The following is a 72,089-nucleotide window of genomic DNA, read 5'->3' as shown; positions in this document are numbered from 1 at the left end:
TTATTCGTGACAATCCAGCAATGCATGTTGAGGGCGCTGGCAATGGTCCTAACTTGGACCTAAGTTGTCATAACTTGGATCGGTAGACAGCATTAGTTGTACAGCAGCGCATCTCCGATCTCGCTTGTTGAACATTGTGTCCCTTTCAGATATGATAGAAGGCGCCTATCGTTCTTGGGATGTGTACACAGCTGGCCAACTAGTAGATGGCCTGCAACAAAAAAAGAAAATCGGTTTTCATCAAACGGAAATAAAATCATGCTTTTTCTGGGGCAACAATTTTATCATTCTACTCTGTATAAAGGAGAATCATCAGTGTGTATGTGTGTTGGTATGTCCAGCTAAAGTGGAATGGGCAGAGCGAAGAGAGGAGGAAGGAAAAATGGAAATAGGAAAGAGGAAGAAATAAAGTTTTAACAGAAAACTTGCACTTTTAACCCAAGCAAAGCCAGGTAGCCCTGCTAGTCTTCCGTAAAAGCAATTAAATTCTTGGATTTTTTTGTAGCAGAATTGAACAACATTAGGAAAGTTGATTACGTGGTGAAAGTAAGGATTGGTTGGTCGTTTTTGTTTTACGGCATATCAACCCTTTTCAGGTGATTTAATGCCGAATCCAAAGATTTTGAAGAAAAAAATTTAATAGAATATATTTGTTGTTTTCAAGTCGGTTTCTATTTAACCCATAGTTGGAACCCTAACAGGTACTACCACTCCGGGTCAGAGTGGACCTGGGAGCAATGGTAATTAAAGGGTGGCTCCACACTCCCAAAAAGCCCACAAGCTGGGGCCTCACCACTGGATATAGTTTAAGGTCATATCCAGGACCGAAAGTAAGGAAGAAAGTAACTTACACATATGGGTGCGCCTCTTTATCCTGTCGGGTGACAGAATGAGGCAAGGAAAGAGAAAGAAAAAATCTTCGTTCGTAGAAGGTTCAGTAATATACATCTCTCTTCTTCAAGCTGAATATGTCTCATTGTAGGTTTGCTGTCCGTAGCATGCATCTATGTGCTTCGCCAAACAGGCAGCAGTGTGTATGTTATTATGAATTGGAAAATTGAAAAATAAATTCCTTGCATAGAAAAACATGAATGAAGAAAAAAAAATTAAATGAAAAAAAATATTCATTCGAACTCCTGTTTTCCCACGACTGACTTCAAGTGTAATTTTGATTGTTGCCTCAGAAAAAAAGCATGATTTTATTTCTGTTTGATGAAAACCAATTTTCTTTTTTTGTTGCAGGCCATCTACTAGTTGGCCAGCTGTGTATACATCCCAAGAACGATAGGCGCTTTCTATCATATCTGAAAGGGACACAATGTGTTATGGAGAGGCAAAGTGCGAATAAACTCAAAATCCGGGTTAACAAAAACGGAACCCGGGAATTGGATGACCTGGTCCTATGACGCAAGTCGTTTTATGGGTCAGGCCGTTGTATGGAGCAAGGTTCGGATGAACTTAAATCCTGGCCGACAAAAATGAAACCGGGAATAGGATGACCTGGAGATGACGTAATTCAGTCGCAGGAAGACCAAAAGCAAACACCGGGCTGGTCAAAATATGGGTCAATGACGTCAATTGGTTTATGGGTTACCAGGTCGAAAGTCCATAAAAGTGAGATGGTAAACAAAAACAAAGCAGAGACGCAGAGACGGGGAACGAGAGACAGACGACGAGGAACTGCCTGTCACGTTCGCAACCTCCACCTCTCCCACCACCACCTCCGTATTGTGTATATATGAATGTTTGTTAAATAAACCAAGTTTGTTTATAACAAAGTGTCTCGTTATTCATTGATAAATGAACAGCGGTCATTCCAATCACTAGACGATTTACAGCAAACATATGTATAAATGTCAAACACACTATCTCTCAGTCTATCCATCGAGATATTCAAAAATCATAGTTAAATTACAGGTGGTGCTCATGTAGTAGAATGTACCCTGTCTCTAGATGAAACACTAAGACTCTTCCTAAGACGAACAACAACAATACGGAATATACGTCATCTTAATGCCACCAGTATATAATAAATGTTCAACAAGCGAGATCGGAGAGAATTTGCATAGGAGGACAGAAACTTATGAAAAGGACAAGTTGGAAGCACACGGTCGTTGTCAGTTTTTCAACAGCTGAGTGACAGAACGAACAGTCGAAATTACAGTTGAAGTAAGTCGTGGGAAAACAGGAGTTCGAACGAATATTTTTCTTCATTTAATTTTTTTTTCTTCATTCATTTTTTTCAATGTAAGGAATTTATTTTTCAATTTTCCAATTCATAATCACATGCACACTGCTGCCTGTTTTGCGAGGCACATAGATGCATGCTACGGACAACAAACCTACAATGAGACATATTTAGCTCAGAGAAGAGAGACCAACACAAGAAATATTAACATCAAAGGAAAAGTAAATCTTAAGCTAAACGTTTTAGTTCTCGATGGTGCCGCAAGAGTTTTTTTTTTTTTTTTTTACTTTAAATAATTACTATATTAGAATAGAAAAATGCAAGCATGAAAAGTAATATAGTTAGGCTTAAACATGGAAAAGTAAAGGACTAGTTGTTAAAACTGAAAAAGAAAACAAGATATTCTAGTAAAAATATAAATATATAACTTAAAATATTGCAGCATTAAGAATTGATTATATAATGTTGAATTTAAAAAAATTTTAATGCTGCAATATTTTAAGTTATATATTTATATTTTTTACTAGAATATCTTGTCTTTTTCTTTTCCAGCTTTAACAACTAGCCCTTTACTTTTCCATGTTTAAGCCTAACCATATTATTTTTTCATGCTTGCATCTTCCTATTGTAATCCATGATTTTTCCAGGCTTCCAATAAATTCACTTATTCTTTGCCCCCATAAACATAGCATATACATATGTAATAATGATGTACAGCAGTTTTCTGTTTCAATACCCCCAATTATCTCCCTTTCATTCTGTTTCATTTACTTTTTCACGAGAGCAGTGAATTAGTAGCAACACTAGTCGCTGAAGTGACATGGTTGCTATGGAAACCAGTCATAAAAGACTTCGCTCATCTCCTTGAGTTTTTTTTCACGATTTTGAACACCACTAAATTCATAACATTTGTTTTGCTGAACGAAAATTGAAAAAAATTCTTTCACAATATAGCTGAGAAGGTGATCTATAAACTAATAATTGTTTGAAATTTGGTTGAAAAATTAGTGAGCGGTGAAGCTTTAAAGCAGTTCTAAATGATGAAAATTGTTACTTAACCATATATTCAAATACTACCGAGTTTGAATGATAAATCTGCATTAATCAAAATATATTTTAAGCGTATTTTATGACCGGTTAATGCTGGGCAGCCTGCTAGTATGTGTGTGTGTGTATGTGTATATATATATATATATATATATACATACACACACACACACACAGGGTGGCCCATAAGTCACTTTACAGTTTGAAAATCAAATAACTTTTTCTTAAATGACTGTATTTAATTTTTTTTATTACAGTTTATAGTGTGGAAATTTGTTCTGACTTAATTACAAAAGAATGTCTCTTAACTAACCTTCATTCTCGGCTTTGCAAAGTTGAGATCTTTTCTAAGCTATTCTTTATGACAGTTCTTAACATCAGAAGTTGTAGGGAAAGAATTTCCTGCATATGTTTGCCTTAAGTTCTTTGATGATTCGAGGCTTATTTGCATACACTTTGTCTTTAAGATATCCCCAAAGCCAAAAGTCTAGTTCTGTCAAATTAGATGAACGTGGAGGCCATTCAAAATCGAAACTTCAAGAGATTTTTCGATCCTGAAACATCACAGTTAACAATTGCATTGTTGCTCTAGCTATATGTGCAGTTGCTCCATTTTGTTTGTCACAAATACCCTGGCATGTTTACTAACTGAGGTTGAACAAATTCAATAGCATATCTTTTAAGAGGATATTGAACATTGAAATGGCGCATATAAGATCTTTGCATTGCAACAATTGACCGTCCAGTTTCAAAGTTGAAATTCAATTATCCTTACTCGTCGTTCTGTTGTAAACTTATCTATACAAAACAATTTCCAAAGATTCTATTTTATAATTCTGAAAAAAGAAATTAAAATATATTAATAGAAAAAAAGTAATTGAATTTTTAAAATGTAAAGTGACTCATGGGCCACCCCATATATTAGTCAAGAAGGATAGGGAAGGGAAGAGGGTGGGGTCCATTGATCTAAGAGAAACGGATCTTTTGATTGTAGAGACTGTTTGCTGGGAAAAGATGTTTGACCATTTATCAAGTCTGTCATTCGGTGAAGGTAAGTTTTTGTTTAGTGGCACATCAACTCTATAGGTCATTCCATGCCATGAAATGTGAAGAGAATATTCTTCATTTGAGGCTTTAGGTAATAGTTTGTTTTTAATTAAGATTTAGTATTTCTAAATGTTTCTTATTGTCAGTCTCTTTTCTAGGGTTTTTTTTTTTTTTTTCAAATGAGTTCCAAAAAGTTTAATTTTTCTTAGAAAATCTAATATTTCGTAGGACGTTTTTTTTTTTCCAAATATTGCTTTATGGTTTTGTTCCTTGAAATATTTCACACAAATATTTTCATATTTTTTGCATTCCATTAATATGTGTGAAGAGACAGTGTGCCATTGTACTCTCAAAATAAAACATTGTTTAGCTGTGATCTTGTTTTTAAGTGGAGCGGTCTTTTTGTTACAGCAGTGATCAAGACCCTATGATTCACACTATGACCCGTGTCAAAAGCAAACATAAAATTCAAATGAAGACAAGAGGACAATTACGACCTGTGCAATGAACATGTACAAATGTTCATGCAAAAAAACTTAAGTGAACACCAATATCCAACTTTTTAGAAATTGCACCATCAGGTTATTTTAAATACACACACACATAATGGGTAAAGAGTGGGAGACTTCCATTTGATGAGGAAAGACTCATTGTAGCCGGGCAAGATCAGGGCTTACTCACAAATGGATTTTAAAAAATGGCTGGCCTACAAATGGCCAGTATAGGTTTTGCCACTCAGCGAGTGAAAGCCCAAGCCACCTAATGTCTGCATTCCCAATCTTATTGCCCGTCACAATAAAATATGTAAGTATCTCCATTGGAAGATCTGTGGAGAGATGCAACTTGACAGATCGCGGAACATGAACTACCACCGATAACATCAAATGGAAAAGTGACCATTTTCTACGACAAAGACATACAGGCGGGCAGATACATAAAAGACAAGGCCATCAAACCAGACATTGTAATATGGAACAAGCCCCCCCCCCCAAAAAAAAAAAAAAAACTGCACTCATTGTCGATGTCACAGTCCCAAATGATTTCGGCCTCAATAGAGTTGAACGGGAAAAGATAAAATATCAGGATCTAAAAAATTATCTAAAAACGACATGGTCTCTGAAAGAAATAAACATTATACCGGTCGTGATAGGAGCAACTGGTTTAATAAAAAAGAATCTTCAGAAATACTGAGAGGCATTCCCTGGGAGACCAAGCTGTAATGAAATACAAATAGCAGCTATAAAGGGAACAGCGTCTATTAAGCGCCCTCGGATATAAATTTAAATCATAACAGAATCAAGTGTTAGCTCCAGGAGGAGTTAGCGCCCTTGATCTCTTAAAATTTACTGAAGTAAAATGAATAAAAAAAAACAAAAAAAGCACAAACAGGGTACATAAGTTATTTGAGGACACTTTTCGTAATTTAAATTAAAAATATAGTAATGTTTTTTTTAGGGTTGTTTTTTTTTTTTTTTTTTTGCGCTTTCAGAAGATCCCATGGCAGTTACTACTATAACTAATAATCATACTTTTCTTAGCCTTTTGGTCAAGATCAAAGTGTAGTATCTATTCTTCAGATGCTGCACTTCATTTTCTTGTTCTCTTTCGGTGGAGGAGAAATCCTTCACGACTGAGACAATTTTTATTTTTGTACCTTTTCTCCACGTTAAAAAAACGACCCTGGTGTCTAACTCTGTCCCGTGGGGAGGCATAGTAAATAGGTACTATAACTAATAACAAATTTTAAAAAGTGACGCTATCATGGTGTCTATAAAAGCAATAAACAGCAATTCAGGAAGTCGTCAGTGATGGGTTTTCGGTGTTATAAGTGAAAGGCACATCATGCCTCATTTTTTTTTTTTCCACAGGGCTTTAAAATCAATGCAGATTCGTATGTCAAGACTTTTCAAACCATTGTGAAGCCTTGGATAGACAACGTAGTTAATAGAAGGGCCTATGTCTTCCAACAAGATGCAACACTATCCCATAAAGCTCTCAAAACAGTATTGGCTAGCAGAAAATTTTCATGATCATTTCACACCAAACTTCCAACCTCGTAACTCACTAAATCTTAATCCTTTGAATTGTTACGTGTCGGGCGTCATTGAAAAGGAAGTTAATGACATCAAATTCTCTCTGATGGAAGCAATAGCTTGAGCAATGGAGGACAAAGACAATCTGATCAAAGCTTAGTCACTTTAGAACTCAAATAGAGTCGGTGATAAAAGCCGAATGAGGATATATATACAGAATAAAATGCATATTATTATATTCATTTTGTTACAAAAAAAATGAACCCGTGACCCAGTGGTTAGAGTACTGGGGGAAAAAAAACAATCGTAAAAGTGATATTCTTCTGAAGGTTAAAGGTTCAACCCTCAGTGTGGGTGACTGAAAAAATACATTTGCAAATTACTTAGAACCTCTATCCAGTCATGGCTGACGGAACAAGAGCACACTACCCCCCCCATAACGTAAATAAAGGGCTCCGCTCGAAATTCCATCCAAATTTCCGAGTTCAACAAGATAAACCTGAAGGTCGGAGGTTACATCAACCGAAACGGTGTGGAAATCACACTCAAGATGAGAACAGTAGTCTGATGAATACAAATAACCAATCCTCATCTCAAAGATTTTTTTAAAAAGTTCAGAAACATCAAGAAATTGTAAATTTCTATTTTTCTAAAAGCGTTTAAGGTGTCATCAAATACCTTATGTACCCATTGTGTGTGTGTGTGTGTGTGTGTGTAAGAGATAAAAAATAAAAACAATTCAACATTTTCATAGATGTTTTTATTGACAAAGAACAATAAAATTTAACTTGTCAATTTCTTTGGAATTTCATTTTTATACAATGTCCCTGATTTTTCTTTTTTTTATACCTTTTTGAATTTTTTTTTTTTTTTTTTAAATTTATTTACCAGACATGGTAGAAGAAACTTAATAAACTGAATTATCAAAAACTGTTTATTTTTTGTATTGATGAAAACAAAAAATTCAACCATGACCAGTAAAACTAGGGACTAATTTGGGATGCTTTCTAGGTCCAAGAGGGGATAGAGGGTAGTAAAATGGAGATATATATCGTATATAGCTAGGTAGCTTTGAGAAATAAACACAAGGGGCCGCAAATTACATTTGTAAGAATATTTTTTTATCATTGATGATACTAAAACAGTAAATTTATTCGCAATAGAGATACTAGAGTTTTCAAAAAAAAAGTAGTAAATCACAACCACCTTCTCACCAATCAACTGGATTGTACTTCACCTTTCTCTTTGTTTATTTTTGGAGAGGAGCGATTTACTTTTGTGTATTAAAGTGTGACATGGTTTTAACTTGGATTAGCCTCATGACCAATGAGAAGACAGTAGTGATAAACCCCTTCCCTCACACAATTTATAACCTACTTTGAAACCTCTGCTAGCTCTACAACTAACACTGTATGTCATCATCTATAATAATCTTTGTGTCCAATTTCACACACACACACACACACAGGGTCCACCATAAGTAACTATCATTCAACAGATTTGACCCCCTCTTGACGTTTTCCTGTGGGACATTTTTAATGATCAAGTCAACTCCACAAAGCCCTCTAGTAAGAGAAAAATCCAAGCTGCCAAAGTATGCTGCTCAGTACTTGAAAGTTTAGCAAAGTGCATTGAGCTCCATGGTAAGCATACCGAATTTTGATAAACAAATTTTGTTTAAAAATAATTGCTAGTTTCTATATTGCAGTTTTTATTATGTTAATATAAAATTATATAGTTACTTATGGCAGATTCTAGATATTTTCCTTCTCCAAAGTTGTTATATTATTTTTGGCTTGTTTTAAAGAGGAAAAAATCCATATCATTCAAAAAGATGGATGCCAAGTTTTAATAAACACGTTTGAAAATACTCAAGTGTATCCTTTATTCGTTTCTATAGCAGTTTCATTATTTTTAAAATTAAATTTGTTAAAACTAATTACTTATGGCATTATATATATATATATATATATATATATATATATATATACACACACACACATACACCCCTATATATATATTAGTCAGGGTAGTATTTTCTATGACAGAAGCATAGATTGAATTTTAAAGTGAAATACTTTAAAGGCCGAATTACAACGCAATCTTGTTAAAATATCAAGTAATTATTTATTTATTGCGGACTATTATTCTCATCTTTCTTAGTTTTTGTTTCACGACATTTCGGCCAACTATTACTCTGGCCTTCATCAGGTGGTAACCGCGACAGGATAGGAACTTCGATTCTCCTAACTGCATCCACAGCAATTACTGCCTTCCATAGTTGTCGTCTCACCACGTTTTGACCAAGTAAGATTGAAACCGCTATCTTCAGACAATTCTCACCTGGAACTGTAGAGATTCAATGTCTATCCACTGCACCACGAGCCCTGAAGGGCAATCAAAGTTGGATTTTTTTGGTCTTATAAATCCATATTTATTATCTGATGTTCTATGGTCGGGTCCGCACCGAATGGTATATATATTATTTAATTGGAATTCATTATTGAGATGAGTATAATTTATTAATTTTTATTTATTGCGCACTATTATTCTCATCTTTTCTTTTTTAGTTGTTTTTTCACAACATTTCGGCCAACTATTGGAATAGTTGGCCGAAACGTTGTGAAAAAACTAAGAAAAAGATGAGGATAATAGTCCGCAATAAATAAAAATTAATAAATAATACTCATCTCAATAATGAATTCCAATTAAATAATATAAGTATTTATTTTTTTTAAATTAATATTTTGGAAGGAGTCTAACTTATTTATTTTCACAATATTGCAATGTAATTTGGTTTTCAAACGTATTTCATACGTGTGTGTGTGTATATATATATATATATATATATATATATATATATAAAGAACACCGAACGTAGTGCCATAATTAATTACTGAGGGTTTTTTTTTTTTGTAGTTTAAACAAACTATTAAAAGAAACTTTAAAAACAAAAAAAACTCAGTAATTAATTATGGCACTACGTTCAGTGTTCTTTAAAAGTATAAAATTATGTACCCATAAAAATCTTATATATATATATATATATATATATATAGTCTATTTTCTCCATTAAAGTGGTTACATTTTTATTTTTGGCTTGTTTAGGGGTAGAAAAAAAAATCAATGTATCAATAGATGGCTTCTAGTTGTTGAACTAGACAAACAAAAGCAGCTTGACAATTTTGCTCATTACAATGGAGGGGAGTAACAGATCCTAAAATTTGTGATATAGCTCTCATTTTTTTTTTTTTTCATAGTGATGGGGGGGACTGTTCACTTAAATGGGCTTTTTGTTTTTCAATTTCATATTTTACATTTTCTATTGAAATAAAGATTTTAAGTATTAAACTGCAGCAGCAGATGAGAAAATGTGTGTGTGTGTGTATATATATATATATATATATATATATATATGAGAGAGTTATAAAAATACATATGGCAGTTAATCTGAGGATATGCCTGGCAAATGCATGGAACTGATGTTAACTTTTTTTTTTTTTTTTTTTTTAATATTTATATATATTCCATTTTCAGTAACCAATAGTTGTGTGTTTATCAGACAAAGGTTCAGCTGGCTTGTACTTCACCTTTCTTTGTTTATTTTTGGACAGGAGTGGTCCATCTTTGCATATTAAAAGGTGACCTCGTTTTAAATTCGATTTGGGTGCGCTTTGATATGTAATATAATAGTTCAGTTCATAGTAGTGTTGGGACGATTAATTGAAATCAGAAAAATCAGAACTTTTAGGAGTATCAGAATCAGAAAATCTTTTGCCTATTTCCCCCCAATGCCAAAAACGACTCTTAATGGTCTTATTTGATTTTGTTTAAAGCACAATCTCCTACTTTTAGAGTAGTAATGATAAAATAAATATTTATCTTTTAATAGTCTTTTTTTTTCCTTTTGATTTTGTTTAAAGCAAAATCTTCCATTGCTGGTAATAATGATAAAATAATATTTATTGATTTTAAAATGCCAGTAAATCTATAGATCATCCTCCACATTTTTTTTTTTTTTTTTTTTTTTTTACATTTGAGAAAATATCTGCAAATTTAAACGTGTTTCTACGGTAATTGGGGGATTAAAAAAAAAAAAAAAAAAACTACAGTTAAATATTGAGATTTATAAAGAATGAGAATCTGTAATTGTATTGGAATCGGGGGAGTATTGGAATCGCCCCATCACTAGTTATATTAGAATAACCATCCCAATATAGGTAAAATTCTCCAAACAAGACTTTTTACACAATTTTTACAACCCCTTACGAAGATTAAAATCCAGATATAATTGCATTACATCTTTTGGTCTAGAATCCGTCAAACTTAAGGTTAAATCTTAAAAGGCCTTGAAAAATGGAAATACAGGGAATTTTGCCAAATTGGTGCTTAATGATTATGGATAAAATTCAATGCAAATGCATATTTGAATTTTTCAAATGGGATATTGTGCCCCATATGATTTACGAAAAACCTTAAATAAAAATTAGAGCAATATTTATTGATCAATGACTAATACTGATTGCTAAAGTTTTAAAAAAAATTGGAGATAGCTGATTTTTCATAAAAGAGGATTACATCTACTTTAAAATACAAGCCACATTTAGACCCCTTACATGTAGTTGCTGTTTAAACCTCTATTCATAATGATCAGTTAATAAGCATAGGAGTAATTCGGTACATACGGGGTGAGCCAAAAGTAGAAAACGTTTGCTGAAGCATAAGAGGCAGACTTCAAAGCTGTTTAAATCAAGGAAAACAGCTTGAGCACTTGCGTTGATAAAAACATTTAATTTTCTTTAAAATAATTGTCGTCTTATGGGTACATGATCTAAAATTTGTTTTTTGTTACTTTTTTTTTTATTCAATTTTTATACGGAGTCTCGAAGTCTAGCAGTTCTGAGGAAGAAACTATTAGAGTAGAAGGCTTTCTTACATCTCGGGATCTGTGTAAGGGTGGGATTTTGCTGTTTGTCGAAGGTATTTACATCGAAGGGGTATAAGGGCTTGTAGTTCAGGGCATTTACCATGAAAATACTTAAACAGGTAGAGAGATGCAGCATTTCGATGGGACAGAGGTTGAAACTTTGATGACAGTTTAGGACCTATCAGGTTGGCGACTCTTTTGAACCTTGTCCAGGAGCAAGAGACTACTGTCCACCTTACTTATGACTCACTCTATATATGTAGATAAGCGTGTACTCACATCTAATTTTCTATAAAAAATTTCTTTACACATACCTTAGAAACATTTACAAAGATTCAGCTTTTATAGTTATGGATGTCCATAAGCTAGCCAACCAGTAAACAATAGCATTTATTTCTTCTGTTAGCTTACATAGACCTTCACTGTTCTGCCCTGTTTATTTAATGCATCGTTGCTAGTGTTTTACTGTCCAGTACTTATGACAAAAAGATTATTTGATCCACATCTGGTGGTATCTGATGTAGCATCAACTTTGGGCAAGTTAAGCCTCCAAATGCAGGAAGTTTCTGGGGGAATATTGAGTTCACAAGTTGCATGCATACATCTATAAATACATCTGATTTTCATGAATTCATTTCCCCAGTTTATAAAGAAATCATTAGTATACTTTATATTGGCCTATTCATGGAGTTAGAAAATGAAGTTTTAAAAAATCAGAAAGTTATAATTTATTCTTGACATATTATATACATGGTGACCCCCCCCCCCAAAAAAAAAAACCAGGACATTCAATTGTTTTTCTGAGCATTTTAAAGTCAACGGAGAAAAAAAGGCCAAAGACCCTAGTGTTTTGATGTGATGTTTTGAATATAATAAACTAGTTATGATCACAGTTTCATTTAGAGTGGATGAAACGCGGAATAATCAGTGTAGCTTATTCGCCATATATATTTTATCAATTACTAACTAGCTCTACCTACGTATTGAGCACTTTTGAAGTAAATACTTCAAGTTTATCCATAAATTTATACTTTCATATATTAATTTTATGTGAGTAAATTTAGTTATATATATATATATATATATACACACACATACAAAGTTAAAAGTATTCAAGAGTGATAACTAATGCATTTAACTAGGTTATTAAGAGTGCTCAATAAAAGAGCAAGATACAAACAAATTTACATGGTTGCGACACTGGACATTCCAATGTTTTGGACAAATGGTCAGTTAAAACCCAAAAGTCCTCATCATAGGACTTAATAAATGGTTGTTTCCACAGAAGAGAGGACGGGTTTCTCCTGTGGAAGCAACCATTTATTAAGTCGCCTGATGAGGATTTCCAGTTTTAACTGATCATTTGTCCGAAACATTACACTGTCCAGGGTCGCGACCATGTAAATTTGTTACACACACACACTATCAAAAATAAGTTTTTATATCGAAGACATGATGAATGATACTGTGAAACTGCAGTAAAATGTTAAATCTAAATACATTTTATTATATAGGATATTGAGCCCTTTATTTGGCCAAAATCGGTTGCCTGAATTTGGTTCTGTTCTGATTTAGAGAGGTTTCCGGGATTTTTTTATATGGATAATTAAGTGTTTAGATTATGTATGCCGCTCAGTTTGAGGAATCACAGGAAAATTACTTAACTAGTATTAAGTTAAAATTGGTCTTTCATATAAATTGAATTCATTCAAAAGTATCGAACAAAAATAAATGATACACACACACGAGAGAGAGAAGTTAACTTGAAAAAATAGATATTTTCTGAAAGAAAGGGAAAACCTGTCTGGATAGATGAAGCACTACTCGATTAAGAGCAATTATAAAAAAAGAAAAAAAAAAGGATAAGGAGATAATTAAAATTAGATAAAAACTATTACATTATGTCAATAAGGATGGGGGTGATTACTATGAGTAAAAGGGGAATAGGAGGGGACGTTTTAGGTCATGGCATTTCAAAGCTAAATGCTTCCTGTCAGAAAAGAAAAAGCTCAGCATTATAAAGTGGTAAAGGTAAGGAAGACACCGATTTTAAATACAACGGTGTTGTCTTCCTCGCCCTCACCCTTGTATAATGCTAATTATTTTTTTCTCTTCCCTTCTGATTAGAAGCATTTAGCTTTGAAATGCCATGGCCTAAAGAGTTTCCCCCTGCTCATTCCCCTTTTACTCATTGTAATCACCTCCATCCTTGTTGACATAATAATGTAATAAAATTCTAACTTATTTATTACTCCCTAATGTCTCAAATATTTACGTTATTTTTATTCTGTAGAGATAGGAGGATTAAAAAAAAAAAAAAAATTAAAAAGGAGGGAAAATTAGGTTTACTGTTATCAAATCTCCCATATTAAAGAAAATGTTTCCTATCCTATGTGTACACCACACACATCTACAAACCATTGTTTTGCCATTTTGTGGATCTTCAGTATGGCTAGACTTGACAATAGACAACGTAACCTAGATGTGAAACCCGAATGACGGATCACTTATGATCCATTACAAATTTTGCCTCTAAGCTACCAAACTTCTCCCAAAAGATCATAACATTTGTATATTTCGTACACACACATGCTACAAGTAACCTAGAGAACTATTCTATACAGAAGTTTAATCTTTTATGCTAAGTGGAAACTTAAATATCACACTCATCTAACCTAAATAGAAGCATTTTTCATTTTCTTTACACAAAGAATTTTCCAACAATTTGCTTTCGTCGACCCGCTTGAAGTTTTTTTTTTTGTTAAGAGTGAGTGCTATAAAAAAAAAAAAGTCTGCAGACAAAACCCAACAGATGAATGCATTTTCAAGATACACACCTATCAATTGCCCAACGACGTTCATATTTGGTTAAAACAAGACCAATTCAATTGTGACAACCCCCCCCCCCATTTTTTTTTTTTTTTTTTTTTTTTTTTAAATTTAATGAGAGAACAGGAACAGTTACTCCCCCAAACGGAAAGGAGGGCAGCAGAAAAAAAAAAAAAAAAAAAAATTTTAGAGAGAGAGAGAGAGAGAGAGAGAGAGAGAGAGATTAGTAAAAGACAAAATGAAAAAAATTAAACACCACAAAAACAATAACAAGCGATTGACCGGTTTTGGTTTGGATCATTAAATGTTTTCAAAAAATTGAATAAAACTGGTCACTCAATCGTTAGTGTTTTTTTGTTTTTTTTCATTGTCCTTTACGGTATTTTGGGATTTGTATTAATATACACAGATTCGAAAAAGTTGTCAAAAAACTAATATATAACAAATGTTATGAAAGGCAAGATAACTTACTTTTCTACCTAACTGGATAATTTTTATTGTTTTTATTTAATGTAACATGTTTATTCATCTCGAAAAAAATACAGTGTTTACCGATGTGTTGGAAAATTTAAAATGGCGCCGGACTCTCTGCTGAACACTAAGTTTGAGAAAATAAGTTAAAAATAAAAAACTATACAAAATACTGTTAAAAATCCACTGAATATATGTCAGCCTATGGCACGGTAACATATCCAATGAGTTTCTAACAGTATTTCGTATATATATATATATTTTTTTTATTTTAAACTCATTTTCCCAAACTTAGAGAGTCCGGCGCCATTTTAAGTTTTCTGATATACAAGTAAACACTGTTTTTTTGAGCTGAATAAACATGTTACATTAAATAAAAACACTAGAAAATTATCCAGTTAGGTAACTTATCTTGCCTTTGATAACATGTTACATATTTGTTTTTGACAACCTTTTCGAATATGTGTATAGTAATAAAAACCCGTATTTTGTCTTCACGACATTATATATTTTATCTTCAAATACACACACCTCCATTGACCAAAAACTTTTTTTATATTTGCAAAAGTATCAGAGTTCACGCAATGCTGAGGAGTCAGTGAAAAAAAAAGTCATCATTGAGGCTGCTAAGTCCCTGCTTTTGCATATCTTCCATAAAATATTTTTGTTTTTAATAATGGAAATTTATTTCAGACAGTATACAGCATATTATGTATAAAACAGCCTTTTGCTTATTTTTTTTTTTGCTTGTTTTATCGTTTGCTTTTTGTGTGTGTGTGTGTTATTTGTATAGATATTACTAAACAAGTGGTTATTTAGTCCACAGGGCTGGACATAAGCTAAGAATGCTACTAAGTATGTAGGAGCCGCATTTTTTCCACTGGTTTTTAGCTTATACTTGCCTCTTTGAACAAAATCACTTGTTTAGTAATATTCTGCATGCAAAACTTGGTACATCACACCCTGTATTTTTATATAAGCTGTTGTGTACCAGCTATTTTTATATGTATTGTTTGTGTTCAATATAAGAAAAATTAAATATTTCTTATATCACATTTTTTTAAATGACTCATAGCTTACGTTACAGTCAATATGACCTTCCTTTATTATTTGAAGAGCAAGTCAAATATATGAAAGTGAAAAATATACTTTTTTTGCACAGGATTTAGATTTTAAAAAAGTTTTTTTTAAATTTGCATATCTATGCCTTCATTTTTTCTTCGAAAAACATTTCTCACTATTTAAACTGTACCGAAGGACTCGTTGACCGAAACACAGGCTATATGCGCCATTAAAGAAATGTAATAGTTTAAATCCTTTTTCTTTTAAACAAATATTTAATCCAAATCTTAAATGCGTAACATTTATTAAATCTAATCTTGAAGAGCTCTATACTTATTGTTGAGTCGTAATTGTGAACTTTGATCATCATAATTGCGATTGCCACTGCGAACACGATCGTCACTGAAAAACAAGAAAAATTAACTATTTAGATTTCTTTACAAATAAGTCATTTTTTTTATGCACAAAGCATTACAACCCTCACTAAGTGATTCTTACTGACTGCTATTTTTTCAGCAATATATGTTGCTGCAAGTCTAAAATTTAACCGCAATAAATAAATAATGGTATTACTTAGATTCGTTGGACTCATTTTAAGTATCATTTTTCATAACGTTTCAGTCGATGTAACCACCGACCTTCTTCAGGTGTATCTTGTCAAACTCTGCAGTGGTTAGTTTATTTGGAAAAAAAAAAAAAAATCAATTGTAAAAGTGATATTCTCCTGAAATTGAATCCTCAGTGTGGGTGACCAAAAACACGATTGCAAATTATTTAGGACCTTTATCCAGTCATGGCTGACAGAACAAGAGCATGCTACCCCTGTGAAGTAAATAAAAGGTTCCGTTTGAAATTCTATGCAGATTCCTGAGTTTGACAAGATACACCTAATGAAGGTTGGAGGTTAGATCAACCGAAATGTTTTGAGAATGGCATTCAAGATGAGAACAGTAGTTCGAAGAATACAATACAAATAACCAATCCTTATCACAATACTACAGTGCAATTTCAGAACAATGTATTTCAATTTTATTTTCAATATTTGAAAGTATTTTAATGATATTTTTATTAATACTTGAAAAATAATTTAATAGTATTTTTTATTTTATTTTTAATATTTCGACAAATTTTTACTGAATATAAATAATTTAAGACATTTTTCATATTTTCAAAAATTTAAGATTAACAAAAGTAAGGCCTTTCAAGACAAAAGTTAAAAGTCAGGGACTTGCAATTTAATCTTATGTTTTGAAATCAAACACAACAAGCCAACTTACTTGTCATTTATTGCCCCTCCAAGACTAGGAAAGTCAAATTCACAATGAATGTTTGGTGCCTCTTTCTTTGAATTTCGTATTCTAGCCATCCTGGCTTCTGTTGTGGTCATATTACTAGAGCTCTGGCCACGTTGTCCTGGAGGAATGTAACGACCAACACTCTTTTGAGGAGTTGGAGCTGGAGCTTCTTCACTTGGAGACGGTGCTTCTTCTGAAAATGATGCAAAAAATAAATTTAAAAAAGAAAAAATTAAATATTAAATTAAAAATTTGGAATTGGAACTTTCTGGAAAAATTACTGTTAGAAAAAATGTTAAGTTACAACAATCATTTTTCAAATATTTGCGCATCACAATAGTGATATTTACATAACATTACCAAAAAATACAATCTATATATATATATATCTATAAAAGTGAAATTGTCTGTGTGTGTGTACATTTCCCTACCAAACTACTCTGTTAATTTTCAGTCTACAGACTCGAGATTTGACATAAGGGGTATTGAGATTTGGGAAAATCTTTTTAATCAGTTTTCAGCCAGAAATTTGGTTGTCAAGGGGGCAAAGTTCAACGATTTGACTGTTGAAAACTTTATCAAACTCCTCCCCGAATTTTGGGTCTAAACACTGAAAATTTTAGATGTAGGTTCCTTGGACATGGATCAAACTTTTTAACTTGATTCGGGGGTCAAAGTTTAAAAAAAAAATTGACCTCAGCCAATTTTTGGTTTAAACATTTGAAATTTTACATAAAGGGTATTCAGATATGCAGCAAGCTTTTTAATCAATTTTTGGGCAAAAATTTGGCTGAAAGTTGAAAGAGTTGCCCTTTCCAGACTACAAAACTCCTCTGCCAATTTTGAGTCAAAACACTTGAAATTTTAGATGTAGGTTACCTGGACATGAGTCAAGCATATATATATATATATATATATATATATATGTGCACATACAGTTATAACAGGGCCCGAGCAAAGCTGGGTTGAACTGCTAGTATTATATGAGCAAAATTATGAGGTGCCTTCAATAAGTTTCCCGACTTTTTGTATAGACATTGAAAATTGTAGACACTTTAAAATTCAGCATGTTTATGCTATACATACTATGAGATGACTGACCAAGTTCTACGATTTCAGGTTCAAATGAACAGCTACAGCAAGAGTTAAAATACACGCTACTAAAGCCCGATAGTCACAGCTAGTGAATTTCAAAAACGCAATCTGGGTATGAGGACATAGTATCTATACCAGACACCATAACGTTCAGCGCCGGACAAGGCACACACTTCTGAATTTGACACTCAGTCTTTAAATCAGTAATAAATAAATTTCTGCTACGTCCATCAAAAGAAAACTTATATAACTTGATTTACAATAAAATTTACTTTAAAATGATATTTTAATATTGTTGTGATTTGTATATTCGAAGAACTCACCACTTCAATCAGACTATTAATGACGAAACATGCCAGCATAGTATGCCAGCTTGTGGTAGATGGCTTTTTGCAAACAAGCGGTCGGGGTGTGTTCACATAAATACTGGAAGCAGAAGTTGTACACATCGACTACATTTCTAATTGTTTTAATTAGAGAAAAGAATTGTCTTTGCTCTGGAATTTGAACAATACGTACGTCTTTCCAGTCAAAAGTTAGAATATCTCGAAGTTGACGCTTTGTAGTACAAAGATAAGTAAAGATATAAACTGTGTTCGAACGCTATTTAATAGCGAATATATTTATTTCTTCTGACCTAAAATTTGAAAAGAATTGGATAAAAACTTTTTATGCATGAATCGATAAAAGTAGAAAAAAAAAACTGCATGTAAACATTGAGAATTTGTGTGCTGAGACGCGCACAAAAAAATCTGTTAACAAATCATTTGTCAACTAACTTACGAAAATAAAGTATTCATTTTATTTGTTATTTAGAAAACAAATTTTTAAGGTACTACTACAGATTATCACCGAAAAGGGAGACACCATTTTTTTCGGGCACCTGTAGTAAGAATCAGAGAAATCAGTATTTTAAACTATGACCGAAGCATGAAATAAAAAAAAAAAAAATAAAAAAAATTTTTTTTTAAATTAAACTAGATAATGATTAGTTCCGGAAAGAACTAATTACTATGTGTCTCAGTGTAGTATAAACACCCCCAATCTCCCAATGTTAAGAACGGCTTTCGAGGCTGAGGGGTGTTTATTCCGAAAGCCGTTCTTATGGGGAGGTTGGGGGGTGTTTATACTATGCTCAGGCACGTAGTAATTTTTTTTTTTTGTTATTTCATGTTTCAGTCATAGTTTAAAATACTGATTGCTCCCTCTTATTAGACGACAGGTGCCCGAAAAAAAAAAAAAAAAAAAAGATGGCGTTTCCATTTTTGGCATTTTTAATTATGGACAGGAAAAGAGTTTTTTTGTTTTTAAATAACCAACAATGAACATTTTTTTTTTTTTTTTTTTTTTGCTGTTCTTGGTTTTCAAGTCGCAAATAAAATACCTCAAAGTTAACGCTTTGTAGTACAAAGATAAGTAAAGATAGAAACTGTGTACGAATGCTATTTAATAGCGAAAATATTAATTTCTTTTGTCCTAAAATTTGAAAAGAATTGGATAAAAACTTTATGCATGAGTAGATAAAAAGTAGTGACAATCACACATGAACGAGAATTTTTGTGTGCCGAGACGTGCACAAAAAAATCTAAACAAATTATTTGTCAACTAACTTAAAGTATTTTTTGTTATTTAGAAAACAAATTTTTTAATTATGGAAAGGAAAATATTTTTTAAAAATTCTTTGAAAAAGAATGACCAACAATGACCATGCTTTTAAATGAGTTAAAACATACAAACCACTTAACCAGTAAAGTAAAAGAATAACTTTTATTGAGTTTGTTTTATAATCCACAGAGGGTAAAAATAAAATAAAAAAAATAAAATAAAAAAAATAAAAAAATATAACAAATGTTACCAAAGGCAAGTTACTCTTCTACCTACCTCACATTTTTGGTGTTGTAAATGTTTGTTTAAAAAAAAAAAAGTAGTGTCGAGCGTTACAGGAAAACAAGAAAACAAATGGCTACAATGTCTTAAGTCTTGATAATGACTTAAAAATAAAAAAAATTATACAAAATAGTGGTAGAAACTCACCCAATAATTGTCACAGTAACTTGAAGCCGTTAAAATGAAATTTAATTATACTAATTAGTTTAATGTACTTGAAAACATAATTGTAATCTGTACAAAATTTCCTTTGATATGCTACAAGTCATATTTTGTTAATTTCTTTGAATCATGTCATGGTAGCCATCTTGGATTTTTCAGTGTAATGATGACAAATGATAATGTTCATAATATTTTGCATGATAACGTCTTACCTCTTTTTTTAAAAAAACTTTTTATCATGCTTCTATTTAACGTTGTTAAAACAAAACTTAATTAGGTTAATTAGCATGCTAATTAGTTTGATGTACTTGAAAACAATTTTGATCTGTACACAATTTCCTTTAATTTGATATGCTATAAGCCATATTTTGTTAATTTCTTTGAATCGTATCATGGTGGCCATTTTGGATTTCCTGGTCGCCATCTTGGATTTTTCACGATATGATAATGACACATGATAATGTCCATCAGAATAATACTTCCTATGATTTTTTTTTAGCCGTTTTTATGATTTTTCTATTTAAAACTTAAAATGAAACTGGAATATGTTAATTAGTCCGTAAGTTTCCAAGTGAGATGGTTGTAAATAATGCCAATTGAACTTTCATGGTATTATAATACGTTCAAAATTCCATCATAATATTTTAAAAAGATCTAAAAGATACAACTTTTTAAAGAGGAGTTAGTCTGTAAATTGTGAACATTTCCTACCATTTTCAGCCACAAGCTTATATACATTTGAATAGAACTGACTTAAGACGAAATGTCCAGTGAACCACATTTTGAGAATTTGAATGATCATATCTCCAGTTCTCATGAGCCGATTTAAAAAAAAAACTGAAAATATTATTCCTTTGTTTTTATGCTCCTTTCAATAATGCTTGATTTGAGTTTATTCAATAAAAAAAAAAAAATAAAAATAAAAAAAAATGGTTGTGGTATTGCTGATATTAGAATGACATGCAATAAGCTTGGAAAAAAATGCCACAGAAACACATGAAATGCTTCAGACTTTTTAGACCATCTTTCATGAATCAAGCATCAGTTTTTAAGTGGCATAAGAGAAAGGCAAGGAGTCTGTGAGGGATGTTGGGAGGAGTAAGGAATTCAGAACACGAGTTCATTGGCCAAATAAAGAATTTCATGGAAAAGGACCATTGTGTGTCGACAGTGTACAGTTCGGTGTCAGTGTGGAAACTACAATTATTCGGGAGGAACCGAAGATGCAGAAGATTTGCGCAAAGTTTGTTTCAAGGGTGTTCAGAGAACTCCATCCTTGTCACAGACTATCTGACGAAGATAGGCATCAAGACAATTCCTCACTCTCCCTCTAGTCCAGACCTTGCTCCCTGTTAACTTTTAGTTATTCCTTAAGCTCAAGGAAAACCTTAGAGGCTGTCCTTAGGAGACAAAAGATGCTGTGATGATGGTAATTAACACGCTCACAGAGAACTTCCACGGGGCCTTCCAGAAGTTGTTGGAACGGTACAACAAGGGCATTGTAGCTGGAGGAGATTACTTCGAAGGGGATTAGAGTTTCCTGTGTGTACTATCAATAAAAGTGTCCAGACGAAAAGTCTATAAACTTATTGAAGGCACCTCGTACTCCAACGAAATTTTACTATATAGGATAGTTACAGGGCATTCATATGATATACAAATACGAGAGTTGGTTATAAGGATGATTGACCATCAAATTTTTGATTGACTAATTAAACAAATTTTATCCTTTCATTCTAATTGTCACAAAATACTTAAAACCGAGAGAGTGTAGCCAATATACATAAGGCAATAAATATATGTGAAAGACACTCCTTAAGTTTTATGACTAACTGTAGATCTCGCTGAAAAATAGAGACGTTGCTGAAATTTGGTGAATTATCCTGAGGTCAAAAAAGAAAAAGAATGAGCGCTAACTAGTTAAACCACAACCTATGTTATAAATGGCCTTTGCACTTAAGTTACGTAACTTGAAGTCACGGAATAAAGTCTGAAGAATCAACCTGAAGTCCTTTTGTTATTATTACATTGCAGAAAGTAATTATGAGAATCATCTAAAAGTGACTATTTTCTTTTTTCTCTACAAAGACGAGGAATTATTCTCCATTTGAACATATGCAATTAAAAATTCATTCAAATTTGAAATTTAAAAAAGCTAAAACAAATCCCCCCCCCATTAAATATTTTCTTTTATAGATAAATATTTATTTTTCAAATAAAATTTTAAAAAGTTGTTTTTTTTTAATGAAGAATTTATTTTAATTGTATTAATTTTTACTGCTTCAGTACAATATGCCTTGTTTGATGTGAACAAAAGTATAAAAAAAAATGTTTTAATTCCAGAAGAAAAAGTTTTCACATGCACCACTGGTGTATTAAAGAACATGTTAATCTGTTTGTTTATAATGTATGGCAATTAACTGGTCTTCTACACAAACCCTATAAGTTATTTTATTATCATGGAGTTTTATTTAAACCGTTTTAGTGAAAAATAAAAAATCTCATGGACATACACGTGAAAAGCACACATAAATGAAAGAAGAAATAAAGTAGCCATCTTTATAAACAAGTGCTAGCTAAAAAGAAAAAATGTTTTAGTAAATAAAATATTCATAAGCAATGCCAAAACTTGTTTTACTAAATTGACATAAGTGAAATAGAAATTCTGTATATTTTGTGTGAAAAGAAAACTGAGCTTATATCTTATTCCATTTTGCTCAAGATCGCCAATGTTTCAACCCTCCCGCCTTTATATATATATATATATATATATATATATATATATATATATATATATATATATATATATATATATACATATATATATACACACACACACATAAAAAGGTGGGAGGGTTGAAACATTGGATGAGATATATATATATATATATTTTTTTTTTATTATTATTCACTGAATTCTTGCCCTCTTTCTTTAAAAATTAAATACATAAAATTATACAAATTAGGATTAATAAAGAGACTAGTAGGGATGCCCGGCGTTGCCCAGATATTCGGAGGTGTGTGTTGAGAAAAAAAAAAAAAGTGGTGGCAGGCAAGCTCAAACTCGTACCATGAAGGAGGAAAAGAACGTGAAAAAAAAAGAGGATAGTGAATTGAATGAGTTGGTAATTAACTTTTGCCTGGGTGAAGGATATTGATACAAAGATGAAATAATTTTTTTTTTTTTTTTTTTTTTTAAAGAGAGAGAGAGAGAGAGAGAGAATGGTGGGATTGAACTCGAAAACATAGGGTAATTAGTTTTCCTCGTTAACCATCACGCCAAAGAGGACAGTGAATTCAATGAGTTGGTAAATCACTTAAAGGAGTTGGCACAGAAATGAAAGTTGCTTTTAAACCTGGCTGACAGCCAGTTAAGCTTTTCGCTTTCTGTTGTGGTATTTATTTGCTTCCCCACGAAAGCAAATTAGACATAAGGTCATTTTTAACGTAGGGGAAAACCAGCTCCCCCAAAAACGGGGGCACTCTGGCAGTATCTAAATAAATAGTAATTGTCTCAATATGAAAGGTTTCTCTTACATTGACCAAGGACCAATTACAGTAGAGATTACCCGGCTCGAAGGCCAGGAGTTGTCGGTTGCGTTCGATTAGTTTCGCTTTATTAAAAAACACTTGAAACGAGGGAATTTTTTAAACCTTGATCAAAGAAAATAATAGACGATGTCCGTTTGCAAATCAGCGATATTATAATCTAGAAAGCATAAAAAAAGTTCTCCCGGAATCTAACCGACGCGAGAAGCCCGACACAAAAAGCCTTTTGTGAACATACACAAACGCGCGCGCCCATTTTGCCCTTTATATAACAGAACACTAGCCTGGGTACCCAGCGTTGCCCGGTTGTTTGGAAGTGTGTGTTGAGCAAAAAAAGTGGTAGAAGCAAGGCAGGCTCGAACCCGTACCACGAAAAAAAGAAAAAATGTGACATCTTTGTTGTTGTACCCATCAGCAAACCGGAAGTGACGTAGGTTTAAATTAAGGCTGGTCAATCAAAAAGAGGGGATGACTTTCAAAAATATCGGCAAAAAAAGCACCCCCTCCCTGTAGAAAAAAGTGCCCAGTTGAGGGTGAAAGGAATTAATGTTTTCAGCCAATTTTTCGATATTTGCGCCTGAAGAGTCGAGCTTCAAAATTATACCGATCTCGTGAAAATCCGTTGCCTCTGTTGAAAGTTTTAGGCAAACATACATTTAAATAGACAGGTGACATTTATATTATAGACTAGCGGGGGGTACTCGGCGATGCCGGGGTGTTTGGAGGTGTGTGTGGTGTTAAATAAAAAAGAACTCGGAGGAATGGGGGGTGGGGGGGGGGGGATGGATCGAACCCGAAGCCCTGAGGCGAAGTTTGAAAATAAAATCGGCCAGCCAGAATGAGTTAGTGAAAGATGTTTGAATTTATTTAAGAACCAAATTGACAGGTGCGCGGCCGGAAGTCGAACGTTACGACGACGCCGTAGGTTTGTTTGTTATAAGCGAAGTAAAAAAAGAAAATAACGTTAACACTAAGCGGGAGGGGGGGGGGACACTAACGTAAGGCAAACGAACGATGAAAACGGAAAAACGAACACGTGAAAAATGGTTTAAATAAGCCTGTTTCGATATTAAAATTTAAAAAAATTTTTTTAAAAATCTCACGATTCGAACCCGTTTAGATAATGAACCAAGGCCTTAACCAACCGAGCTAAGGCGACGTTCACGAAATTTGTTCGGTTTTTCAACTATTTAAAGTATATCAGGTCATGACGTCATCTGACGCATGCGTAGAATCGGTCATTGTCACGAGAGGACCGTTTTTGTAAAAAACTTGAGGCCTCCTGAAGACGAGAGCCATTCATTTCAATTGATGCCAGATGTGGATCAGAATGTTAATGATATAAAGAGAGAAGCTTGGTTTTAGATGCATTAAAAGTAACCAGCCACTCCTTTCCCCATTGTACCACGTGCTCAAGATCAGAGGAGAGAGAATCGGAGAGAACTTGGTCGTTTACTGTCTTAGATGTGCTACCATAAATGGTAGTGTCATCAGCAAAAATGTCTACAAATGATGTAAGGATGTGATTTGGAAGATCATTAATGTAGATCAGGAAAAGTGTTGGGCCCAGGATGGACCCCTGAGGGACTCCAGCATTAATACTGTGAGCTTGTGATTTTTGCCCATCAACCACTACTCTTATGAACCTGTCAGAAAGAAATGATTTAATAATTAAGACATTTCCAGCTATACCATAGCTGGAGATCTTGTGAAGTAAACCTTTATGCCATACCCATCAAATACCTTTGATATGTCAAGAGAAATTGCCCTAGAGAAGTTGCCTCCGTCGAGAAATTTGCTAATCCCATGGGATATAACTGTAAGCACATCTGCTGTAGATCTAGCAGGACGGAAACCATAGAGTGTCACTAAGGCACAAATCACATGAATACGCAAACAAAACAACGGAACATTAATATGCTTTCTTACAAGAGTAAAAAACGAAAACCAACACAGAGCAAGAGAATTTTTTCCTGACCTTTTGACACTGGGGGTGCAGTTTGAGGAGGTGGTGTTGTTGACCGTCCATTTTTATTCCACGGTCCACTGTTGTTTTCACGTTTTTCTCCGCCGTTTTCATTATTTTCGTCATTTTCAGTATTGAAATCATTTTCTACACTATCATCATCTTCAGGCCTAAAATTAGAAAAGTTTTTGGTCAGAAAACTAAAAAAAAAATAAACATTCTGAAATTAAACCGTCATAAAAAGGAAAAATCTTAATACTTTTTACTTTTTCGAGCGACATCAGATAAACCTTTTAAACTTGTTCTTTGCATAACTTGAATGTCAAATTTACATTTAGTCTGTTTAATATTTAGAATTGCCTGTGCATTACATCTAACAAATAGACATGTGTACTAGCAGGGTGATTCAATGTTGCCCGGGATTGAATGATTATCAACAAATGTTTCACACTCCTTTATTTTATGGCTATCGAAATCAGTGACCTCGCCCAGTTTTCAATCGAATTGATTGCCTGCTGAAGTTAGAGACCCATTGCAGTACATCAGGAGAAAGCTCACATGCCTCTCAGTCCACATTGCACTGTAGAGAACCTACTGTTTTTATAAAATTATTATAGATAATGACTTTAATTAAAGTTTAAAATGCAACAGTAAAGTATCATACTCCAATTTTGCTCTAAATAGAAACATTTTGAAGGCGCACCTGTTATATCAAAGAATTTACTGTTGATTTCATATGTTGAGCCTTTCAGTTTGTGTGGTAAGAAAACTTCTCAAATGGACTCCTGATATTAGGCTGTGTAAAGTGTTAAATTTAGTCTAAATCGCCTGTTCCTTTTTTCATCAGATTTTGATTATCAATACTTATAGAAGATATTCCGATACAAATACCAGGCACATAAAAGTACGAGATTTCATAAAAATCGGCCCAGGTGATTTCGAGTCCATAGGAACAAACTCTAAGTTCCTATTACATATATATATATATATATATATATGAATGACAAAAGTCTATATTCCAAAGTACATGTAGCATGATTTTTTTCTTTTCGGATAATTGTTATTTTTCCAAGTTGCATGAAAAGAGTTATGTAAAAAGATGCTTAATACCATTTGAATTTTTTTTTTTTTTTTTACATAGGCGTCACCACTTATCAAGGCCGATCGGCCACTCAAGGATAAGGGTTAAAGAGTGTAGAGTAGTCAAAAGGACAATATAGTAATCAATAGTAATGGAAGTTCGGTAAATTTGTTAACTTAAGTGGAACGGCTCATCAGAAACTTGTTCACGTTGGACTTGAAGACAACCATATTATAGACAGCTGGAAAGCAGGAAAACGGAAGACAATTCCACAGTCATGCAGTTCTAAGAAAGAAGCTTTGATCATGGAATCTATGTTTAGGTTTAGGCAAAGATAAAGAGGGGGGAAAATTACTGAGAATGTTCTCAGCTAGCCTAGTGTTTCTTGTGAAAGTTTGGCGAGAGGGGACCATAGATTGAAGCTCAGTCGAACACTTTCCATGAAAATAACGATAAAGCAGAGACAAACTCGCAACATCTCTTCTGTGAGATAGAGTTATGCAAATACAACTAGTAATTCAAAAGTTATGAGAATTTTAAGTGCCAAAATTTACGCTTTTCCATGGACATTTTTCTTTAGAAAAAGTGGGCTAAATTACGAACCTCAACATTTCAAGAAATTCGGTAATTTCGCAACCATTTTATTTTTTAAGCTATTCTTATGAAACGTGGCACTCTTATGTAAAATTTTGTGCTCTTTCTGATTATGCAGTCAAATCTGATGTATATCTCTTTACCATAAGCCATGAATTATAAATTCAGATGTAAAAATTTCAATTTTTATTAAACTGGAGCATGGTATCATACAGTGGGTGTCTATTCATGAACAAAAGTATTATAGTGGTATTAAATATAGCTTTATTGAGAGCAGGCATTTTCCTGCCTCCTCACCAAAGGAGAGCTTAATCTGGGTGTAGCCATTGAATGCCTAAAGAGCATTCATGGCCAGTATTTACTACTCTCCTCAAAGAAAAAAAAATTGAGTAGATATGAATTAATCTCAGAAATATATATATCGAAGAAAATTTTTCATATGCAGGTAAAACGGTAATTCTTTACCTTGTTTCAACCTTAACATTTAAAATGATTTTTTTTTAGGTTTTAGAGTATGCTGAAAACAAATATTGCATTTAAATTTTCCGCAAATAAGTAGTTTTCCAGATATTAAGTAATGGAATTTCTTATGTTATTGCTGGTGGCCATCTTGGTATTTACGGAAAATTTAAATGTGATATTCGTTTTCAGCATACCCGAAAAACCTTAAAAGATTAACATTTTTCTTTAAAATGACTAAGTGGAAACAAGGTAAAAATTTACGAAATGCATCACAATGAAATTCTTTATCGAACCACCTAATTATTTAGATATCTCAGTTAAAAAAGAAAAAGGGGGGGGGGTATTTTATTAAAAAAAAAAGGTCTTGACAATGAGTTAAAAAATTCAAGTTTCACGATATATTTTATTCAATTGTTAGATGAAAATACAGAATAGTTAACAAAACACTCTTCCTTCCATGTTAAGAATGGGTTTCTAAATAACATTATTTCAGTATGGTAGCATAAGTACACAAGTATCTTATTTGTTATATATTTGTCTTTGTTTTTTATACCACTAAAATCAAAACGCATGTACTTAGTACATTTCGTTGTTTTTTAACGCTTTTAGTGCATGTGTACTAAAAGCGTTAAAAACAACAAAATAGTATTGTTTGGAAATCAAATTTGAAAAACTTGAAAATAATTTTTTTAAATTGACAAACCCAGAATAAAAAAAAAATGAAACTTTTCTGCTTTCATTTTGAAAGAAAAAGCAGTTTTCTATTTTTAAGAGAATACAAACTCGTTAATACGCTGACAAATAAGAGAATACAAACTTGTCAATACGCATAGCTAACCATCGCAGTTATTGTTTCCTTTTAAGCGATTTGAATTTCTATTAAAAAAAAAAAAAAAATAGCATTTTAAAGAAATTTCTGCATAATTAATAATTATCAAATATTTACATACTATACATGAAAATAATTCTGAAACTTGTCTATATAAAAATGGATGATATATACCGATTTATCTTATCAATTTTGAAATATTCTTTGTCAACTTTGCTCGGTCGTAAAAATATAAATCAAACACCAGTAGAGATGGACTTCTTTGTTTAAATAGCCTGTAAAATTTCAGCCATATCCAATCAAATTTAACCCCGTGCATATGTATCCAAACGTAACGTATAAAATGTAAACATTGAAAAAACTGTTTCCTTTTTAGCTATTGTAATTTTTTACCATTTTTTTTTTTTTCATTTTTAACTTGGAGCATAAAAATATTGAACGCATAAAAGCGAAATAAATTATCATTGGAATGCTTATTCTCTTTTCATCAATGTAATTCTTTTAAAAATTGACCAACAAATAAAAAAGATGACTTGTTGGACATATTAGGTATGTAATATTGCCGATGTCCACAAAAATACAGCATACGCTTGTAATGCTAGTTTGACAGAGGTCAGGCAGTAGTGAACTTTTTGAACTCCAACATTCAGGTTTTAAATCAAACGCTCAATCAACAACCCAATCACTCCTCAAAATAAAAATGGTTTCTCTAACTACAGGGCGATAATAGATTTTCAATATTGATTACAAAAACTGCTTACTTAATTTGTAGATTTTGTATCCTCAATCCAGAGTAATCTTTTTCAGTTTCTTGTTCATAGTCATTCCATTCGAGATCCTCCTGAAATCAAACAAAATTTCACGATTAAAAAAAAAAAAAAAAAAAAAAAAAAAATTAAAATTCAAACCCAAAATATAACAGTGTCCGTTTCACTTTTAGAAATAGTAACACAAGAGGAAGTAATTCTGTATAAAAGCAATCAAAAGTATATGTGAATAAACAGCAGCAGTTATAGTCAGCTAACTTAGTTTATAACTTCTGCCATGTCTGCCACCAGAAGCAGTGACATGGCAAATTGTTCCTCTGCATTTCTATTGTAAAGTGATTTATTGAAATAAAATATAAGAAAAGAGCATAGAATACAATAAAAATTAAAAGTATGCAGATAATGGCGACTATATATTTGAATTTATTTTTTTAAACAAGCATACACTTACAACTAAATCCTACTTGAGGATAAGAGTTAAGATCGATTGATTGACTGAAAACTAAACGAGGAGTAATATGAAGATTAAAAATGAAGGGAACAAGTAAAATTTGATGATTTATAAAGAGTTTATAAAAGTGTTTGAGATTAGATTTGGAAATTACCATGTTTCAACACTTAGGGAAGCAATCTTGTGGCAACGTGTTTACAGATGGGAAGTTCTTGTAAAGAAACTCCATTCATAGTAATTTGGTGTTAGGCGCATGGAGAAAGAAACAGATGTTCTTTACAGATGTGGTAGAAGACGAGTTCTTGTTGTGTATATCACACTTAGAAAATTTTTAATGAAGGCATTTATTTTTCATGTTCATTTATTTTTCTCAAATCTCAGCATTAAAAAATATTGTGGCATACTTTAAGAGAAAAGTCTTACAAAAACGTTCAAATTATAGTTTGCTTCTTATATTGTTAATTTTTTTTTTTTTTGCACCTAGACATTGGAGCAAATTTTCCAATTTCTCATTATTAAAGTAATTGAATTAAAAAATAAAAATTCCATTATGATAAATTGCCAGAATTGCATACATCAGCTTGACATTCACAGGCAACACGAGTTGGAACAAATACATTGAAGACATTGCCAAGGCTGCTGCAAAGAAGGTGGGCTCTCTACCGTACTAGAAAATAACTCCCACTTAGGAGTAACTTATACCTCTACAAAGTCACCACATCCAGACAGGTGCTTCTACTAGTCTCACTGAGTCAACTAACAAGTCCCACACTATCTGTCAAGTTCCAGCCTCTGTCTAATCACCATGTTGGGTTTATGCAGCTGTTTTACAGGTACTAATGGAACGTGCTCTGATAAACTCATAATACTTGTGCCCTCTCAATGTACATACTCCCGACTAATCTGACAAGTGGCAAAATACCATTCCTTCACTGTTCAGGTTCCTAAATGCCAGAAAGCTTTCTACTTTAATAACTTCTTCTTGCAGACTGCCAGACTTTGGAATTTCCTCCATTTCCTGCTTGTACTACTATGCAGAAATTTAAATGCAATTAATGTGAGCAGATATCTCACTACTCAACTTCTCACAATACCGTTAGACATGATCCCATATAGTCGCCCCTTAAAACAAAGTGGCAATACGGCTTGTTTAAGATTTTAAAAAATAAAAATAATTTAAAAATTAGTAAATAATTAAAACAGAACCAATGATAATTTTAGCTTAAAAGAAAAATAACCCAGAAAAAAGTTATTAAAAAGCAGAGTGTATTGAGAGAAGAGTTCTTGCACATTTACATTTTTTTTTTTTTTTTTTTTTTTTTTTTTACATAAAATAAGTAGAATAATATTCTGATTCAATTGTCTTTCTAAAAGGGTAGAGTTAGATTCAAGGTCGGTTTTGATGTGTGTGTGTTTGGGGGGGGGATATAGCTTCTAAAAACGAATTTGGATTGGGACAAAAATAACTGCACTGTAGGATTCAGTGACCAAGGACAGGAAAAAGTGTGCTATCGAAACGGGTACTACACTTTGTTCCTAGTTGAAAAGGTAAATCATTTTTTTTATCAAAAACCTCCATTATTGTAAAGACTTGCTCTAATCAGAATGATTGCAATTGTAGATTTTCTGCTTGGACTAAAGCTAAAAAAGCCTTCAAAGGCTTAGTAGAGACAAGGACCCCCCTCCCCCGAGACATTATACAGGGTGTTCCAAAAATCTTGGGCACATTTCAAATCCCCATATCTTTTGAGACATAACTATTAATGCCTTGCAGAAGATTATGCCCAAAGATGTGTGTGTGTGTGTGTGTATAGCACATGACAGAAAGCAGTGGAAGAAATGAGGATTACTCAGCTGACTTGATGTAGACATTTTATTTACACAATGAGGAAATACCTAGAATGATTAAAAATTTAGTCTGATACGACTCGAGTTTGTGTGTCACAACTATCACAAACTGAAGTGATATCTCCATCTTCATTTACCCAAATTCAAAGTCATTCTTCGTTGGTGCCTGCCAGTTTGTCTCCAACGCGAGAGCTCTCATAACAGAGGTAAAAGGGAAAGGGGAGGTAACTCCTCCAGAAACAGAAAATCGTTATCGTTCCTTGATCATGGTCTATCCTAACAGTCACAGAAATGAAATGTTTAAATAAATGCCTTCAAAACATGCACATTATCAAATTTGATCAGAACTCAAATCAATTTTAAGTAAAAAGAGTTCAACAACAACTTTTAGGCTGCACAACCAAAGAAATGTCCAGGTCTTTGGAAAACAATACAGCAACAAAATTAGCAACATTTGTTAAACATTTAAATCAAACATAATGCTATCCAACAGTATTTTAGTGCTTATTTGGAAGTAAAACTATTTTGAAAAAAAAAAATATATATATATATAGAAAAGTCTTTAAAACTTTGCAATACATATCAATCAGACGTCATTCCAAAAATCATATACATTGATCAATTAGTTTGTTTTTTTAAACTAAGAAAATCAAATTTTATGGCAAAGACGTGTTTTGATCCACGTTTCATAAATAAAGGGGAGACAATTCGAAATATCAAAATCAGCCCTGCCTATAATTTATTAAAAATTGCTATAAGTTGTTTAAAAAAAAAAAAAAATCCTATATATATAATAAAAAAAAATTAAACTATTAATTTACGTGATTTTGGAGATATGAAACCTTTGTTCCATGACAAGTGTGTACACCAAGGTTTTTTTTATTTTTATTTTTTTTTAATAGTTTAATTCTAAATAAACACTGTATTTTTGTACCACGATATCAGTCCTCATTGATTGCTTGCGTGACAAAATACAATGCCATCATTTGTTTTGTTAAATTAAATGATTGAAAATATTGATTTTTTTTTTTTTTTTTTTTTTTTAAAGAAGTTACGGCCCAGAGGCCACTCTAGGATAAAAGTTGATATTAAACTAGGAGGATCGGTAATGGTGGAAATTGGATAGAAACTGATTTACAAAGATAGCTCAACATAAACTTGTTTATGCTAGACAAAGACAACCACATTATAGTCAGCTGGGAAGCAGCCCTGTGGTATTATGTTTCACAGATGGATAGTTCTAGGAAATAAACTTTGCACATGGAATTTGTTTAGCTTTAGACAAGGAAATTATTAACAGGTGTAACTCTACAAGTGTTTGCCATCAATGTTTTACATAAATTGAAGCTCAGTCTAGCATCTGCCATAGATGCTAGACTGAGCAGAGCAGAGACAAACTCGCTCCATTTCTCCTGTGAGAAAGAGGTAGCAGGCAAAAGAGGACACCCACCACCACCAGATGTAAAAGCTGGTTTTGTACCCTGTCAAGGCAGATAAAATGTGCCCTGAGCAGATGTGGCAACAGTACTCCATTTTAGGACGAAGTTGGCTCTTATACAAGTAAAAGATAGTTTCTGGAGCAGTAGAATGATCCATTTTCCTGGCGACCTTAGCAATGGATCTAATGTAACTTCCATTTTAGGTCAGGAGTGAAGGTCAGTTATAGAAGCTTGTCAAGATGAGCAATCTATATATCTATAAAAGTGAACATGTGTCTGTTCCTTCGGAATAACTTTACTTTAAGTCTACAGACTCAAAATTTGATATACAGGGTACTGAGATCTGGGAAAATCTATGTGATCGGTTTTCGGACAGAAATTTGGCTGTTAAGGGGTCAAAGTTCAACGATTTGACTTGAGAACTCTACCAAACTCCTCCAACACTTAAAGTTTTAGATATAGGTTCCTTGGATATGGATCTAACTTAACTTGATTTGAGCCCCAAACAATAAATTTTAAGGGGTCATAATAGGGGCCAAAGTTTTAAAAAATTGACTTTTTTGCTCAGCATACACCTCCAAACACCCAGGAAACGCCTGGCACCCATGCTAGTCTATAATATAAATCTCACCTGTCTGTTTAAAAGGTATGTATGTATGTATGTTCGCATATCTGCCTAAAACTTTCGTTATCGCTTTGAAGGTCGACCCTTTGGACAAATATTGAAGAATTGGTTAAAAACATTAATTCCTTCACCCTCAACTGGGCACTTTTCTACAAGGAGGGGGGTCACTTTTTTCACCAATATTTTCGAACATCATCTCCCTCTTTTCGATTAACTAGCCTTAATTTAAACCTTTGCACCTTTCGGTTTGGCGATGGACGCAACGGCAAAGATGTCACGTTTTGTTTAACATTCTTTTCCTCCTTCGCGCTACAGGTTCGAACCTGCCTGCCTACTACCACTTTTGGGGGGGGGGGTGCTCAGCACACACCTCCAAACATCCTGGCAAGTTCATTATAATTGGGGCCAACCAGGGATAAGCGTATTAGTAGTGAAAAGATAGAAGCTTAGTTTTGGACGCATTAAAATTAACCAGCCATCTTTCCCCATTGCAACACGTGCTGAAGGTAAGAAAAGAATCAGGAAGATGTTGACCATTGCAGGCTATAGATGCTAGTGTCATCTGCATAGATGTTGAATGATAAAAATGCAATTTTTAGAGATCACTAGACTACTCGTGACCCATTGGGTCAGTATGTTATATTAGCTATGGAATTAATGTATGAGCATGACACTTGTGATGTAAAGAAAATAGTTTTTTGTGACAAACATTTCTATGAAAGTATATTAAAATGAATATAGATAGATTTCTACAAGTCGTTCTGCTGATAATTGTTTATTTTTGGAAAAAAAACTTACAACCATTGAATTATAACTGGTTTGCCATACTTATTGGTAAATGTGCACTGAACAGATACCATAATACTTAAATTTTGATATATCTTAATTTAAATGCAGAAAAAAAAAAAAATTGGGACACTGAAAACGTACACAGTAAAACAATGTTTTATTGCTGCGTTGATTATTTAATGCAAATTAAAAAACATTTTTGGAGTTATGTTGGTAGTGTAGAAGAAAATGTATGAACATTTAAGAAAAGTGTATTAAAAAAATGGACAGTAAAATTTAAAAAAAAAAAAAGGCGGTGGGTAAATCGCTGTTGTAAAATGCTCTTATGGTTGTCAACGGGTAAAAAGTATATTTATTTGTAAGAAAATTGCGTTAAAATAACTTAAATGTAATACGGAAACGAACGATGTAAAAAAATAAAATAAAAAGCAGAAAGTATTGTTTATTTAGATAATTTAAATGCTAAAAAAAAAAATTGGGATGCTGAAAACGTACACAGTAAAACAATACGTTTTATTTTCAAGATTATTATGGGTTTATGCGCAACCAGAAGTCGTAAACCGGATGTTGGGCTACAACACCCGTTACAAGGTCATTTGAGTTTTATAATTATATAGATTGAAGATCAATTGGGCTCAGAACAGAATCTTGAGGCACCTATAAGATGCAAATTGCTTTGATGTCCCAAAAATCTTCAAAATCAAAAACTATTTAAATAAAACCCGTGTGCGTGTAGTGGTACATTTAATTTTTTTATCAAAAGAAATGAATAAAAAAATAAAAATGTTACCTTTGAGGAGATCATGAGTACATTATGGAAAATTATGGAAACTGAAACAATTACCAACGACGAGAAAAATACTCTTCAAAATAGCCACTCCACATGCAGCGCTTTTCTGGTACTGCCCGTCAAACACGACTCAACATCCTGCAAGAATTACTTTGTCAGAGGACAAAACAGAGTTTAGACAACTCAAGTTAAACTTTTTACGCCTTATTTGATATTATTTATGATGAGCAATCATGAACAAACATGTAAATATTTATGAGAAATGTTGATCATACTATTTTTATGCACAATCAATAGAATACAAGATTCAATAGTTGTAAGATTTGGTTAGTTAATCTGAGTATTATCCATAGAAATGATAGAGATGTACCTACAATCAGTTGGGGTAATAAGCTTGATCATTATTTATTCTTTGATTTTATTCCAAAATTCAAGAACTGGAACATCTGCTTAGACATTCTTCATGCATAACTAAAATCTTTATTTCTGTATTATTTGAAAGCTAAATGAGAGATTGAAAACCTGCTCAGTTAATAAATTATCTATTATAATAAAGTCACACTCCTGTTTGTTCACAATTTAATGTAATGTTCAAAAGGTGCACTGTTTCACACAAATTTTTAACACCGAAAAAAGACTAAAATACACTTATTCCAGCATGATTTTTATTTTTATATATATATATATATAAAATAAAAATTACAATATATATATATATATATAGAGATAGATACTATTTATTCAAAAGAAATCTACATTCAATGAATAACTTCATTTGCATATTACATAAAAAATATTTTAATAATTAGATTGATCTCATTTGTTGTAGGAGAATCGTTTTAATTGTTCTATTTATAAATATTATTTAAGGTTGTTTTAATTTATATTTAATTTATTTTCAATTATTAATAGTTGACACCAGTTACGTTTAAAAGCAGAAGTTTACTTAAGTTATTTCCCCTTTAAGCTACGAGAGTTAGTTCACGCTTGATTTTCATAGACAAAGATGGATGTGTTTTATGCTTCCTTAAAACCAACATGGTCACATTTTGTAACAAGTTCAGATACTCAGTGTATCTAAAATAGTGACTAATCCCGCCGTCAGACAATGTTTCCATACAACAATGCCAAATACACACAGCTAGCGCTTAATTGAAAGTTGTTTTGTTTTTATATAACATAATCGAAGAATTAAATTTTAAAGTTTATTTTGGCATATATTTCATGTTTTAGTATATACTACAATGTTTTAAATGCACATCAATCTAATCACCTGCAGTATAATAGATTTTGGTAAAACTTGCGGAGAATGCACTGTTTTACGGTTGTAAAAATGAAACAATTTATAATTTCGTTCATTTAAAATTCTGTACATTTTTACATTACGTCCAACTCATCATTCACATTCGACATGCCAACTTTATAGGTTTTTGGATATGCTGACAAGGTTGGGGTGTCTATTCCGAAAGCCGCTCTTAACATTGGGAGGTTGGGGTGTTTATTCATTGTAAGCATACCCGAAAACCTATAAAAGTTGACATTTCCAATGTGAACAGGGAGTTGGACTTTTGTATAAAAAAAAAAAAAATGCCAAAAAGTTATACCAAATTGACTTTTCGTTTAAAAAATAAATTTTTCTTTGTTAATAAAATTTTATTTTTATAAAAAATCTTTCGTTTTTTATATACATAAAAAGTACAATTGTTGAATGTTATTCTTTCGATTACTTTCGTTTTTAGGGGTACAAAAAAAAAAAAAAAAAAAAAAAAAATTAAAAACAAAATTTAAATTTGTTTCATTTTTACAAAAACCATAAAACAGAGCCTTCTTCGGAATTTTTTCCTAGATTTTTAACTTAGCGTTACCAAGCAACAGAATCTTAAAAGGATACGTTGACTTATCTAAACTAAGATGAAATAATTTTCACAATTACTGATGAAAAACGTAATTTCATACTGAACCAACTTGTGGATTTTTTTTTTTTTGTATAGAGCTGCATGGGTAGATTTAAAGGGATATTAAAAAAATGTACAATTTTAAATCATTGTGCTGTAATATTTATTAATTTTTGAGATGAGAATTGATAGTATTCTTCGGATGGTTTCATCTTAAGATAAATTTGCAACGTAATAACATGGGTGACATCTTCATCCAATCTATAGCGGGTTTGCTTACAAACTTAACGTTTGCAAGTAATGTACCCAGCAAGCAGCATTTTTTCTTTTACTAACGTTTTCTCTATCTTTTAAAATTCCCAACTTTCTTACACGCACCCACCATACATTTTTCCCCCCTTTTAACATAAGATGGCACCCATGTCTCAAGTTTTGTTTTTTTTATAATTATAATATATACGAAATCTCCATAAATCAAAATATATTTAACCATATTTATGACTGTTCTCCCCCCCCCTCCATCCTTCTAATACACCAATAAGATCTATTATCAAGATGCACATGACGGTCGGAGGTTACATAAAACGTTGCGAGAATAACACCCAAGATAATGGTAGTCTGACCAAGCCAAATAATACATTCATGTACTGCACAGCAAAAAAAATGATGCATTTTACACATTTCAAAATTTATTTTTAAATAGCCTAATCGCATATTAATGCAATAATTTTAGATAGTCCTCGATCATTTTTCGAAAAATTGTTACAAATTTTAAACTTGACCAAAAGCAAATTTTACGTTATTTTCTGCAACTTTGTTGCTATTGTTTGGTTTGTTTTCAACACTTACAAGTCATTTGATGATACTGTGTTTATTTAACTGGCCAATAAGTTTAAGAAAATGTTTGAATTGTAAATAATTTCTCTTTAAATATTACTATGCCTTTTTAAATATACATGCATCTATGTTCTTAAGTTATATTTTATGACTATATTAAAAAAAAAAGAGATTACGAGATTAATCAAATCTTTCCATCAAAATAGCTCATAGTTATTTATATTAATACAATCTTTTGAAATACATGGAGAGCAACAACCCAAACAGCCATATGTATACCTAATTCATATATTTTAAGCAGCTTTATATAAAAAAATATTTGGTGTTATTCATTTCTAATATTGTTCTATCTCTCTCTCTCTCTACATATATATATATATGTTATATCTCCCTCTTTTGGAAATAAGGTACGATTATGAATATCTCCAGTATCAAATAATCCTTATCCACTGTGAATTTACTTTATGTGTGAAAACCAAAGAGGGGAGATATAACATATGAGAATTATTTGGAATCAAGTCTCCCCTTGCTGTTATTTTAGACCATTTGAAACCATAGCAGCAAGTTTTAGTCTCCCCTCTAAGGCAGAGGTTTTGGAGAAATATAAAATATTTTGTAATTCATATACAAAACTAGGAAAATAAATGACCGAGTGAAACATTTTATGGTTGTAAAAAAGTGCCAAAATAGTTTTGGATGATCCTCTTAATGTGTAACCTTAAGGGCAAATGTCACAGCCTATTACACCATTCAGGTCATTACCTTTCCAACAAGCCTTTATTTGTCAAATTCTGATCAATACTCGCTGAGATTTGGAACTCATGAAACTGCTAAGTAAAAAGTCACAATATTGTAGAATTAAATTTACAATATTTTATTCTAAACAAGGAATAAAAGATAAATGTGAAAAGAATAAAAGGTTTGTATTAGGTATGGTGCTTGGTAAATCCAAGAAGAGTTCAGTAATCATCCACAAATTATATATAAGTTCATATTCCTGTTTGTCCACAATTTGATTAATATATACAAAAGGTTCCTTACTTAACTCTTTCATTTATTTCTATATATAGAAACTTGCAAACTAGATACAATTAAGAGATCATGTCATTTGCATATGACATTAAGAAAAATCGATTTTATTAAATAGCGGTATCTTAGTTAATGTTTCTAGCAAGAGAATTGTTTTAAGTGTTCTATTAAAGATTGTTTGATAAATTTTAAACAATTATATTGATAACATATTTAATTTATTTGGAATTATTATTCCAACATCAAATGTTTTTAAAAAACTTTTAGAGTTATTTGCCTTTTAGAATCTTCCGAACATTTGTTTGTTGTTATTCTTTAAACAGCTATACAGAAATCGGTAAATTTTTACGATGTGACCCAGCATTGTTTAATACCTAAAAAAAAAAAAAAATAAAAATAAAGATCTACTGCCCTCCCCTCTGAATTCCACAATTTACACTTTTCTTTTTTCACGTCAATCCCATTGATTACAAACTTAAATTTCTAATTTTAAAAAAGGTAAATTTTTACGGCATGACCCAGCGTTGTATAACCTCTTAAAAACAAAAATAAAAAAATAAAAAAATTAAAAAAATCGGACCTACTTTTTTTGGCCCTAATACGCTTAAACAGCCTTTATAAATCAAGAAATTTTGAAAAATAAAAAAAAATTTAACATTTTAAAGTGGGGGATCACTTTTCTATATAAATTGAACGTAAAATGAGCACCCACTTTTTGGCCACAAAGCGTTCAACGAGGCATGTCATCTCTAGCATTTTTTCAAGTTTGGCGATCGTGTGGGGGGAGGGGCAAAACATGACATACGTTTTTTTTGTGGTGAGGGCAGGAATTACATTTTAAACAAAATAATGATACATTTAATTTTTATGGCACTTTTTTTTTGTACTTTCACCTAACAATTTTATAAACAAAATGAACCCCAAAATATGACAAATTCAATTTTTTATTTTGGAGGAGGGGGGGGGAGAGTTACATTAGAAACATAAAATGACTAAAAATTTAATTTAATTGTTTTGGGAATTAATTTTTGGTAGATTTTTTTTTTTTTTTAGGGGTTCTACCTACTTCTGTTATTCTTATTGAAACAAGTTGTAAGGATTTATTTTTAATTATTTTTTAGTGGGGGAGGGGGGATTACAGTACTCAATATCCAGAGAATAGTCTTCTATTTGTATCCATTCTGCCGAAATATCTGGTGGAGAGGGTACCAGGTACTTCTTTTGGGGGGCGATTACATGTTTTTATCCGTTTTTATTTTTGGAATTGTGGGGGTATCCATGTTGCCCATGATGAAAATGATTAGTATAGCAGATGTGTTCCAAACGGAACTTCATGTCAACCCAGGCAATGCTGGGTACCCATGCTAGTTATATATATATATATATATATATATATAACATTCGTAGCCAAATTGAATATTAATCTTCGGTTCTCCATGAAAATTTGCAGACTTTAAGATAATACTATTCCATGATTAAAATTTTATGACAATTGGTAAAAAAGAACATTTTCAAACCAATAAAATATGCCCAAATTTGCCTACATTTATGTGTGTGTGTGTATATATATATATATATATATATATAGTGTGTGTATACATTTCTTTTTGTATATATTTGTGTCCTGGCAGGCTAGCTTCAGTTTTGCTGCTTTGGGATGAATTTTGCTTAGGGTTTTTTTTTAATTTTATTTTTTTTTATTTGGTTGACTTCCCTGTGGCCTTTCCAAGCCACTAATATATATATTTTAGTGATGTGACGATTCCAATATTTTTTCTCTTTATTCCAATAGACCTGTAAGTATTTAACTACAGAGTTATCCCCCCTCCCCATACTATGCAGATATTTTCTCAAACGTAAAAATGCACATGTGAGGGATGATCTATAGATTTTAGTTCTATTAGTTTAAAATCAATAAATATTTATTTTATCATTACCAGAGAATCAGTTTTAAACCAAAAATTTAAAAAAAAAATAATTAAAGGAATCTTTTTGGCATCAGAAAATAGGCACAAAGTTTTCCAATTCCCCCCCCAAAAAAGTTCCAATTTTTCCAATTCGATAATCGGAAGAAAAGCTCATCCCTATAAGTGTTTTTCTTTTGCGTTAAAGAAAACATCTGCACATTTAACATGTGTTTTTATGGCAATCGAAGAAAAATTACTAGTCCATAGTTAAATATTTAGAGATTTATAAAGAATCGGAATCAAGGAAAAATATTGGAATTGTCCCATCACTAACAGATGTATGTATGTGTATATATAAGTTTCATTGATATTAATTGCTGCGGGATAGCATTTTTTTTTAATTATAAAAGTTTTTTTTTTTTTATTACATTTTCACCCTTAACGAGGCAAATTGCCACTTTGGTGTAGGGGGCTACTATCAGGGGCAACAACTACTGGGGTACTATGTAGGGATTTGGGCAGCAAGGTGTCGGTTCACGTTACACTTGAACTTCTGCACGTCAGTACTGTTGGGGAAGCAGGGACCTGGAATGGAATTCCAGAGTCTAGCGGTTCTGGGGAAGAAACTATTGGAGTAAAAAGATCTTTTACATCTAGGGATCTCTACAGTGTGGGGGTGGGATTTAGCAGCCTGTCGGGTTTGTCGAGGGTGCTCACGTCGTGGGGGCACAAGTGATTGCAGTTCGTCAGAGCATTCACCACTAAAATACTTGTAGAAAAGGCAGAGGGATGCAACATTTCGTCGATGGGACAGAGGCTGAAGCTTAGATGCCAGTTCAGGGCCTATCAGGTTTGCGACTCTTTTGAACCTTGTCAAGGAGCGAGAGACTAGTAGCAGATGCACCAGCCCAGATGTGGCAGCAATACTCCATACATGGGCGAATGGTGGCCTTATAGAGGTACAGGATACTTTCGGGTGTTAGTAGTTTTCTAGCACGGTAGAGAGAGAACTGTATATCCTTTTCACGTTATTTTATGTCAAATTATGCTGCTTAGATTTTATTTTTAGGCTTCAAGTTCTTATTAAACTCAATTATTCATAGTATAAATTGTTTTATGGACTTTTTTCTTTTAATAGTTATTTTCATAAGCTTTGAGATTATATTCTTCCAAGTGAATTAAGTTTGTAGGAAGTTGTGTGTGCGTATAATTATTTTTTGAATACTTATGCAGAATAAGAACTGCCTTATTGTTGGAATTTTCCAAGCAGTTTATGTAAAATGCTAGAAGATGCCAAACGAAAATTTTACGTTTTTTTTTTTTTTTACAAACGCTGGGCAATTTTTTTTCAATCAAAATATTAATTCTGTTATTACAAAGATAATTCAATGAAAATTAATTGAAAAATAAAATCGTTTTGTTAAAGAAAATACAATTTTTTTTTTTTGTTACAAAACTTTACAAATAAAGAAAAAAAATCATAAAGTTATTTTTTTTTTAATACCAAACTGACAAAAAAAAAAAAAAAAAAAAATATTAATTTTAATATTTTTTATTTTTGTTTCAAATAGAGATGAATAATTAGCTTTTCTATAATAAACCTATGGATAGCAAATAAATGTTTTCTTAAATGATGTTGGCTGCTGTGATTTTTTTTTGGTTCAACATTTTGGCACTTTACATAATTTCTCAGAAAATTTGAACAATAACATGATCCTTATTCTGCATTAGCACTATTCTTTGGTGTAGAGATAGCCTGTAAAAAAATAGATTCTAATTTATAGATAGAACACTGATAGGTACGGAGATTCCTGGTCAGAGTGAACTGCAGAGTAATAGTAACCCACCAAAAAAATTTTTAATTAGGGGCCCCACCACTAGTGTCGTTTATAGGCATGCTCAGAACATAAGAGAAAAGTGGTGTGACCAATTCAAGCCATGCTAAGATTATTTGGTGCTTATTTAGAATTAAGCTTTATTAAAAAAAAAAAAAAAAAAAATACAGAAAAATCTTTGATGTAGACACGCGTCACGGAACAGAGGTAATTAAAAGAAAAAAAAAGAAAAAAGAAAAAGAAAAAAATCAAATTGATCAAGTAGTTTTTTTTTGCTTTTTTTTCTTTAATGAGGAAAATAAAAATGTGATTTTTAGTGATTTTAGTATAAAATGTACTCATTAGAAGAATGATTTTATCTCATTATTTCAAATTGAGTTGTGGTATTTATGATGGATAACAAAAAAAAAAAAAAAAAATCATCTCTCTGTGTTATGTATTAATCCACAGTGGCAAAAAAAAAGAGAGAAATTGCTGTGCACCCAGATTTAACTTATGGAGAGTTAATTGCACGTAAATGAGACATGCAACTTACAGATTTTCCTATGTAGCAGAAAAGGGCAGACCTCTAGAAGAAAAACTGTTTAAACACAAGCTGAGATATAAACGTATATAACATTGTGACGGGCCTTTGGGCCAAGATCAAAGGATAGTATCTTTTCTTCAGATACTACACTTCAATTTTTTTTTGTTCTTTCAGTGGAGGAGAAATCCTTCACGACCGAGACAATTTTTATTTTTGTACCTTTTCTCTACTTTAAAAAACGACCCCGGTGTCTAACTGTCCCGTGGGGAGGCATTGTAAATAGGAACATCATGACGGAAAAGAACAAAGCCGCCCAGACTTGAGTATGTAACAGAAAAGGGTAGACCTCCTCTTCCCAGAAATCTATAGCTAAGCAGATATACACGTGAAGGCATATATATATATATATATATATATATATATATACACACACACACACACACACACACACGTATTGCACAGAGTTGTAAATTGAGAGAATTGATCTCCCGATATATCACAGAACACAACTCATAGGAAGACTAGAAATATTTACTGAAGAAAAGGTCAATATTTATCCCGCTGAAAGGGTTGTGAGCCAAAGATTGGATTATACCTGAACTATCTTATCTCATGTTGAAATTCAGGGAATCTTCAGAATTGGGTGATTATTTCTTTTGGGACATCATGTTTATTATTCCCATCCCTCCCAATGAACAGCCGAGTTAATTTTGTTTTAAGATATTTACGTTTAAATGTTTTGCTTTTTGTTATAATCCATTTCATATGATAAAATTTTAAAAGAAAAAAAGTTATGTCGGTTTCTTAGCTTGTTGAATATTCTTTTGTGGAAACTGAACACTGTTGTGTTACCTTCACCTGCCCCGTTGCAGTTGCCACTGGGGCGCTACAGATGACCTGTCAATCAGTCCTCTCCATCTTGCACGTTTAACAGCTTAAAAATCCTGTTGTGTAAGTATATATATAATTTTTAATTCGCTACCCGCACAGCAGCTGCCGATTAGCATAATAGTTCAAAGCCTTGGCGGTCGGGTTTCAATCCTGGCTTGAGGTAGTTACCTGTCTAGCCGCACTGATGAGCTGTGATACAGCAAAACAGTACTGTATGTGGATGACATATATATATATATATATATATATATATAAACCCTTACTTGTATTGTCAGTTTTACCGTCTCTGTGTTTCACTTGGTTACTCCATGACCTGAACCTAAGACATGTCATAGGTCATAATATCGCACAGCTGGTACATTTTTTTTATTAGCACATCAGAATGTGGAGAGATACTGCCAATTTCGTAAAGTAAGATTCTATACAGGGGCTTTCCCGAATTAAGTTCTCCTGGCTCGTATCGTCATATTGGACATGAGTCAGGAATATATATATATATATTTTTTTTTTTTTGTTTTTTTACAGTTATCACCACTTATCAAGGCCCGGAAGCCACTCAGGGATAAGGGTTATTGCAAGTACATTACGTTAGTGTGGAGATTTGATGAAGTGTTTACTTAAGGGGGCAGTTCATTAGGAATTTGTTAACATTGGACTTGAACACATCCAAGTTGTAGTCCAGTGGGAAGCAGGCAGACAGAACAGAGTTCCACAGGCATGCAGTTCTAAGAAAGAAGCTTTGTTCATGGAATCCGCGTTTTCATTTAGGCACAGATAAAGAGTGGCGGAAATTTTTCACAGTGGATTCGGCTAGACGGGTGTTTTTCGTGAAAGATTGGCGAGGGGGGACTAGAGATTGGAGTTCAGACGAGCACCTGCCATGGAAATAACGATAAAACAAGGATAGACTCGCAACGTCTCTTCTGTGGGAGAGAGGTTGCAGGGTAGAGAAAAGGGCATCCCCCACTAAGCCACGAAGTCTATTTTGTACTCTATCAAGGCAGGATAGGCTGTTTTTAGCAGCTCCTGCCCAGATATGGCAACAGTATTCCATCCTTGGACGTACTTGGCTTTTATATAGATAGAGAATTGCATCAGTAGTGAGATATCTTCTGGAGCGGTAGAAGGATCCCACCATCTTTCCAGCGACCTTGGCAACAGACTTGATGTACATGTTCCATTTCAGATCAGGAGTAAAGGTCAAACCCAGAAGCTTGTCAAAACACAGGGCCTCACCCAGACGAGAGCCATCCATCACAATTGATGCCAGATGGGGATCAGAGCGTTGATGATGTAAGGATAGGAGTTTGGTTTTGGATGCATTAAAGGTAACCAGCCACATCTTCCCCCACTGAACCACGCACTCGAGATCAGAGGAGAGAGAATCAGAGAGAACTTAGTCATTTACAGCCTTTGATGTGTTGCCGTAGATGGTCGTGTCATCAGCATAGATGTCAACGAATGATTTAAGTATGTGTTTAGGGAGGTCATTGATGTAGATCAGGAAGAGAGTTGGGCCTAGGATTGACCCGAGGGACTCCAGCATTTATATTGCAGGCCTCCGATTTTTGTCCATCTACCACTACTCTTATGAGCCTATCGGAGAGAAATGATTTAATGATTGAGAAAACATTTCCAGTTATACCGTAGCTGGAAATCTTGTGAAGTAGACCCTTATGCCATACCTTGTTGAAGGCCTTTGATATGTCAAGAGCAATTGCCCTAGAAAGGAAGCCTTTGTCAAGAGATTCACTAATCCTGTGGGATATAACCATCAGCACATCTGCAGTAGATCTTGCAGAGCGGAAACCATATTGTGTGTCACTAAGAATGTTATTCCTGCTGAGGTGGTTGACTATTTCTCTATTTAATATGGATTCCAGCAACTTACTCATAACACACAGGAGACTTATTAGTCTGTACTGAGAGGGAGATGACTTATCACCTGAATTCTTAAATACAGGGCAAACTGATGAGGTCTTCCAGGGAGTCGGAAAGCATTTCTCCTTAAGGCAGCAAGTTCTGGTTGAAGCTTTTTTAACACTATAATTGGGATGCCATCAGGGCCAGTTGCTTTACTGGAATCTAGGTTCTTGATTAACTTGGCGACCTCATGCACGGATATTTGTATGTTACCTAGCTTGTTCTGTGTTATAGGAGGAAATATGGGGAGTTGATGGCCTTTGTCGCATAGGGTAGAATTAGCTGCAAAGTTCTTTGCAAATAGTTTGGCCTTGTCTGACGCTGACGAGATGACCTCTGGTCTATTGATAATGGTTGGGATAGAACGCACACTTCTGTTCAGGATCCTATTTATTTGCCAAAACTGGTGGGAACTAAGCCGCTGATCAACTACCTTGGATTTAACAGACTGGGCATATAGCTCTCTTCCATTTTTTATTACTCTTTTACAGTGGTTGCTGGCAGTCCTGAAAGCAGCTTTAGTCTCAGTGCATCTATTACGTTGGTAGTTATGAAAAAAGTGATTTCTGTGCGCGATAACAGCAGCACATTCTGGGGAGAACCATGGCTGGCTGTTAGGTTTTTGTTGGAATTTTTGGATGGTATGAATCGGTCTATGCCTATAATTAACCATTCGGTCAGGTCTGATACTATAGAGGACACATCCTTTTTAAACATGGAGTGCAGAGGTAAATCAGATATGAATGTATGGAAGCTATCCCAGTCAGCCATAGAGTATCGGTATACAGTACGGTGGAGGGGATGTCTGGGGGCTTCTTACATTTCGTTTTTATCTTAACTGATACGACGGAGTGGTCGGAGGATCCTAGAGGAGAATGAACGGAACATGAACATAGCTCAGGGGAAGTTGAGAGAAAAAGGTCTAGGAGGCTTACATATTGACCGGGTGTATCGGGCACACGGGTGGGTTCGCAAACAATCTGAGTGAGGTCATAAGCAATGGCAAAATCATGACAAAACCTCCCCTCATCATCTGTCTTATTTGAATGGGTCAGCCATTCCACGTTATGGACGTTGAAGTCACCACAGATGTGGATGTTAGCCAAGGGATGTGAAGACAGTATGTGGTCTATTTTCTCAGTATGGTCTTAAAGATAGTAACTCCGCTGTTGTGGGGCCTATAGAGAGCAAATATAAATGCAGTGGTGTTAGCAAGTGCAACCCTGAAGCACATATAGGGTAAATTAGGATCTTCTCTAGAGATATCCCTGCCACACGGGAAGCCATTCTTAATGTAGGCACATATTCCATGCCCATGGCGATCTTGGGTGTCAGATTTAGCTGTTAAATTAGAGTATCCGTTAATTATGAACTCATCTAGGGAGTGGTCGGCCCTATTCTAGTTTCACTTAGAAATAATATGTCCGGTTTCGTCTCCTGTAATTGGGTTTCAACCTCTGGAAGGTTGGAACGTAGACCCCTGATGTTGGAGAAGGAGACCTGGTAGTAGGGGTCTACGTTGGAAGATGGGGTTCTAGGTTTAATCGAGTTTTTATTCTGGAGATATTTCATGTTGAGGTTTTGGGATTTGTGGAATAGGTCGGCATACTTGGTTAGAGCAGTACAGAGAGGGAAAGTAAGAGAGAAAAAGACAGGAAAATTTTTTTTTTTTTTTTTTGTAGCACACGAAAAGGTAAAGCTGTAACAATTACCCACTAGTATGGCATCGAGAGACCCCACCAGAGACTACTGCATGGTCCAGATCCACTCACCAAATGGCAATACAGCAGTCCCAGTACTTTGCGCCTGCTGATAGGACAGCCTCCTTAGTGGTTAATCCAAGGTTCGGGTCCCTGACTATCAGGCGGATAACGTCAGCCCAGACAAAACATTTACCTCCAGCACCCTTACTAGTGACATGGCCACAAGGACAGACAGACAGAAAAATTTCCGACATCCCAGACTACTGGTCACCAAGTACTACCGACCTTTAAGCAGCTTTTTCTTCACCCTTTGTCAGAAAAATCACTCATTGAATGAGGACTGAATGACAAAATAGGAGAAGCGAGAGTTACTGGAGCTGCCGATAACACATCCACTGTATTATCTACTCTCCATAAATTGTATCCTTACAGTTAATAAAAGTTAAAAACTATTTGATCAATTTATGTGATTTTTGGAATATGATATCATCTCATGACGAGTATGTACATCATACCAATTTTTCTGTATTTTTTTTTTTTTTTTTTTTTAAATAATTTTAAATAAATTATTCTTATTAGAGTTGGATTATCTTAAAAAAAAAAAAAAAAAAAAAAAAAAAGTCATTTTTATAGAATTTAAATGTTCGTGTGCATAATACCAGTACAATCTAGAGTTATACGCACTTAGTTATACAACAAGAGTTAGTTTTGTTAGGGTGATCATAAAATAAAAGAGGGAAGAATATTTGATGCAAATTGCAACAAACTAACTGAATAATTTGTAACTAACCTTCATTAAGCTGAGTAAATTGGACTGTACAGTTTCTGAAAAACAAAACTAAAAATCAAAAATTAAGTTATTAACAGTTTACGAAGATTCAAATTTGAAAAAGATTACATGAATTTTTAAATTTAACCACAATTTTAACGATTCAATTTAATCTATCTTCGGTTTTATGAATAGTAAGAGGGTACAATCGACACAAGTGGGTGGGGGTGGGGTGGGGTGTAAATAAATTTTTTTTTTTGCCTACAAAAATTTTATTTGATATTTATTCACCTTTTTCATTAGAGATCCACCAGGTACAATTACAAACTATGAAATCGGCTATGGAGAGGAAATACATGACAAGAGACAGGAACAGAAAAGGTTAGATTCAAATGGATACCAGCATCCAGAAAGAAGATGCCCAAAGACTTTTTCCATGGGAAAAGGGAGTGTTAATTTTTCAGGGGTCATTTGTCCTAACATTTTTATATTATGGGCGTATGATACTGCCTCATGAGTTTAGAGAGTTCCGTTTCATGTTCAATCACCTAATTCGTGATTGAAATATGTTTAGAGAATTGTGTATTGAACACTTTATGACATCTGTAAGTTCTTGGTGGAAATGGTTGCACAGTGAAAGTTTTTATTTTAATTCAATAAATGTTCAGATGTTTGTGTTATTTTAGTACTTTAGTGTATGTTTTGTTTTTAACTAAAAGTTACACAACTTCAACATTTTTGGAGAGGACCTTCTTGAATTGTCTCCCTTTGTTCTGAAAGGGAGTTCTTTATAAATAAAAAAAATAAATAAAAATTTGACTTTTTTTTTTTTTTTTTTTTTTTTCCGAGTAGAATTATTGTTTAACATCCGTTTCCATGCTAGCATGGGGTTGGACGGTTTTGCCTGATAGCTCTTCACCAGGCCTCTCAGGCTTGTGCAAGGCTTGGTCATAAGCTCAACTTCCTAAGGTTATCCTTAACTGACTAAATAAACCTACATCTGATTTCATAAAGTTTATAAAAAAAAAAAAAAAAAAAGTCACAAGATAAAACACCTTCATTTTAAAAATGGCTTCTTTTATGCATGCCAAACAAGGATTGTAATTCTTTAATTACTTTCAGTAAAAAAAATTCATAGAAATGGTTGAGTTTTTACCATTCCCGCTAGTGTTAATATTAACAAAGACACATCAGTGCTTATTTAGAAAAATCAAAACAAGAAAATTTTTATGATGTACGCACTTATCACAGATGTCATATTCCAAAAATGATGTAAATCAATCAAGTGTGTGTGTGTGTGTGTGTGTATATATATAAAATCTCCTTTTACGATTTTTAGCATTTTAACTATTCAACACAATGCTGATTATTGGAATTGAGTTGTCTCCCCCTTATTTATAAAACATGGATTCTAAAAAAAAAAAAAAAAAATTTTTTTACTTTGCAACAGTTTGATATTTTTTTATGACCTAACCAAGCATAATATAAACTCCTCCAACCTCCTCATGTTAAGAACGGTTTCGAGATTGGAAGTATTTATTCCAAAAACCATTCTTAACATGGGGTAGTTGTAGGTGTTTATACTACGCCGAGTTAGGTCGTTAAAAAAAAAGAATTTACATAATTTTTGGAAATTGACATTTTTGTTCCATGGCTGGTACGTATATCAAAGATTTGTCTGCATTTTTGTTTTTTTTTTGTTTTTCTTTTAATGTGTAATTCTAAATAAGCACCAATACATAATTTAATATTCATAGAAACTTAAAGACCTTAAAAAGCTTATTTAAAATTCATTTCAGAAATAAAAATTTTAAGACTAACAATGTAATAAAAATTTCCAACCATTTCTATTCTACATTAAAAAAAAATCTCAAAGTTTCCATTTTACAATAGTCAATGAAAATGAAATGTTTAAGTTACCTCTACCTCAAAAATGTGCTTTTAGGGATCAGTCCGCCACTGGCAAATGACAATTTGGCAAAATGCTGATAAGTTACAACAGTTAAAAGACGAACACAAAATTAAACACGGATTCTTGAAACTTGAACATTAACATTGTTGCTTTTTATTTTGTCAGTCACGTAGATATTTTTTGTAAATTGTTGCATTTTATGGGTATTAAATTTGTGGGTTTTTTTTTTTTTTGTAAATTGTATTTTATGAGTATTAAATTTGCGTTTTTGTAAATTGTATTTTATGGATATTAAATTTGTGGTTTTTGTAAATTGTATTTTATGGATATTAAATTTGTGGTTTTTGTAAATTGTATTTTATGGATATTAAATTTGTGGTTTTTGTAAATTGTATTTTATGGATATTAAATTTGTGGTTTTTGTAAATTGTTGCATTTTATGGATATTAAATTTGTGGGTTTTTTTTATTTTTTGTAAATTGTATTTTATGAGTATTAAATTTGCGTTTTTTGTAAATTGTTGCATTTTATGGATATTAAATTTGTGGTTTTTGTAAATTCGTGTTTTTGTAAATGTGGTATTTTGTTATACAATTCAAGGAGTGGTTTACTTTTCAGAGTCAGAAACCCTTGTTCAATTTTCTTTAGAAGTATTGAATGGATTTTTACGGAAAGAAACTATAAAAAAGCAACAATTCACACACGTTTCTCCATGATTACACAGCTTGAATACAGATGTCATAATTAAGAAACCATGATGTACTTACTTATGAGGGAAAATAAATACTGTTCAAAGATTATAAATCCTTATTTAATAGCTTTTTTATAAAATAAAAGAATTTTAAGCTGTACACAATATCGCCATCATTACCATGATATTTAAGGGAGATTCTTTCTTCGCTTAAAATAAAATAAAATATAAACGTCTGTCTTTTTCCATATTTTCAAACCGAATCCTCTGAAACTAGGTCGCAGTATAAACACCCACAACTACCCCATGTTAAGAATGGTTTTTGGAATAAATACTTCCAATCTCGAAACCGTTTTTAACATGAGGAGGTTGGAGGAGTTTATATTATGCTTGGTTAGGTCGTAAAAAAATATCAAACTGTTGCAAAGTAAAAAATTTTTTTTTTTTAGAATCCATGTTTTATAAATAAGGGGGAGACAACTCAATTCCAATAATCAGCATTGTGTTGAATAGTTAAAATGCTAAAAATCGTAAAGGGAGATTTTATATATACACACACACACACTTGATTGATTTACATCATTTTTGGAATATGACATCTGTGATAAGTGCGTACATCATAAAAATTTTCTTGTTTTGATTTTTCTAAATAAGCACTGATGTGTCTTTGTTAATATTAACACTAGCGGGAATGGTAAAAACTCACTTTAAAACCATTTCTATGAATTTTTTTTACTGAAAGTAATTAAAGAATTACAATCCTTGTTTGGCATGCATAAAAGAAGCCATTTTTAAAATGAAGGTGTTTTATCTTGTGACTTTTTTTTTTTTTTTTTTTATAAACTTTATGAAATCAGATGTAGGTTTATTTAGTCAGTTAAGGATAACCTTAGGAAGTTGAGCTTATGACCAAGCCTTGCACAAGCCTGAGAGGCCTGGTGAAGAGCTATCAGGCAAAACCGTCCAACCCCATGCTAGCATGGAAACGGATGTTAAACAATAATTCTACTCGGAAAAAAAAAAAAAAAAAAAAAAAAAGTCAAATTTTTATTTATTTTTTTTATTTATAAAGAACTCCCTTTCAGAACAAAGGGAGACAATTCAAGAAGGTCCTCTCCAAAAATGTTGAAGTTGTGTAACTTTTAGTTAAAAACAAAACATACACTAAAGTACTAAAATAACACAAACATCTGAACATTTATTGAATTAAAATAAAAACTTTCACTGTGCAACCATTTCCACCAAGAACTTACAGATGTCATAAAGTGTTCAATACACAATTCTCTAAACATATTTCAATCATGAATTAGGTGATTGAACATGAAACGGAACTCTCTAAACTCATGAGGCAGTATCATACGCCCATAATATAAAAATGTTAGGACAGATGACCCCTGAAAAATAAACACTCCCTTTTCCCATGGAAAAAGTCTTTGGGCATCTTCTTTCTGGACGTTGGTATCGGAGTTCAAATAGGTGCACTTGAAGAATTGTTTGAGGTTACATCAGCTGAAACATTTTTTTCTTTTTTTTTCTTTAAGCCACTAGTATGGGTGCATGGTGTTGCCCGGTTGTTTGAAGGTGTGTTGAGCAAAAAAAAAAAAAAAAAAAACTCCTACTGCGAAGAAGGAAAAGAACGTGAAAAAAAGTGACATCTTTGCCGTTGAGTCCATCGCCAAACTGGAAGTGGCGAAGGTTTAAATTAAAGCTAGTCAATCGAAAAGAGGGGATGACTTTCGAAAATATCAGCGAAAAAAGTGACTCCTCCTTGTAGGAAAGTACCCAGTTGAAGGTGAAGAAATTAATGTTTTTAGACAATTTTTCAATATTTGTCATCCAAAGGGTTGAGCTTCAAAACGATACCGATCTTGTGGAAACCGTCGCTTCTGTCGGAAGTCTTAGGCAGACATACATTTAAACACTGGTGAGATTTATATTATAGATGGTCATAAAACCATTAGCAATAGACAAAGGCTACTAAGCTAATTAGGGAATGCATAAAACTTAGGAACGTCACGCTACTTGGATCATACAGAACTCCAAAAACGTGACGGTGATATTGTACATGTTCATTCACACAGTTCTAAGGCAGCACGTTCAGGATTGCAAAACATAATGCAAAAAAAAGATCCCCGGTACATATCTTAGCAAACATTGGTATGATTATGCAGAAGGTCTAATGTGAATGTACATCGTTGCAGGTTTGGTCTGTTCAGCCACAGCACAGGACGATATTTAAGCATTGCAGTGAGGCAAGAATTATAAAATGATCCGTAAGCAACAGATGCAGCTGTCACATTCCAAGTGAGTAGACAGATCTGATCCAAGCAGATCATATACTCCAGAGGGAACAGGGTCGAGGCAGAGAATATGTAGTATATATCTGATGGCACAATATTGTACCTATTTACAATGCCTCTCCACAGGACAGAGTTAGACGCCAGGGTCGTTTTTTAACGTGGAAAAAAGGTAAAAAAATAAAAAATGTCAGTCGTGAAGGATTTCTCCTCCACTGAAAGAGAACGAGAAATGAAAGTGCCGCATCTGAAGAACAGATACTACACTTTGATCTTGGCCAAAAGGCCAAGTAATACACTCAATATGATGTGAACATAACATTAAAGATGTGAATAGCAATTTAAATATTTCAAATTAAATTTTGTATAAACATATCACTTGATATTCCAGTTTTTACATTTAAAAACTGCAAACGAGTGTGACCTGACCCTTCCCTTTCTGATCCGTTGTGAATTAAAACTAATTATATTGCTAGTGTAAAAAAAAAAATCCTCTTTTGATTAATGGATAATTAGTTTTATATATATGTTTTTACATAAGCAGTAATATGTTGCTACACAGTCAGGAGCATGTTTCAGTCAGCTAGTTACCAGTAACTAGACCTCTTCAAATGATAAAGCTTATACAAAAGCAAAGTTTACAATGAAAATATCAGGTCTTTGTCACAGGGAGTTAAGATCAGGAGGTTCCATCAGATGGTGTGAAAAATAAGTTGGTTGTATATAAATAAGACTCAGTAGAGGTGTGGATTTGAGTCTGTGTTGAGACATGGAAAAGGATGGGGGATTATGGTATTTGTAAGTATGCTTATGTGATGACTGCTTCAAATCTTAAACATACTAGTGTGTATAGGTTCAATTTGTGAGGGGATGTGGATTTGATTAAAGGGGTTTCAGATTAAATGAGTGTCCTTCAGTTATAAAAATGTTTGTATTTGACTAGAATTTTGTATATCCCTCACTCTATCATCCCTACCTACACCAATGAAGAGGTTAAGAGATAAGGAAGAAAAAGAAATCTCTATATATAAAAGTAAAAGTGTCTGTCTGTGTACATTTCCCTACACAATAACTGTCAATTTTCAGTCTACAGACTCGAAATTTGATATACAGGGTATTGAGATTTGAGAAAATCTTTGTAATCCGTTTTCGGCCAAAGATTTGGCTGTTAAGTTGTCAAAGTTCAACGATTTGACCTTTGAGAACTCTACCAAACTCCTCCGCCAATTTTGGGTATAAACAATTGAAATTTTAGATATAGGTTCCTTGGACATGGATCTAATTTAATAACTTGATTTGAGCCCAAAACAAATGTTAAGGGGCCATAATAGGGGTCAAAGTTTTAAAAAATTGACCTCTGCGGTTTCTACCAAATTACTCAGACAATTTCTGGTCTAAACATTTGAAATTTTACATAAAGGGTATTCAGAGATAGATCTAACCATGGAGAAATGGCCTTAAATTGCATTGTGCATACATAATATACAATTTAAAATCAGCGTTTGTTTTGTTTCAGGAACCCGGCTTTCATTTTGTACGATTGCCTCTAGGGTAGTGTCGTAACTAGTTGGATTTTACCAAGCCCATATAGAAAGCTTGGGGAGGGGACTGATTTATAAAGCCACTGCCACAACTACTACTCCAACCCCGCACACGGAGTTCATTGTTTAAAAATAATTACAATCTAATAGCCACAGTGGCAGCAACAACTTAGCCTTGAACATTTCTAATGAGAAAATTCTAGAGCATGTGTTAGAAATTCTTTGACAGTCACTAAACTATCAGCTTTACATGATTCCATGGAAATTTCAGAAAATCAAAATTCTACGAATATATATATATATATATATATATATATATATATATATAGAGAGAGAGAGAGAGAGAGAGTTATGGTTCAAGATATTTTCCATTTTTTTTTTTTTTTTTTTTTTAAATGACATTCTTTGGTTCCCTTTCTTTTCCAAAAAGAAATTCTAGAAATATTAAAGACTTACACCATCCCGGTTATGACAGACAAAGTTGTATTTATTGATTTTTATTTTGAAAATAAATAGATATAGGAAGATTTAAGAAAAAAAAAAAAAAAATCCATGTCAATTCAACTGCCAGTTTACTGCATTGCTATAGTAGCCTTAATATTCCATATATATATATATATATATATATATATATATATATATAGAGAGAGAGAGAGAGAGGGGGGGGACGAGTGGATGGGATGGGGGACGAGTAGGAAGCCAGACAGACATGCCCTAAAAATCAACAAAATATTTATGGCTTCCCCTCTTTAGTCTTCCTATTTTCCTTCCTTCTTTATTGCTTACTAGCACGGTGGGGTGCCCGGTGTTACCCGGGTATTTGGAGATGTGTTTAGCAAAAAAAAAAAAAAAAATTTTTAAATTAAAAAAAATAAAAAAGTGGTAGTAGGAAGGCAGGCTCTAACCCATACCGCAAAGGAGGAAAAGAATTGGGGGGAGGGGGGCGTCTTTACTGTTATGACCACCGCCAAACCGGAAGTGACGTAGGTTTAAATTAAGGCTAGACAATCGAAAAGAGGGGATGACTTTCTAAAATATCGGCGAAAAAAAGCAATTTTTCCCTGTAGAAAAGTGCCCAGTTGAGAATTAATGTTTTCAGCTAATTTTTCGGTATTTGTCGTCTGAAGGGTCGAGCTTCAAAACGATACTGATCTTGTGAAAATCCGTCGCCTCTGTCAAAAGTTTTAGGCAGACATGCAAACATACATATATTGATAGCTCAAATTTTCGACCCAAACCGATGAAAAAGCTTGCCCTATTTCTGAATACCCTTTATGTAAAATTTCAAATGTTTAGACCAGAAATTGTCTGAGTAATTTGGTAGAAACCGCAGAGGTCAAATTTTTTAAACTTTGACCCCTATTATGACCCCTTAACATTTGCTTTGGGCTCAAATCAAGTTATTAAATTAGATCCATGTCCAAGGAACCTATATCTAAAATTTCAATTGTTTATACCCAAAATTGGCGGAGGAGTTTGGTAGAGTTCTCAAAGGTCAAATCGTTGAACTTTGACAACTTAACAGCCAAATTTTTGGCCGAAAACGGATTACAAAGATTTTCTCAAATCTCAATACCCTGTATATCAAATTTCGAGTCTGTAGACTGAAAATTGACAGAGTTATTGTGTAGGGAAATGTACACAGACAGACACTTTTACTTTTATATATATAGATTTCTTTTTCTTCCTTATCTCTTAACCTCTTCATTGGTGTAGGTAGGGATGATAGAGTGAGGGATATACAAAATTCTAGTCAAATACAAACATTTTTATAACTGAATGACACTCATTTAATCTGAAACCCCTTTAATCAAATCCACATCCCCTCACAAATTGAACCTATACACACTAGTATGTTTAAGATTTGAAGTAGTCATCACATAAGCATACTTACAAATACCATAATCCCCCATCCTTTTCCATGTCTTATTTTTCACACCATCTGATGGAACCTCCTGATCTTAACTCCCTGTGACAAAGACCTGATATTTTCATTGCAAATTTTGCTTTTGTATAAGCTTTATCATTTGAAGAGGTCTAGTTACTGGTAACTAGCTGACTGAAACATGCTCCTGACTGTGTAGCAACATATTACTGCTTATGTAAAAACATATATATAAAACTAATTATCCATTAATCAAAAGAGGATTTTTTTTTTACACTAGCAATATAATTAGTTTTAATTCACAACGGATCAGAAAGGGAAGGGTCAGGTCACACTCGTTTGCAGTTTTTAAATGTAAAGACTGGAATATCAAGTGATATGTTTATACAAAATTTAATTTGAAATATTCAAATTGCTATTCACATCTTTAATGTTATGTTCACATCATATTGAGTGTATTACTTGGCCTTTTGGCCAAGATCAAAGTGTAGTATCTGTTCTTCAGATGCGGCACTTTCATTTCTCGTTCTCTTTCAGTGGAGGAGAAATCCTTCACGACTGACATTTTTTATTTTTTTACCTTTTTTCCACGTTAAAAAACGACCCTGGCGTCTAACTCTGTCCTGTGGAGAGGCATTGTAAATAGGTACAATATTGTGCCATCAGATATATACTACATATTCTCTGCCTCGACCCTGTTCCCTCTGGAGTATATGATCTGCTTGGATCAGATCTGTCTACTCACTTGGAATGTGACAGCTGCATCTGTTGCTTACGGATCATTTTATAATTCTTGCCTCACTGCAATGCTTAAATATCGTCCTGTGCTGTGGCTGAACAGACCAAACCTGCAACGATGTACATTCACATTAGACCTTCTGCATAAGCATACCAATGTTTGCTAAGATATGTACCGGGGATCTTTTTTTTGCATTATGTTTTGCAATCCTGAACGTGCTGCCTTAGAACTGTGTGAATGAACATGTACAATATCACCGTCACGTTTTTGGAGTTCTGTATGATCCAAGTAGCGTGACGTTCCTAAGTTTTATGCATTCCCTAATTAGCTTAGTAGCCTTTGTCTATTGCTAATGGTTTTATGACCATCTATAATATAAATCTCACCAGTGTTTAAATGTATGTATGTATGTCTGCCTAAGACTTCCGACAGAAGCGACGGTTTCCACAAGATCGGTATCGTTTTGAAGCTCAACCCTTTGGATGACAAATATTGAAAAATTGTCTAAAAACATTAATTTCTTCACCTTCAACTGGGTACTTTCCTACAAGGAGGAGTCACTTTTTTCGCTGATATTTTCGAAAGTCATCCCCTCTTTTCGATTGACTAGCTTTAATTTAAACCTTCGCCACTTCCAGTTTGGCGATGGACTCAACGGCAAAGATGTCACTTTTTTTCACGTTCTTTTCCTTCTTCGCAGTATGAGTTTTTTTTTTTTTTTTTTTTTGCTCAACACACCTTCAAACAACCGGGCAACACCAGGCACCCATACTAGTGGCTTAAAGAAAAAAAAAGAAAAAATGTTTCAGCTGATGTAACCTCAAACAATTCTTCAAGTGCACCTATTTGAACTCCGTTCAAGCTGCAACCTTTATATCCAAGGAGGTAGATTGTTTTCATTCTGTCAGCCATGATCAGAAGCATTACTTTTTATGTTCTTCTCAGTTAACCTTTCCTGCAGTAATGAGTAAACAAAATAAATTAAAGGCAGGATATTGGCGACAAGGAAATCTAGTTGTGAAATTAATCAAAATATATTTTCATTTGCCTGCTCAGTTCATGAAGCTTTTCATTATAAGTATTTATAAACGTAAGCAAGTTAAATTACCTTAAATATCAGCTAGGAGTAAAGAAAAGCCATCTTGTTTAGTCACAAGAAGTTAAATACATAATCCAGATGGCTATTTTGTTCACAACTGATATTTACAGTAATTTAACACATTTTCTACGGCCACAAGAGTAGGCAAGTCAGAATACATCATTTTTAGTGATGGGATGATTCCAATATTTTTCCCCAATTCCAATACAATCACTGATCCCGATTCTTTATAAATATCTAAATATTTAACTATATAGTTAAGTTACATGATTACCATAAAAACATGTCAAATGTGCAGCTATTTTCCTAAATAAAAAGGATAAACAGAATCGTTTGTGGCATTGGAAAATAGATACAAATTTTTCCATATTCCGATACTCCAAAAGCCCCCCCCCCCTACATTCAGATTAATTATCCCAACACTAATTTTCTAACGGTATTTTATTTAAAATAATTTATGTTACCAAAGGCAACAGGCAGAAGTCAGTGCTTAATTAAATTAAAAAATCGAAAAACTAAATTTCAAATAAAACCAATGGTATCAACTTAATGGTCATGTCACAGTAATGAACATATCCCAAAAATAACAAAAAACGGTAAGGCAGAAAATTAATTATTAATGAAAATTTTCAAAGACAATTAGTGAAAGTTGAATTTTGCTAAGATTTTTAGTTTTCAGAAAATAATTACACCCTTTTTGTTTTTTGAACTCTCCACCACCCAAGTTTCACTGTATTACCTCCCCCTTAAAGGAGTCACCACTTATCAAGGCCTAGAGGCCACTCGAGGATACGGGTTAATGAGTGTATGGTAATCAATGGGAAAATGTAATCGTTAGTGAAAATTCAGTAAATTAGATCACTTAAGGGGATGACTCATCAAGAACTTGTTTACATTGTACTTGAAGATGACCATATTGCAGTCAGTTGGAAAGCAGGAAAACCAAACAGTGCCACAGGCGTGCAATTCTAAGAAAAGTTTTGTTCATGGAATCTATGTTAAGGTTTAGGCACAGATAAAGAGTGGAGGAAATTACTGATAATGGTTTCAGCTAGATGACTTTTGTAAAAGTCAGGCAAGGTGGGGGGGCACAGATTGGAGCTCTGACGAGCACTTCCCATTAAAATAACATATATAAAGCAGAGACAGGCTTGCAACGTCTTCTGTGAGAAATAGAAAAAGGCATCCCCCACTATGCTAGAAGTCTATTTTGAACTGTAAAAGTAGGATAAGCTGCTTCTAGCAGCTCCTGCCCAGATGTGGCAACAGTACTCCATCCTTGGGCGTACTTGGCTTTATATAGGTAGAGAATTGCATCAGCAGGGAGGTATCTACTATAGTGGTAGAAGGATCCCACCATTTTTTCAGCAGCTCTGGCAATGGATTTAATGTACATGTCCCATTTCAGATCAGGAGTAAAGGTCAGACCCAGAAGCTTGTCAAAACAAGCTTGTCTTCAAAAACTATTTTCAGGAATTAATTTTCTACCTTATAGCTTTTCACAATTTTTGGATATGTTCATTACTGTGACAATACGATTAAGTAGATTGGTTTTACTTGAAATTCATTTTTTCGAATTTCACTATTTATAACGAACAAGCGCCACAAAGTCATATATGCATCTTACAAAAAATAAAATAAAATTACCATGTCGGAGGAATAAGTGTTGGGTTTATAATTATGTTTTAAAAACAAAAGCAATGTATATGCCGCTCCCCATTTGGGGGTACCAAATTGGTCAAAGGGAAAATTATTCACAACTCGCATTCAGGTAAAAATGCACTTTCGTATAAAATAATTGAATTCATTCAAAACGTATCACAAAAACAAATAAAATAACATCTATATAACAGTATTTTAGTAGTTAAATTATAAATTTATTAGAACAGTACTCTTGACTTTAAAATATCCACAACGAATACGTCAAAATAGGTCCCAACCCTTAAAAGTTCCGATATACTTTTATGAGAAAAAAAAAGTATTTAATCAGAAATTAAATTAATTATCGTTCGTTTGAAATACTATATTCTTGATTTTTAAAGTTGATTGTTCTTCAGTCATTTGAATAATTTACAGTGAAATGGATTTTGACATTACTCCAAACTTATTTTTACCTAAACTATTTTATCTTTAAATAATCGTGAAATTAGAAAGGTTATAAGCAAATTCAATCGTACACGTGAAACGCAGAAATGGGAGAAAAAAAAAAAAATCAGCCAGGAAAATATAGTTGCCTTCTTTAAAAAGGAAATCGAAACAAAATTAATGGATATACGGAATTCATAAATGATCTGGTTCAGAACAGGAAAACTTTTACAAAAGTATTTTTAGGTTAAAAAAAAAAAAAAATAGTTTAACAAGTTTTTATGGCAATCTGAGATTGGCAATCTGAAATTTCTGGTTATAAGTATTTTGGTTCATCTATGCAATGAATAAAACCTAACTATCAAACAATGACTCACTAATGTTAAAAAAATAAATAAAATCTTAATATGACGTAAACAAATGAAAAAAAGACCGATTTTTTTTTTTTTTTTAACTAAAAAGCGCGTGACATCATTTAATACGCAATCTTAAAAGAGGCAAACATTCTTTCATATAAAGTTTATCAATAAATCATAATAAATACTGAACAGAAAATCAATTTTGAAAGTTATTTTATTTTTTTTTTTTTTAAGATTAAAAGTATATCTCGGTTATTCAAACTTTCTTTCATATAACCATATGGCCGATTAAAATCGGCCAGTGAATTATTTTGTCTAATCTCAGATTTTCAGTGAATGAAAAATTATTTAAGTTATTTTTATTTTATTCTTTTTCAAGAAATTAACGTACAGGTGTCTTTAAAAAATTAAATTAAAAAAAAAAAAAAAAATCAAGAATTTTTCTCATAAGTCAATCTCGCAGTCAAAGCCAGCTGCGCGCGCGCACACCTACATCTGTGTGTGTGTATATATATATATATATATATATATATATATATATATATATATATATATATACACACACACACACCAAATTCAATATTATTCCTAGAAACTCCCTCTTAAGTTGCTTAGAGTAATTTGTAGCAAATACTGGATTAAAAAACGGAAAGTTTTGGAAACTTTACATTCAACCAATCAACCATTAACGTTCCTATAGAATAAAATCAGTTTCATGATTTATAACAAATCGATAGTATTGGGAAAAAAACGAATAAGCCATTTAGTAAAACTTGAGATATATATATATATATATAGTGGTTAAATTTTGTGGGATTTTGATTCTTAGTTTCCTCAATTTTATCGGGAAATGTTAGTATCTAAAATATCACCTAAAACACACGTGTACTAATATATATATATATATATATATATATATATATATATATATATATACACACACACACACACACACAAGCATACAATTTTTGCAGTGGCGCTTATACAGAATTGGGGCAAGGTTTTATAGTTGATAAATGGAGTTTTCAGATAAAAAATAATGGTTTCAACAGATTTTTTTTTTTTCAATTCTAATAAATTACAATGTTAGCTTCCAAATTATGCAGTCGAAATTACCTGAATATTATTGAATTATTAAAAAAAAAAAAATCTTTAATCGTGTTAGGTGAAAAATTGCCACTATCTTGTTTAAATCGAAACGGAAAATTACCTCCCTTTTGAAATGTGTCTTTCGGTCGTTTTCAAATTCTATTTTTTTTCTTTAATAATTTTCTACCTTTTCGTAATTTTTGGATATTATAATCTTAAAATACGAGGATATAGATACCACTGTTTTCATGTGAAATTCAGTATTACGATTTCTGAAATTTCGTCCTTATAGTGTAGAAGTGCCTCTGCAGTTTACGTACCATAGTAAAATAGCTTTTAGAAACCCATTCTTAACATAAGGTGAAGGAGCTTTACTTTCACCTAATAATTTAATTAAAAGGTACCATAAAATTGGATTTAACTCGAAAATCCCATCCTAAAAATAGCACGGTTTGTAAACTTGAAAAGATGAAAACGTAGGTATGGTAACGAAAATTACGTTAAAAATAATCATTAAATTACAATATTAACGTTAATTAATGAAATAACTGTTTGCAAAACAATATGCAAATTAGGTGGACATCGATCGTAGGCATTGTAGTATAAAAAAATGATTTGAAAAATGTTACCAAAGGCAAGTTACTCTAAGTCTTCTACCTAGATTATTTTTAAAGCGTTTATGCAATTGGTTTTAACTTTACACAAAAGCAAACATGGAGTTTCGGTCTATGCGACCTCCTCCTCACAGCCATATTTTTGGTTTCGTTCTAATTTAAGCACTCAACACTACTTGTTTCGAAATAAACACTTTCAAACAAGTTAAATCACCAAAAAAAAAAAAAAAAAAAAATTTTTGTAGATAAAACTAACTTATATTGTCTTTGGTAACATTCGTCATGTATTTTATTTTTAACACTTTCGTTTTTGTTATTCCAAAATGTCTTCCATTTAGGAGGCTTAATATCTGAGGAGGTTACGCGGACCCAAATCTCAATTTATCGATGCAAGCCATAGACCACTCTACTCTACTACTCTCTTGGCCTTCGGGACAAGATCAAAGTGTAGTATCTGTTCTTCAGATGCTGCACTTTCATTTCTTGTTCTCTTTCGGTCGAGGATCAATCCTTCACGACTGAGACAATTTTTATTTTTGTACCTTTCCTCCACGTTAAAAAACGACCCTGGTGTCTAACTCTGTCCCGTGGGGAGGCATAGTAAATAGGTACTCTACTACTCTATTGAACACTATTGTGACGAATCTATACCAACTTATTTCGTCTTAGCCTAAACTCAACATACACTAATATATATATATATATAACTAATTTTTAACATTGCTTCGAATGTAATAATATTTAGCAGGTGGTTGGTACACACAACGAAAGACCAAATGCTTTGCCACGCTTCTCGCAATCATAGTAGCATATGGTTACTACAACCACCAAAAAGTAACTAGAAAACCGACTTAGGTCTCAGAAATTAAAAATGCTGACATGTTCAAATTGTTACTTATTGGAGATGTACTTGACGTTTTATTAATTGAACACCACCTGCTAAATATTACATTGGAAGTTTTAAAAATCATTGGTTCTTATAAAGTTATAGTTCTTAACTCAACTGGGATTCGCAGGGGTTTTTTTTTATTATGAAGTTAACAATTGTTAAAACTGATTATATTGAATATAAAAAAAATAATATTTTATCTTTAAGTATGAACTCAATCCAATTTTTTTTTTAAATCGCTCCAGACAAGGTATGAAGCCACTTGATGTAAGGAGATAATATAAATACTACTTCAAGGTCAAAAACTTGCCAATGATAAGTGTTATTTGGAACAGATTATGATCTAGAAAAAAGCAGTTCTTCCCTCTTTGTCAGAAACATCGCTCATAGAATATGAGAACTAAAGGTTGAAATAAGGGAAACGAGAAATTAAACTCAAGATCTATTGTCTACTCCAAGAGGTCTAATAAAAGATTGAAGAACCAATTTTATCACTTATTTTGATTGATTCACTGCTGAACGAGAAAATATATTTCAATTTAAAAAGCTACTTATCCAGGGAAAATACCGTGTGCTATTTTTAATAGTATTTTCAAGTTACATTCAAGTTTTATGGTATCTTGTTTATCCCATTTTAGGTGAAAGTACAGAATAGTTAAAAAAAAAAAAAAAAAAAAAAAAACTATTTCAGCACGGCATCTCTATGTAAGTGTTCAATTTAATGTTTTAATTTGAACACAAAAAAATAAAAAACATTAAAATAAGTTTTATAATTCTTATCAAGTTTTTTTCATACAATTCGGTTTGTGGTTTTAAGACAAGTTTGCAATTTAGATACAAGTTTTTTTTTTGGGGGGGGGGGTACAATCTACAAAGGTACGAAAAAGTAGTAAAAAAAACAAAATAAATGTTATCAGAGACACGATTACTCTTCTACCTACATGGAAAAGATTTGTGGTTTTACTCACTTTTAAAACATTTGGTTCGAAAAACAGTGCCGAGCGACAGCGTTAAGCAAGAAAAATTGTCACGAATTGACGAATAAATATTTAAAAAATAAAATTAAAACAAAATAATTTTAGAAGCCTACCCAATATATGTTACGGTAACATTGGGTCTGGGTAAGTTTCTAACAGCATTTTTTTTATTTTTATTTTTTATCAAAACTTTAAATATTTAGGTGTCAATTCGCGGCCATTTTCCTTGTTTTCACCTAATGCTCGACACTTTCGCATCAAATAAACTTTTTAAAGTGATTAAAACCACTAAAACCAAGTCCAGGTAAGTAGAAGAGTAACTTACCTTGCCTTTGTATTACATATTTGAATTTATTACTTTTTCGTACCTATGGATTGTAAAACAAACTCATTTTTTTTTTTTTTTTAAGAATTTAGTAAATTTATAGTTTATTTAGCAAGCTTTAAAATTTGACTATCGCCCTTTCATTTAACGTTTTCGGTTAGAGTTAAGATTTGTTTATCCCGGGTTTTTTTTTTTTTTTGTTTTTTTTTTTTTTTTTGTTAAGTTAGAGCAATCTTTCGGTTTAGGTACGTAAAATCAATTTTTTCAAAATAAAAACTGACTTTATTTTACTCAGATCAAGTTGTAAAACGAATAAAAAATGTTTATATTAATTAAATTTCAGTATACTAAGATTGGCTTTCTAAATAACATTCGTAAATGCCCAATTTCTTTTTACAGGAGATTACTATCTCCTACACAAAAATAAAATTACAAAAAAAAAAAAAAAAAAAAAAAAACTATATCTAAAGAAACAAAAAAAGATAAGATGGACATCTTTTAAAAACGGAGAATGAAACAATGAGAAATAGATTCTCTGCACGCGGTGGTTTGTTAAAACCAGTAATAAACACGACACTCGAACTCGGTTAAAGTTAAAGAAACTAACGGCACTTGTGCAGTTTACGGATGTTATTTAGAAAGCCAATCTTATGGGGGGGTTAAAAACTATTCTGAACTTTATAATACATTAGAACTTTAATATAAAGATTTCTTGGTAAATGTATAGTTTAACGGCGTAAATTATTTGACAGACAAAAAATAAACTATTTTTATATAAAACACATTAGACCTAAATACAACCAAAAAATTGCATTTTTATTTTTTCATCATTTTTATTAGATCAATTGTACGACATTCGAGGCCGCCGTATTGCTTTTAAAATTTGCCTTTCCAAGGTTTGCCAGATTGGCCTTAAAAAGGCCAAATTTAGCCTTTTATACGCTCTACCATTACAAATATGGCGGGCAAAAAGTTCCATGAAATCGTTAAAAAAGCCAAATTTGGCCTTCAAAAAGTCAATCTGTCAAACCTTAGAAAGGCCAAATTTTAAAAGCAATACGGCTGCCTCGAATGTCGTACACTTAGTCTAATAAAAAAATTTCTTCTTTTATTTACGCCTTAAGGTCTAATAAGGTGTTTTTATATCGATAAAAAATAATTTTTATTATTTATCTTATTGTGCAATAATTTTATTAGTTAATGTTTATATATATATATATATATATATATATATATATATATATATATATATATATAATATATATATAAAATCCACTGATGTCGGCCCGTAGAGACTGCCAAAACAATGAGGGGAAAAAAAAAGCCTGTTTCCGTGATGTCAAACTTGTTAACTATATAAACTATGGAAAAGCAGAAGCGACTTTGTTAAAAACCTTTGTTTATCTTCAAACTGCAATTAATAATTAATCTTTGTTATAGTTTTGTTAGGCTTTAAGATTTACACGGTTTAATGATTAATAATATTATAAACATTTGTATATTAAATATGAAATACGGTTTTACTGAATGTTCATTTGGTTAACTACCGGCTTCCATATTTTGTTCGGTAAAAAAGACAATATGAGGGAGGGGTTACAACATGCTTAATATTTGTGCAATAATATTTTCAAATCGGTTTTAATCTGGCGATAAAATAGCTGATAAGAGCCATGTTTATATTAAAACTTAATATTCAAAAAAAAAAAAATTAAGCACAATTAAAAATCTATTGTAACGGAACATTTTGAAATAATGGAATTTTAATCGTTTTAATCTTTTAAAAACTAATGTTTAGGAAGTTTTCATTTCTTGGCAATTCAACTGATTATAGTATACATTAAATATGAAAAAAAAAAAAAACACGCTATTAAAAAAAAAAAAAATTATTTTTTTAATTGCAACTTCAAGTTTTGTTCAATACGTGTATTTAAATTTTTTAAAAATAAGTTTATTTGAACTCTTACGTTTCATAATAAATAGAAATTTCGATAGATTTAAATATATTTTGTTCAAATTTCGAAAAAAATAAATGGGGGGGGGGCACATACTAAAAAATATTTCCCCTCGTATATTTTACGGAAACTGCATTTTATGTAATTTCATTCAAAAATGTATAAGAATCGAAAATTTCACGAAAATATGACCATTAGGTGATTGTTGCTAGATTTATTAAACACGGGTATGTTTTCACGTTCGAAATGTTTACTAAATGGAAACGTTATTTTAAAGCGCCAATTATGTAAACACGATATCCGTCTTGCAATTTCATTATTTTCGTACTATGAAAAATTTTAAAAATTACTAGTTTATTCTGCTGCCCCTCTTTTAAAATGGTACAAAAGTTATAGATAATATTAATTTATAATAAAGTTAGCAATTCGGGAAAGGCGTATGTGAGAGAAAAAGCGAAAGTAGAATCAGGGAGGCATATGCTACAGGACAACCCGTAACTCATGTCGAAAATAGCAATATATCAAAAAATAACGAAACTTGATCAAGTAGAGCATCTGTAATTAGTTATATATATATATATATATATATATATATATATATATGGGGGTTAGGTCGTGGCTACCGTAATATGATGATGTTAGGTACGATGACCACTTCGAAAAAAATAAAAAACAAGGGAGATAATTCAATTTGTTTTCGGCGCTTTTCTTGATTAAGAATCAAGTCATATGCAAGTTTCCGTATAAAAAATATCTACTGGGCCAAATTTCGTACTTTTTGGACATATTGCTATTTTCGACACAATTACACAAGTGCTATTGTTTAAAAGGACATATTTAAAAATTTACCGCTATAGTCTAACCTTTATCGCAGTTAATAACGAATTAATATGCAATTTTACGAACCATGCTGAAATTACGTTATTTAGAAATCCATTCTTAACATGAAGGGGAGGAACTTTTTAACTATCTGTACTTTCATCTAACAATTTAAGAGACTAACGTTTTAATTTGACGAACCTGAACGAGAATCACCCCCTCCTCGAACTGTTTTCAGAAGTACCCCGACCCCTATGTTAAGAGCGGCTTTCGGTTTTTTGCATTTTTTTTTCAATGGACACCAACATACAGGGCGGGTTGATTCTTGTTCAGGTCCGCCGAATTCTATAAAATTCTAAACATTTTATCTTATAAAATTTTGATACAGAATTGGAAGGGGGCAGGTAATAAAATAAAAACGCTTTAAGAGTTTTACTAATGAGGAAAAAAAAAGCTAGTTAAAACTATTCGTGTCTCTGCAGAATAGCGAGATCCGAAACAAATGCATTTTAGTAAAAAGAAAAGACTGAAAACCAATATTAAATCATTGGTTAAATTTTTTTACGACGTGCCCCAGTGTACTATAAACACCCCAACCTCCATGTTAAGAACGGCTTTCAGAATAACCCCCAAAACCTCGAAAGCCGTTCTTAATCTGAGGAGGTTGGGGGTATTTACCAAAAACGGTTGTTAAAGATGGGGTACGCTGGGGGTAGGTCGTAAAAAAAAAAAAAATCATTAATTATGACCCGAACGATTTTATTTTAATATACTAAAAATGCGATTTGAAGATTTCAGTTCTAAAACCCAAACTATTAATCAAATTAGTTTTAGTTAAAAAAAAAAAAAAAAAAAAAAAAAACAATCTTCCATTACTAGTATGGTATATTCAATATACAAATTCTTAATAAATTAAAATAAAATCGTTCGGGGTTCATACGTAATGATCTGGTATTTTTTACGACCTGCCATAGCGTAGTATAACCCTCCTCCCCCAACCACCTCATGTTAAGAACGGTTTTCGGAATAACCCCCAACCTTCCTATGTTAAAACCGGCTTCAAGGTTGGGGGGGGGACATTCCGAAAGTCGTTCTTAACATGAGGGGGGGGTTATAATACGCTAGGGCACGTCGTAAAAAATTGACGTTAAATCGTTATAAAACTAGAATGAGGTATTTTTATGAGACTACCCAGCGTAGTATAAACACCAACCTCCCCATGTTAAAAACGGCTTTCGAAGTCGTGGTTTATTCCGAAAGCCGTTCATAACATGGGGAGGTTGGGGTATTTATACAATGCTGGGTACTCTCGTATTAAAAAAAAAATACCGAATTTAACTTGAAATGTTTCAATGACAGCCAATGAAGCTGAAATCTTTAATATAACCAAGTTTATTTGAATTAGATTTTAAAAAGTTTAAATAAAATAAGAGAATGGGATTCTTATCCGTATTATTAGTTATAATCCCAAAACCTACAGGAATTTAAAATCATAATTTTGTTGTTTTATTCAGGGGGGGGGGAAGGATTTTTGGGTGCTTGTAAAGGAGTCCAATATTTTTTACTTATTTAATTTATGGGAAATTTCCGGCTTAACAAATCAGATGGACAAATATTTATTCAAATTATAAAACTAACGATTTTATTATTTGTGCGGGATTTATTTTTGTTAATTTTGTTAAAATTAATTAAATAAACCAATAAAAAAATAAAATAAAAAAATCGGATTTTTCTTATGTAGTCGTAAAGAGATATCTACCTCAGAGTTCACAGGTCCTGAATTCGTGGTAGACGATTGTTTTTCCTCTTTCTTTTTCTTAATCTTTCTCGCCGAGAAAGTCGGGTTACTCGTCCCCTCGACGGCCACCGATTTAGTTTTAGTCTTTTTCTTATTTTTGTCCTTTTTGGCAAAGAAATCGTCAAGACTCGTGTCTGCCATGTTGTTCGAAGCGGGAGTTAAAAGACCAAAAAAAAAAAAAAAAAAAAAAGAAAGAAGAAGAAAGTCAACTCGTGCGAGCGATATGGGGGTACTACGAGGAGAGGTGGTATGTGTCAAGCCGAGCGAAGGAAGAAAAAAAATGGACCAGAACAAAGTTGGAATCCTAACAAATGGCAAGAGCGAGAAAGGAAACAATAATAATTGAGAAAATGGCAGAAGCTGTTGCTGGTTACTAAAAGAAATACGTGAATGTATTCGGAGTTATTGTCACCGTGGTGATGGTGGAATAAAGCGTGAATGATCGAAAAACGGAGAAAGGGGGGGGGACCAAAACCGGATCCGGAAGTTCGGCTTTTCTTTTGCCTTTTCAGCAGTAAATACAATGCTTTAATTTCATTGGTAAAAAATTTATCTACCCCCCCCTCTAACAGATGCTTTTCTTTTCTTTCTTTTTTCATTCAGTAACTCTCCCACACACCTTTCACCCTCTACACTTTTATTTTGTAATCTTCATTGATAATGCAAATCTACAAGTGGCGGATACCTGAACAAACAATTTAGTGCTAGTTCGGAATAATAACCAGGTGCTTATTAAGAATTACACTTAATTAAAAAAAAAAATCTTCATAATGTACGTACTCCTCGTCATGGAACGAAAATATCATATTCCAAAAACCACGTAAATTGATCAAGTACTTTTTTTAACTAAGAAAATCAAATTTTACAGTTTTTAGTGTGTTGTATCCATTATAAGGCTGATATTAATCTCTTATTTTTGGAAAGATTAGTGATGAATTTTAAAGATGGAGAGCGAGACACACCATATATCACTTCCTCATAAAATTTGATTTTCTTAGCTAAAACAAGAACTACTTGACAATTTCCGTGATTTTTTTAATATGACATCTTTATTTCGTAACGAGTACGTACTTAATAAAGATTTTAATATATATTTTTTATTTTTAATTAGGTTGAATCCTGGACTTGCACCAGTGAATCTGCACACACATACACATACATATAATATAAAGCTGAACGTCTGTGTGTGTGTCTGGTCACGAATAGGCTCCTATATGGTTGACTATTATAGAAAACTGATCAAATATAATGATAGAAGATGTATCGAGACACAGGAATGGGTATGTTTGATCTCGCAGAACGGTGGTTCATTAAAATTGTGGGGTCTGTGTACGTGCCTGGTCCACAAAGTATGGAAATAAGAAATTTAAAAAAACGTTTACAAGTGTTTTTGATATAGATGTACATAATAATACTTTGATAAGTATGTTTTAACTTAAATAGGGATGGTATAATAAAATTGTGGGGTCTGCGTTCGTACCTGGCCTCCATAGAATAGAAATAGGCACAAACTTTAATAAAGACTTTTCATATCTATCTGCGTAAGTATACTTTGATAATTATGTTTCAGTTTGAAGAAATATGGTATAATAAAATTATGAGGGTGTTCGTTTGCACCTGACCTCCATAGAATGGAAATATGTCACAAAGTTTAACAAGGTTTTTTAATATAGATCCACAGAATATTGTGATAAGTGTTTCAGTGTGAACAGTTATGGTATAATAAATTATGGGGTTTATCTATTTTATTTTTATTTTCATCATATTTTGCTTTGGTTTTGATACACCCAAATTCGAAGCTATCTCTTTACAACCCTTCCTTTTCATAACCTACCATACTTTCATAAATCAGAGTCCATTTTCTGTAGGCTGTTTTTGAACCCAGTCAATGACGGGTACTTTTGCTAGTATATATATATATATATATATATATATATATATATATATATATATATATATATATATTTGATTGAAATATTTGCTTTTCGGCTTCTCATGATTTTTTCCACTTTTCCAAAAGCTGTCCATCCCAATGCTATCCTTTTCTTCATCTTAGGGAGGAGATCTCCATCTTTCATAATTTTCTTTCCAAGCAGATGTAGCTTTCAACCTCCTCAATCGTCTTTCCATCAAAAATTATTGGCGACTTGACAACGTGCTGGTTTACTATGCACCTTGGTCTTCCCAAGATGCATGTTGAGGCCAACTGGTTTGCTCTTAGAGTGGATATCGTTCAAAATGTCATTTAGTTCCTAAGGAGAGTGTGCCATTAGTACCATATCATCAGCAAAGATGAGATGTGACAGGTGTTCGCCATCGATGTTGACTCCCTTATCCTCTCACTTAATCCGACTGATTATAACATCCTGGAGAAGAGTTTTGACGAGATGTTGTCACTTTGTCTTGCTCCCCTCTCCAGCTTGATCTTGTTGCTGTCACGATGGAGTTTTAAAGTACAGGTAGCCCCACT

The 72,089-nt window shown here is 32.7% G+C and overlaps 1 protein-coding gene across 3 annotated transcripts; it reads right to left on the bottom strand.

The window, feature by feature from the left end:
* Positions 1 to 15,078: 15,078 nt before the first annotated feature.
* LOC145258152 (protein CDV3-like) lies at positions 15,079 to 70,101 on the bottom strand. Of its 3 annotated transcripts, none has more exons than XM_080115942.1 (6): positions 69,581 to 70,101; positions 48,570 to 48,604; positions 29,286 to 29,365; positions 25,571 to 25,728; positions 16,882 to 17,092; positions 15,079 to 16,006 (listed from the first exon to the last, which is right to left on the bottom strand). In XM_080115942.1, exons 2-6 carry the CDS (start codon positions 48,573 to 48,575, stop codon positions 15,916 to 15,918), a joined length of 546 nt encoding a protein of 181 aa, XP_079972068.1. In that variant the 5' UTR covers positions 48,576 to 48,604; positions 69,581 to 70,101; the 3' UTR covers positions 15,079 to 15,915. The 3 variants fall into 3 exon arrangements, with proteins under 3 accessions (XP_079972068.1, XP_079972066.1, XP_079972067.1); XM_080115940.1 differs by having other exon boundaries at positions 48,570 to 48,617; positions 69,581 to 70,085; XM_080115941.1 differs by lacking the exon at positions 48,570 to 48,604 and having other exon boundaries at positions 69,581 to 70,070.
* Positions 70,102 to 72,089: the final 1,988 nt, after the last annotated feature.

This window comes from Euprymna scolopes, chromosome 33 (genome assembly GCF_053919585.1).
Source record: "Euprymna scolopes isolate OS-2025 chromosome 33, ASM5391958v1, whole genome shotgun sequence".
NCBI lineage: Eukaryota > Metazoa > Mollusca > Cephalopoda > Sepiida > Sepiolidae > Euprymna > Euprymna scolopes.
Note: the sequence above shows the minus strand (reverse complement) of the source record. Positions and strands in the feature narration are given on the sequence as shown.

Coding starts and splice junctions, on each gene's coding strand:
- LOC145258152 (XM_080115940.1), bottom strand. CDS start 69,760: ATGGCAGACACGAGTCTTGACGATTTCTTTGCCAAAAAGGACAAAAAT. Junction 25,729..29,285: donor ATACAAAATCTACAAATTAA/GTAAGCAGTTTT, acceptor TTCTAATTTTAG/GCCTGAAGATGATGATAGTG. Junction 17,093..25,570: donor TGCACCCCCAGTGTCAAAAG/GTCAGGAAAAAA, acceptor CATCATTTTCAG/AAGAAGCACCGTCTCCAAGT.